Raw genomic sequence first — 60041 nt, 5'->3', positions numbered from 1 at the left:
CATGTCTTTCCACCCAGAAAAATGTCAGTTGTTAAGAGTAACAAAAAAACTAAAACAAATTAATTCCACTTATCTTATTCATGGCAAACCAGTATCACAGACTAAAAACGCAAAATACCTAGGTGTTATAATAAATGAAAAACTATCATGGAATCCACATATTGATGAAACTACAAAAAAATCAAACAAAGCATTAGGATTTATTAAAAGAAATTTCTATAAATCAAATAAGAACATAAAACTAAAATGTTACTTAACCTTGGTTAGGCCAATAATAGAATATGCATCCTCCGTTTGGGACCCCTCAACTCAAGAAAACATTAAGAAACTGGAACAGACACAAAATAGAGCAGTGAGATTCATAACAAACGAATATTCACATTTGACTAGAGTAACACCTTTAGTAAAATCACTAAATTTAGAAAGCCTTCAGGACAGAAGGCTCAAAAGTAAAGTAGCAATCATACATAAAACACTGAACCATAATCTTCAAATACAAAAACAAAATTTAATAAAATACTCTGAAAGACACAAAGATAAAGGCACATTCCTCGTCCCATATGCTAGGACAAATTTGTACAAATACTCCTTCTTCCCTAGTGTTATTAGAGCATGGAATGGGTTGCCTGAGCTAGCCAGGAAAACCAGTGACTTGGCAGAATTTAAGTCATTGGTTAATATGCATGACTAAATGCATGACGCGTAGGACGTAATCATCTTCTTTTTTGAAGTAACGTCTGTATTATATAAGATAAGATAAGATAACAGACGATTTCATTTTCTTTAAAAAATATATTTTTTGTTTCTTATCTTTCCTTGTTAACTCTGGAATAGTTGCATCAATCAATGTAAGGTCATCTACGTTATGTCATCTTTAGTTACACTACAAAGGAATATTTTCTGTTGAAAGTCCGATTGCAATGATGAATGGTATAAAATACTAATACTTTAGTGCATCTTTCGTTGATATAAAAGAAAATAGGAACAAATGGGTGAGTGAATTAATACATGCAATTCTTGTAAAAGAATTAATCTGACATTTCAATAAATATTACTTAATTTTACTGCATCATTATATTTGAAGTAACGTCTGTACATGTTCATATTAACTATTACATTAAAAGCTCAAACTTATTGTTTCATTGATTGTGTTACGGCGATTTTTATTTTTAGGATAGGAATAGATTAGTCAAAATGTTACTATGTTTCTCTATCACGCAACAGTAATACCAACTCGATCTATTAGTATAAATTAATTCTAACTTTGTTGTTGCAACTTAAATACAAATAAATGTATGTATGTTCAAGTTGTCACCACTTCTATAGATTTGATTTATTATTGATTTATTATGCCAAATATTTGTTACATTTCAAATGTGTTGAAAATGTTGAATTAAATTTTGTTGATTCTAATTGAAATCATTTCATCACTGCTATACAACAATGAAGTCGTTAATATTATGTTCAAGATATTTAAGGAAAAAACTCCACTAAGTACTGAAACATCTCATTTTCATGCTATACCATCTCAAACATTTAATTATCGTTATAAAATGTATATATATATATATTGTTATAACTCTGCCATGCTCGCCGCAATCCAGGCTAGTGCAGAATGAAGGTTCGCACTATTAGTGACAAGACTAAGTCGGATGTTGACATGAGAGAGAGAGAACGATTTCCGACCAAGTGAGAGCTGATGTAAGTATGCTGTGCTCAAGACGTGTTGTTCTACATGTATTTGTGATGTCCTGTAAATAAACATCGATGTGTCTCGTTGAGTTGCCTCCCTTCAGTTATTACACTATATATATATAATATCGCATCATATTGGACGGACTTTGAACGCGACATTTACTTTGTATCTATTAATATTATTCAGTTGGTGTTAGGACGTCAAGGTGACAACATCGTATTACAGACAGAGAACTCGACTGTGGCCGTTTTGTTTTAAACAACAGTAAGTATTTAACGGTCTGGACTTAATCCTTCGTCTTGTTATTTGTGTTAGGTTTTGTTCTTTAGTAGTTTTAAACACCTCTAATACGCACGTACAAGAAACTCAAACATCTTCTAATTAATCCGTCGAAGCCAGACATCCATCAAACAACTGCCTGGTCGTGCGGTTTGGGCGATGGACTGTCGTTTAGATTTATCGATGGTCCGGGTTCAAACCCTGCCCGCTCCCATCCCCCGTCGTCCTGCTAGAGGTTTGGACTAGGAAGTAAATTATCTTCAACTCTAAAAGAATATCCGAAACATGTAAAAAACTACAAGACCAAACCTATTTAAATATAAATATATATATTAGGGTTGTACTGGATAGTAGCTCCTGCTCGTCCTATTTTCATATCAACGCAGGATAGTTCGCCGGATTGTGAAAGGTACATGTTATACCGATAAGTATAAAGTGGACCTCATTCCATTAATGTCTAATATAGAATGTATTAGCGTTTATATTTATAACATAATAATTTGTTTAAATTAGGGCCTACATGAATATTCACCAAACATTTTTTATTGCAAAAAACAAGAATTGTTAACTTTACATTATAAATGCACTTTACAAACAGAGCAGCAATGGTTGGCACATTTTATCTCTTTGTCTTGACATTTGAGTGAGTTAGATAACAAGTTAAGATGTTATATTTCTTTACTACGTCACAATCACCAGACGTCTGTCTAGCTGTGCGGGTATATGTCCAGAGGTAGAGATGAACAACTCCCACCCCAATTACTGGGCTAGTATACGAGCCACACCTCTACACAAGTGCCGAGTTTGCTTACTTGGAAATAATTCTCAATTAGGAGGCTGGACTTAGGAACAGACACCTACACGAGTGACTTTTTGCTACACAGAACACAAACCGCGAGATTGTATAGCCCAGTGAGACAGTAAATTAGCGTGTTGTACATAAAAGTGCTAGTCTCAGATTTGTGTACATTACCGTAAATGTCACCAGGGCTATTTTTAAAGGGAGAACTAACCCCCCCCCCCTACTCCTTATTGTATTTGTTTAGTCCTCGACACTGAATTTATTGATCGACATTGACTATTCTAAAGCCAGAATAGATAAACGCAAAATGCTTAGACAGCATACTTACACTGTTAAATAAATATTACGGTTGAATTACTTTTTCTAACGTGTTAACTTGAATATTTCTTCCTCCTTTAGTGTCTTGCTTTGACAACGATATTCTAAATCGTTTGGGAGTGTTAAGTAACTCATCGTTATTACTGGCTTTTTTTTAGTCTAAATAAGTTGTGTGACTATTGTGGACTTGTGTTCTATGAGGTCATATGGAATGAACTCTTTCAATGAAATGCTCTAAGAACTCGGTGCACCAATGTCTAGTCGCCCTTGTCAACTCGCTCGTGTTGAAAAGTGTGACGTAGTGGAAAGTTGTTTTTTTCTTGACGTCATTCTGAATGATTGAAGTTCATGAAATACTATAAAAGACGTAGTGGAAACCTTTTTCCTTTGACGTCATTTTTTAATGATCTTATTAAATGAATGTTGCAAGAACTCGTGCGCCAACGTCGATTAACCCTTCACAACTTTCTCGTATTAAAAAAATTATTTGTTTAGTCTAACAGAGCCGTGTGACGTAGAGAATTTCTTTCCCTAATTGTCGTCATTTGGAATTTGTTTTCTGTATCGTCAGTTTGGGGTCGCCTCTGAGTTTGTGTGAAAACAGAAAATCTTTTTGTAATCTTTTTTTTTTTTCTAATTTTCTGTTTTTGTTTGGTATGTCTGTCATTTTGCTCTTTTCACGTTTAATCGCAAAAACTAAAAAAAAAATAATTTTATTCAATGAACTACTTCTTCTGACTTATATTAAATATTATTAACTATAGTAAATTAATTATTTTGTCAAAAGGTCCATAAGTTTCATTATGTTCGTGTTCTGCTTCTTTTCAAGTCAAAACAACGGCAAATGATTCTTTAAACTCAATTTATTGATTTCTATAAATAGAATTTCTTTTCAAAAGGTCCAGAAGGCTCATTATCGGTAATAGGTAGTTCATCTCAGTTTTCTTTCAAGTGAAAAAAGACAAACAAATTAACACTAAACGATTCATTTGAATCGCTTTTCTGACTTACTTTCATGATAGAAAGTCGACAAGTATAATTATCAATATTTGCTTATAATTGTTAAGAATGCACTTTTTTAGTGGCTCCCGTAAGGGAAAAAGCTGCTACTTGGCTTGTGCAAAATATCCGTCTGCCCGCCTGTCACACTCAAATCTCAAAACTAGAAGAGAAATGAAAAATCTTTTTTTCACCATGCATTGTGGCTTGCAAAGTTGAGGTGCAGAGGCTACTTTTGGTTGACTAAAAGCAAAACGTTTAGTTTATGAGACTAGTTATGCAAGCGATTTTTTCCCCATAAAAATACACCAATTCTTAAACCAAACATAAATGTAAGGGAGATTATGTTGACATTATGTTCACAGAGAAATATAATTTGTTGTGTATTTTTAGTATCACTTAGTCAAATATAGTGATAACATGTACAAGAAATGTTCACAACGAATATAAATAATAGTTCACTGAGTTTTTGTTGGTAAGAAAGAAAACATTTATGTTTGTTTTTTGAAGGCTAAGAATGCACATTGTATGTAAATGTGATGCACATTTTTTTTAAATGGACTTTTTATGCAGCGACTTTTGTGCAGTAGCGTGACGGCCGCGGCAGTACATATATTACTAAACTAGTTCCCTCAAAACGTTTTAAATAATTAGATTTTATTTATTTTTTGTTTACTACCCCCATCAGGATAAAAGCCGCTTACTTTTGTGCGTTTTGTCTGTTGGTCTATCTGTTCGTCACATTTAGATAAAAAAAGGTTACAAAGATAGTTTGTGTGGAAACACAAACTCAAAATCGGCCCCCGAAGTGGTCCACCCAGGCAGGCTTCAATATTTTCAGAAAGAACATCCGAATGAAATTACATCAAAGACCAATGAGAGATAAGAATGGAGAAAGAAGGTTGACAGATCTTGTGTAGTGCCCCAACGGTCCAGCAGATCAAAGGATAGGTGCAAGTGAATGCAAAGTTAGATGTGAACCTGGCCTAACTAGTTCCCCTTTCAGACTTTATGGTCTATAGGGCAGATGATGTAAAGTTCATCTGTTTTTTTGTGGCCTACGGTTAACGAGGGTGTTATGTAGCCAGCACAACGACCAAGCGCCTTTACTTTTCCCTAACTAATGTCAGGTACCCATTAGAGCTGGGTGGACTCAGAGGCTCCCAAAGATTCTGAAGTTGAAAATCCCAGTCTTTACCAGGATTCGAACCCGGTACCCCCGGTTCGGAAGCCAAGCGCTTTACCGCTCAGCTATCGCGCCTCTCATGGCCTTACTGAAGTCTTATAATTGATGTAATTGTACTGAAAAAGCTCAATCTCTTATTCGAATCCTCAAAAAAAAATTAACTTATATTACATTTAATTTTCTTGCTTAAGAAAAAAAAAACAATTCATGATCAATAATAGGCCCTAAGTTGTTGTGGATTATTAAAATAAATAGCATATAAACGCTAAATGAAAATCTATTTACTAACATATATTTCATTACCTATAAGTTGTTTCGGACATTGTGTCATAAGAAATAATTGCATCAAATGATTTTTTAATATCACCGCCTCTGAGTTTGTGTGATCAGAACCTCTCTTTGTAACCTTGTTTTTTCTTTAAGAAAAAGTGTTCTGATTTCTCAATGGTTCATGTTATTAAAAACGTCTGTTATTACTTCGTTCTTATATCACTTTTATCAAATCCAAAAAGGCCATGACTTAATTATTCCTTGTATTCTAGATCTTTAAATACTTAAATCATAAAAGCCGTTTTTTCTTCATTTTTAGTGGCTTTTCCCTTTAATAGGCGATTCAGTATTTATTAGGGGGTTGGGAATGTCGCTATTACTCTGCTTGCCAGATCCAGTAGTTAGTAGGGGGTTGGAAATGTCGCTATTACTCTGCTTTCCAGATCCAGAATCATTTCGTCGCGAAATTATTTTTACGTCTTAAAAATTTCTTCTCCATGGGCGGAATCGTCTGGGGGTCACTTCTGTTTTTGTGTGATAACACAGACTGTTTTTTTTTTATCTTGTTATTTTTGCAATGAAGAGTCGTACATCTTGGTTTGATTTGTACGTCGCGTCTCAATATGAAATTTGTTTTGAAATTCAAAAATGTTTTTAAAAAATAATGTTTTTTAGTGGTCTAGATCAATGTTATGATACCCCGTTTTCATTAGTTCACAAACTCAGCTATTTGTAAACATTTCAACTGTGATAAACATCATGCAGATCTTTGCTACTATTTCAAGTGAACACTACCTAAAAAATGTTAATGTTAATTTCCAGTATAAATACAGTTAAATATCTGTTAAGTTGTCATAATTTAAAATATTCTATTCTATAACTAGTGCTACTAGAGTTCTGGTGCCAAAAGTATGTATGTGTGTAAGGTGGGAAGTTGTGAATCGGGCCATCCCACTTCAACGTGACATGGTCTGCATCACTGTGGGATAAATATTGAAGTTGCCACTGTGTTTGGATAGTCATATGAAACAATATATAGCCTGGAAACTATTACTGTAGCCAGTGGATAATGCCAGTGTTAAATAAAATGATGTGAGACCAATAATTATTATAATTATTTGTAAAAACGAATAGGTTTAACAAATTTCTACATAATGTTAACAACGACTCTTAACAAAGTTCTTCTATCAACAGTTATTAAAACACCAAAATTTAAAACATCCATCAATACAATTCTATATTTACCAAAAACCAGTCAACACTTACCAAATCCTATTACACTTATTATCACTTAAACATATTTAACACTAAGATACCTTAAGCATTCATTGGCATTGATTAGTTTTGCACAAAAACATCCAGAACAATCAATTATAGATACTTAAAACTATAGAGATGTTACGGGAGGAACATTAAAGGGTAAATCAGATTTTTAATAGCTTATAGAGTTTTTTTTATTTAAACGTGACGTACAGACCGACCGACCGACAAAATAAGCCTCTCTTATTCTGATGGGGGCATTAAACAAAAAAAAAATCTGATTATTTTTAAAATTTGAGGGAACTGATAGCACCATGCCTTGCAGATGCTTGTCACGCTACTGCACGAAAGTCGTTGCATAAAAAGTCCATTTTAAAAAATGTGCGTGATATTTACATACAAAATGCATTCTTAGTCTTTATAAACAAATATAAATGTTTTCTTTTAATTTTAGCAGCTAGTTAACTAGAAAAAACACCTTTAACTATTATTTATATTTGTTGTGAACATTTCTAATACATTTTATAAATATATTTGACTTTGTAGCCGTTGCACCTAAACTTTTCAAGCCGAATCGCATGGTGAAATAATATTTTTCATTTCTCTTCTAGTTTTTGAGATCTGATTGTGACAGACGGACATTTTGCACAAACCTATTAGCGGCTTTTCCCTTTACGGCGGCCGCTTAAAATGCAAGAAACTGGAATCGTCATAAACTAACTAGCACAGGCTAAAAAATGTCAGTGTTACGTTTAGGGAACTGAAGGTTTGATACCTACAGTGAGCGTAGAGTAAGAAGGCGTCTAGAGTTCAACAGGGATTTTAAAACTGAAATAACTTTTTTTTAATAATTTTTTTTTGACAAAAAAAAAAGAATCCAGTCCTCTTTGTTAGCATATTCTACTAACAAATACTTAGAAATACTGTTGGTCTCTTAAAATAGAATGGATAAATGCTGAGACCTGAGTGATATCTTTAAGTGAGCTTAAGATATTCTGTCATAAACATTCAAGTAAAATTATCCGAACTCAAAACACATTTAATAAATCATTAAACGATGTAAAAGGCGCACGCTATATTCCATACAATCCATCTTTCATTTATTGTAGTGACGGGAACACTTTTTGCTTAATTTCCTTCTGTTGGAGGTAATCCCTTTCAATAACTTCTTTTGATTTTCTATTTCACTAATGACGTGCTGAACCTTATGATACAAATGGGAATAATTGAAAGTGTTATTGATTTGTTCTTGGTTGATTCGTTCTTGTAGTGTAGTAGCTGTTTCTCGTAACATCTGCAGCTGACATTGTTGATCTTCTATTTTAGCTTTCAGTGTAACTGAATGCAAATCTTGCTCCAATAAATTGACTTCTTCTGATACACTTTTGAAAATAGTTCGTTTCGTTTCATCCTGAATTAATTTGTCTCGAGTTTTTTCAGCGCGTAAAAAATGTTCTTTTGAAAATGTAGAGTCTGCTAATCTTATTTTATCTATATATTGAAAAAGCTGGATTCTTTGTTGAGACATCTTTGTTTCATCGTGTGTCATGTTGTTAAATAATATGATTCTATTTTTACAATCCCTGATGAGGTCACTAAGATTGCTTTGTTCCCTAAGCCACTGTTCAAATGTCTGTTCGTTATACAGAACATCTTGTTCAAAGTAGTCTCCAAAAGTGAAAACTAAAATACCATAGTCTTTCAAAAAATGTTCTCCAAATATCCTTTTAAAATCTTCAATAGCTATGAGATCTTGGGACTCGAACCTGAAGCCATACTGTAGAACTAGCAGTATGGCATGATACCCGTTTTTGTTGCTATTAAATGCATCGCTTAGAGTTTGACACTGTTTTTGAATAGAGAGAGTCTCCGTCACGGAGGGCGTGTCCACAACAGCCAGTACTCTTCCATTAAATGTGCCCTTTTCAACAGCAATCGTTTCTTTCATTTCTTCTTTGTCACAATTGATTTGAAAAGCACATCTACCAAGGATAGAATTTCCAAGAGAACTTTTCCCACAGCCTTTGATTCCGATGATAAGCAAATTAGTGTCTGAGTCTTGAATTGTTGTTGTCATGCTGAAATAAGCAAGAAAACACGTTTCAATAAAGTGAGTCACATTTCACTTGAAATAAGCAAATATTCCATTACATTGACTTTTTAAAATATTTTCTTAGGGATCACTTCTAGTTGAAAATAGTTTACCTTCTGCAATTACTTTCTGTGGATCAGAAGAGAAAACAACAAATCAGGTACAAATATAAATTAAAATAAATACATAAATACACATTTATGCTAAAAGAAGATGCAAGCTCGGAATCTATGAAACTTTCATAACTAGTTATAAAGGATTTAGGTCTATACAAAATAACGTATTACGTAGTAGGGCAATACAAGGTAGCGCGGATTTATTTATGATATATAATAAGTACTTGATTTTAGTAACTGATTGCCTTGGGCAGGAGTTTTTGTTGTGGAGGCGAGTCAAGCTTACTATGAATAGATCAAAACGCATGTTATAGTTGTGAAGAAAGAAATAGAGTCTTTAAACATTGAATCTGATTTTCCTTATTTTCTTATGTTTAATATGAATATTTCTTTAAATTCTTTTTTTTTTAATTATGGAGACTCAATTTCGAAGGTGAGGCCTTAGTCAATCTGGTCATGAAATTCATCACTGCAATGTCTACAAGTAGATCAATCAATTCATCGGAGAACAGAAGTACACTAAGAACAGAAGTGCCCTGAGAACAGACGTACATAGAAGTGCCCTGTTAACAGGTGTACATTGAAAATAGCAGTGCAATTAGAAGTGCACTAAGAACAAGTGTACATTGATAACTGAAGTGCGCAAAGAACAGGTGTACATTTAGAACATAAGAGCAGGAGTACACTGGGAACAGGAATACACTTGGAACATCTGTACACCTGGAACATTTGTACACTTGGAACAGCTGTACACTTGGAACATCTGTACACTTGGAACATCTGTACACTTGGAACAGCTGTACACTTGAAACATCTGTACACTTGGAACATCTGTACACTTGGAACAGCTGTACACTTGGAACATCTGTACACTTGGAACATCTGTACACTTGGAACAGCTGTACACTTGGAACATCTGTACACTTGGAACATCTGTACACTTGGAACATCTGTACACTTGGAACAGGAGTACAGTGAGAACAGGAGTACAGTGAGAATATGATTCTTAGATACAGTGATGGAGAAATACTTCAAACATAAAAGACGTCTTTCAGCTGTGTTATTAATGTATGGATCTGGTGGATTGTTTTTTTACGCGGCAACACTATGAGTCTGTGAAAGTCCTTTTAGTAAATCTAACAAGTATGAAAGTAATATTACATGCCAGAGTGTGTATGTTTTTTAAACTGCATTTTTGGACTAAATTTAAATAAGATATTTATGCAATTCTTTCGTTTCAGCCTTTATTGAATTGTTTTATATAATGTTAGCTTATTTTTATTATACAATATCAAAAGTATTTTCGTAAAATGAATTTAAAATAAAGAAAAAAAATTGATATAACAAATATTAGCGCTATTTAATCATGGGCACATGTTTGTCATAGCTATTTAGTCGGGTCACGTTATATAAATAAATTAATCAAATTTTCTAACAGATGCATTAAAACACTCAATCACTTCTTCTATTCTGACAACTCTTCCGCTTGCAAAGTGTAGACAAGACTCAACTAAACACAAAGTAATATGTTAGTGTACCTCCAGTACTGTTAAAGCTGATAAAGTTGGGTGATGCTAACAGTTTCAGGTAGAGGCGTGCATCTAGAGGGTGACAGTCCCAGCAGTCGGACCCTACAAGAGATTTAATATACTGGCTTTCTTTGATCTGTTGTTTTTTTGGGATAAAACAAAGAAATATGGCGACTTTATTGCAACTTCTACTATTTTAGTGATTTTGAGATTTCCATCTTGGGCTGTTTTGTTTTGTTTCTATAATGTTTCCATCCATCCCCCCCTCTCTTTTACACTTTTGTTTCCTTGCCATCACTCTGAATCTTTACATCATTGTAAGGTTAATCTATAACGATGCGTCTATGATCGACAGATATGCGCTTCGAACTGTCCTTTATGAAGAAACCTACAAAACCAAAATGTAGTTTCCATCCTCATTCACCGAGTCAATAGAAGAATACTCTACAGACAAATACTCTACAGACTCTAACCAGACAAATGTGAGATCCTTTTAAACAAAGGTTATTGCTCTTTCACAGCTTATAGAACGATTATTTGGCTCTTAATAACTCAAACATTTCAGATTTAAAATAAAATGGCAACTTTTGTACTCGCCCCATTCCCCCTCCCCCTCCCAAGAAAAAATCCTGGTTAAGTGATATCTATTCGTACTTAAACTAAGAATGTAACAATTTAATCCATTCATAACTTAAATACATATTGATGTAACCCTATTCCCCCCTGACTAACTATTTATTCGAAGTAGGGTGATTTTGTGTTCATGCTGTCGGGCGTCAATGACCTTGAGCTAGTGTGTAAATGTTCAGAAACTTGAGTTTTGTTTTTGGATTTCTCGACAGAGGATTTAGGTTTGTTTTCTTGAACTTGTTTTCGTCAATCAGGATATGTACATTTCATCTAGAGATTGTGACTTGTTTTCTTTAACTTGTGTTAGTCAATCAGGATATGTACATTTCATCTAGAGATTGTGACTTGTTTTCTTGAACTTGTGTTAGTCAATCAGGATATGTACATTTCATCTAGAGATTGTGACTTGTTTTCTTGAACTTGTGTTCGTCAATCAGGATATGTACATTTCATCTAGAGATTGTGACTTGTTTTCTTGAACTTGTGTTCGTCAATCAGGATATGTACATTTCATCTAGAGATTGTGACTTGTTTTCTTTAACTTGTGTTAGTCAATCAGGATATGTACATTTCATCTAGAGATTGTGACTTGTTTTCTTTAACTTGTGTTCGTCAATCAGGATATGTACATTTCATCTAGAGATTGTGACTTGTTTTCTTGAACTTGTGTTCGTCAATCAGGATATGTACATTTCATCTAGAGATTGTGACTTGTTTTCTTTAACTTGTGTTAGTCAATCAGGATATGTACATTTCATCTAGAGATTGTGACTTGTTTTCTTTAACTTGTGTTAGTCAATCAGGATATGTACATTTCATCTAGAGATTGTGACTTGTTTTCTTTAACTTGTGTTCGTCAATCAGGATATGTACATTTCATCTAGAGATTGTGACTTGTTTTCTTTAACTTGTGTTCGTCAATCAGGATATGTACATTTCATCTAGAGATTGTGACTTGTTTTCTTTAACTTGTGTTAGTCAATCAGGATATGTACATTTCATCTAGAGATTGTGACTTGTTTTCTTGAACTTGTGTTAGTCAATCAGGATATGTACATTTCATCTAGAGATTGTGACTTGTTTTCTTTAACTTGTGTTCGTCAATCAGGATATGTACATTTCATCTAGAGATTGTGACTTGTTTTCTTGAACTTGTGTTCGTCAATCAGGATATGTACATTTCATCTAGAGATTGTGACTTGTTTTCTTTAACTTGTGTTAGTCAATCAGGATATGTACATTTCATCTAGAGATTGTGACTTGTTTTCTTGAACTTGTGTTCGTCAATCAGGATATGTACATTTCATCTAGAGATTGTGACTTGTTTTCTTGAACTTGTGTTCGTCAATCAGGATATGTACATTTCATCTAGAGATTGTGACTTGTTTTCTTTAACTTGTGTTAGTCAATCAGGATATGTACATTTCATCTAGAGATTGTGACTTGTTTTCTTTAACTTGTGTTAGTCAATCAGGATATGTACATTTCATCTAGAGATTGTGACTTGTTTTCTTGAACTTGTGTTAGTCAATCAGGATATGTACATTTCATCTAGAGATTGTGACTTGTTTTCTTTAACTTGTGTTCGTCAATCAGGATATGTACATTTCATCTAGAGATTGTGACTTGTTTTCTTGAACTTGTGTTCGTCAATCAGGATATGTACATTTCATCTAGAGATTGTGACTTGTTTTCTTTAACTTGTGTTAGTCAATCAGGATATGTACATTTCATCTAGAGATTGTGACTTGTTTTCTTGAACTTGTGTTCGTCAATCAGGATATGTACATTTCATCTAGAGATTGTGACTTGTTTTCTTGAACTTGTGTTCGTCAATCAGGATATGTACATTTCATCTAGAGATTGTGACTTGTTTTCTTTAACTTGTGTTCGTCAATCAGGATATGTACATTTCATCTAGAGATTGTGACTTGTTTTCTTTAACTTGTGTTAGTCAATCAGGATATGTACATTTCATCTAGAGATTGTGACTTGTTTTCTTTTTACCAGAGTAATGACGGATTATAGATGGATTGTGCTTTCGCAATTAGAGATATCAGCGACCTAAGAATCGACAAGTTATTTTTTTAGTTCAATCCAACGTCTTAATATTCAAGGTTTTGTAAATTTATGAGTAGACAGATTATTGGGCATAACTTTTTTATTTATGATAATACAAAATGAAAATTTATATCTGTAATTGCCAGTGGGATTAAATTGGATGAACCGAATAGTGTTTTAAAACAGGGGTTAAGATGAAGTTTTGCTTTTTTTAAAATACTAATTAATTAGAAGGCCTACTCCTGAAATATATGTCCAATATTTAACCATGCAAAAAAAGATTACCGGTAATTAGTTTATAGTTTTAATGAAAGGAATCCTACACATTATTTTGTTATTACTAGAGAGAATAGAATCTTTACCTTTTCTTGAAAAGTTTCAACAGAAGCAAGTTGTACGAGCCCTCTTAAAGTACATGCAGCATTGGGACTTATAGCTCTCTTCTCTTCTGTCTGCTCTAAGACTTTCTTCAACCAATCAACAAGAGTATTAACTGTCTCTAGAGAAGAAACAAGAAAGAGCAAGCTAATAAAAAATATCACATAAATATCTAACATATATAGCAGAAAGTAAGGTGTATGTATGTATGTATGTATGTATGTAGGCCTATGTATGTCTCGAATAAAAATCAAAGCCATTTGACAAATCTTGATAAATTGGCATAAATGTTCCTAAGATAATAACATAGACCGTGGTGTATGTTTAATGTTCTTCCCACAACAGGAGGGCCATATAAATAGACAAAAAGAACTTAATCATCTCTATTAAAGCGCGAAACCTTTTTAACAAATCGGGTAAACCCGTTTTCACAGTATTTTATATTTAATAAGAATACGTTGGCTGAACGGGTAAACCCATTTTCACAATCTAATTTTATTTTCGAGGCAAAATATTTTAAAAAATGTGAAGGGAACATTCTATATGTTCGATATAGATTTATATTCAATCCAGTAGATCAGTTATATCCTAACTAAGGCCCGCAGGCCGCGGGGTCATATCCGGCTAATAAATAAATAAAATTGATAAGAATGTGTTTGAAAAGAGAATTCAAAGTAAAAAGTACCTGTGATGTGGGGCAGCAATTCACTTGACTTGTGAAGAAATATCAGAATTAATGTGCTAGGAACTCGGTGCTCCTCGTTCTCACTGGCGACATAAGGTTTTAATATCTGTACAGAAGTGAACACACACACAGATATAATACAATACAAGACAAAGTTTTATTATCTGTACAGAAGTGAACACACACACACAGATATAATACAAGACATAAGGTTTTAATATCTGTACAGAAGTGAACACACACACAGATATAATACAAGACATAAGGTTTTAATATCTGTACAGAAGTGAACACACACACAGATATAATACAATACAAGACAAAGTTTTATTATCTGTACAGAAGTGAACACACACACACACAGATATAATACAAGACATAAGGTTTTAATATCTGTACAGAAGTGAACACACACACAGATATAATACAAGACATAAGGTTTTAATATCTGTACAGAAGTGAACACACACACAGATATAATACAATACAAGACAAAGTTTTATTATCTGTACAGAAGTGAACACACACACACAGATATAATACAATAAATAAGGTTTTAATATCTGTACAGAAGTGAACACACACACAGATATAATACAAGACATACGGTTTTAATATCTTTACAGAAGTAAACACACACACAGATATATTACAAGACAAAAAGTTTTAATATCTGTACAGAAGTGAACACACACAGATATAATACAAGACAAAAAGTTTTAATATCTGTACAGAAGTGAACACACACAGATATTATACAAGACAAAAAATATTATCCAAGAATAACAACTTAATCAAATAAACTGCTCAAATTAAAAGCCTCTAGAAAAATACAAGAAATATTATATTTGTTTTTAGATCTGTCGCCATTTTGTTTCAGTGTTAAATCAGGCAGACCAATCATGCTGTACGGCCAATCCAATCCTTCTACAATTCAAAGCAATATTGTTATAACCCTGCCGTGCGCACCGCCATCCAAGCTAGTGCTGATGGTGCGCACAGTTGTAGATTGGACTGAAAAGGATGTCAACATTAGAAAAGAGAACGACTTCCGCCCTAGTAGAGAGCCAATATGGAGAAACTGTGCCTAAGATTGTAGTTGTTTGTGTACCTGTGATGTCTTGTAAATAAACGTCTATGTCTCGTTGAGTTGCCTCACTTAAGTTATTACAATTGGTGTCAGACGTGGGATTATAGGCAACTCAACGAGAGAAGGTAGGATTCGATCTCTATGGCATCGTTGAAGCTATTACATCAGCTCTTAATTAAAGAGCTAAGACAAGAGCTTCGAAACCGAGGTTTAAAACCTGTCGGTAGCAGAGAAACGCTCACGGCTCGTCTTCGGCAAGCTCTGATTGATGAAGAAGAAGATCCGGAGACCTACACATTTGAAATTGAGCCTGGGATTGTTAATGTCTTTGGCAAGATCCAAGACTGTGGGGATGCATTTAAGGAACAAATGAACACGATAAGGATCATGATGGGGAACATGAGTAGGAACATAATGTTGAACAAGGTAGATGAAAGTGTATCGCAAGTAGAAGGCCAAATAGACCAAAGTGATAAAATTGAGTAGCAAGCAAAAGGATGAATAAACTCGTTAGGGAAGGAGCAGTTGCCTGTTCAGGACTGTGGCTGCACAAACAGTGGTGATGGAGGCGCTGGGGATTGGAGCGCGTCTGTGGCTGTGTTGTGGGCAAGTCTGGCGGGGGTGACTTTCAAGGCAAGAAAATTGACGGCGATTGCTGCGACGATCTCAACGAAACGAAAGAAACAAATGAATAAACTATGGAAGTCTGCTATGTGCCTGAAGATTCTGTTCCTAATGTATCTGAAACAAGTACCTCAATGAACCGAACAGATCAAAACGTTGGGTCTGCGTCCAAGCTTTTTGCTGTGGACCTTAAAGACCTCTGTTTATCTGTCAGTACCTTTGACGGGAACTCGAACCTTGAAAGCCTCAAGACCGTTTCTGATTCCTTGCCTTGGATGTCGTTGAGTGAAATTGCGAATACTGGCCCCAACTATGGCCGAGACAGAAACAACGAATTTGACTTTGGCATAAGAGAGAACTCGATGCTTGGCAACTGCATCCAGGCGATTGACATGAACTGTATATGCGGCGCCCTGCGGGGACAGTGCCCATGCCAAGAAACCCAGCTACAAGATCTGAACTTAACAGAAATTTGTACTTCTGACCACATCAGCGAGAGTGACTTGAACGGTGGTGAATTATTTCCAGCGAAACCTGATGTAGTGGTAGATGAACATTACAAGGATGCTTCATGGGCATACCTTACAGATGAAGCTGAGAAAGACTATGTGCTTGAAACCATGGCTACCAGTAGGCCTACAACTGTGTCACGAGACGTCCATGTAAAAGGTTCGCTGACTCAGCGTCTTGGAACAACAACCCTGGAATCTACAGTATTCGACACAACCTCCATTTGTGTTCAGTGGCTAAGCGACGACCGCGTAAAACTATGCAGATGGCTTTGTGGGCAACAGGCACCCTACCGTCTGTGGTTCCCACTGATCGACCTCTACCTGAACTGTCAAACCTCTACTGCACTGTTTCTTCTCGGGACGAAAAGCTCTAAGAAGGGGGCAATGTAATAACCCTGCCGTGCGCACCGCCATCCAAGCTAGTGCTGATGGTGCGCACAGTTATAGATTGGACTGAAAAGGATGTCAATATTAGAAAAGAGAACGACTTCCGCCCTAGTAGAGAGCAAATATGGAGAAACTGTGCCTAAGATAGTAGTTGTTTGTGTACCTGTGATGTCGTGTAATAAACGTCTATGTCTCGTTGAGTTGCCTCACTTAAGTTATTACAATATAATAAGTAGATAGAATGAATATTAATAACAAACAAGTAAAATATTAAAAAATGTCTCTTTTTAAAAGCTTATATTTAGTGAAATAACACTAATTATTTGGAATCAATCATGCTATTAATTTTAATAGATCTAGACTAATAATAATGAATTAGTGCGATTGGAAAAATTTTGATTAATTGTTGTTTTTTTTTGTTTATCGCAATTTTCATGCTTGTAGCCTACTCGTGATGATTCCTTTTGAGGACCATTTGGGGTAGAGGGTATCTGGGATAAGGTCTCCTTTGATTCTTGAAATGCTTTTTTTTAAAAACTTTCTCAAGTCTGAATTCGAACTGTAGGCCTCGAAACTCCTTGACAGAATACCGACGTTTTACCCACTGAGCTATTCAAGTAGTTCTACAAATATTGGGTTTTAAAGTCTGAAGAAGTCTCTAGTTTAAAATTTTTAGCGAATGACCTAATTCTCACACATGGTCATCTCCCTGGAGCTTAGTAGCGTACAAAGAAAAATTAATACGACTAATTGATAAATCAAATCGTTAATAATATATATATATATATATATATATATATATATATATATATATATATATATATATATATATATATATATATTATATTATATTAGATATAAGAAGTCGTATAAATCAAATGAGCACAACTCGCGATCTTTTGATTTGCGAAGGCTAGATCTAATTTTAAGATCTAATCTTCGCAAAGAAATCAATATACTTCTATACCTTACATGCGCAGTGTGAACACACTATGATTTGACGTTCTCTATTCTATAACGTCATTGAAAACTAATAAGCTTATTGTGCTCTTGAATCAGAAATATTTAGTGAAAGTAAATGTATTTATTTCGGCTTTCGTTGGGTGTAGCCTATATATTGCATATGCTTTATTAGCGGCCCCCGAAAAGGGAATAACCAATATTAGTTTTGTGTGGTCTGTCCATCAGTCCGTCCAGTTTAGATCTCAGAAAGTAGAAAAGAAAATGTTAACCAATGACTTAAATTCTGCCAAGTCACTGGTTTTCCTGGCTGACTCAGGTAACCTATTCCATGCTCTAATAGCACAAAAGAAGAAGGAGCATTTGTACAAATTTGTACTAGCATTTGAGCCCGGAATGTTCAGCTATACACTAGGTCGGTTATTCCAGCTGGAGCTGTGTGGTTAGGCATTTAGCTTCCCAACCGAGGGGTCCCATGTTCGAATCCGGATTAAGAATGGGATTTTGTATGCAGCCACAGCTTTAATGGGTACCTGAAATTAGTTGGGGAAAAGCTTATCCACATGACCCTCTCCCTTACTGTGGGCCAAAGAAACATATGACAATTACATCATCTGCCCTATAAATCACAAGGTTTGAAAATGTACTTTTACCTTAGATATGTCCATGTTGTCAAATATCGCAGCGTTACAGATTTGACAGGCCAATATGTTACTTAAGATATTGAGACATGAAGATTGAATGCCGAACAATTGACTTCTTGAACGTGTTTGTGTCTGTTCACAATAAATTATATTATAATGGACTGTTGTGTATCTCATTTCTTTTACGTTTCAATATAAAAATGGAAAATGAAATAATCAATAAATAAGCCAAAGAATGAGTTTAAAAACACGAACATATTGTGTCTATACTTACTCCTTGACTAGAAGACTGCTGAGGCATACGAGACTTTATAAGGATATGAACCCACGTCGAAAGATGATGTTCACTGCACAAAGTCTACCGAGAACATTTTATTAAAATTAAACATTAATTAAAATTACTATATCTGATTATAATTTTCTGTTGAAAAAAAATCTATGGACATTATCAATTGTTGGAAAATGTTAAAAAAAAATACCTGAGAAAAGAATGTGTTCGTTTCCACCAGTCGAAGTGTTATCTTCAAAGCCAATGCTAAAAGTTGTAGATCTACTTTTTTTGTACAAAAACTTTCTTCCAACTTGCATATTTGCAACAGTAGATCTAAACAAAATTGCATAAATGAAGCACTTTCGCAAAACTTTGCTAAAATTTAGGAAATATAATGTACAAAAACGTGTTAACTTACTGTGCAAATTGCTTGTTTTAAGAAATTCTTCTGTCAATGAACTAAAGTCTAATTCGCTTTTCAGCGTTTCATTAAGAATGTTCAGGCATTTAAATATTTTATCCTTTGGTTGTTGAGTTGTGGTCAAGTGTGACAGATTCTCAATTAGACTTTTCACATTTGTCATGGTGCTATGATTTTCTTGATATGTTGCCTGAAAGATACCGGTAAAGAATAATGCGGCGAGTGTTTGGTGAGGAATAGGATTGTTTTCTGAATTCTATGTAGGTGTCTGATAAGAGCTGAAACAACAAGAAATTCTTTAAATTCATTAACACTTTGAAGATTACCTAGAGTATATTTACATTTTTAGAGCCTGGCTTACACTTAAGTGACATGAACCTTGGCCACATCTAACAAATATTAACCAAGTCTACACTCTATTTCATGTTAACTTAAATGAACTCGTCTTTACCTAGGCCTATTTAACTTGGCTTAAATTTAACTCGAAAAGAGCTAACAAGATAAGAAAAAGATTTGCGAAATAAAGAAATAATTTCTTCATTTTCTTTTACACTCTTAAATTAATTATATAAATAGAAAAAAACGATTACAAAAGGAGTTTTTGTAAAGACACAAACTCAGATATGGTCCTTTAAGTGCCCACCTAGGGTAAGCAATGAAGGTAAAAAGGCAAGTTTGGGTATTCTCAGCTGGAATCTCAGAAGCTATGAAGTACAATCTACAGCTCTACCTCACTCTATACAGAAGTGTTCTTGGCGGATGTGTTGCTAACGTGATTCTATTGTTTGGCCGCCCAACGTTAGCGTCACTATTGTTACATTGTTAATATTTAGAAGCATTCAATGAAGAGAATGTTTTGTTTGACATGTTTTTGGAGCCATGCAGATACGATTCAGAGTGAACTTGCCCTAATAAATTAGATGAAATAATCATCTGATTTATGTTTGACCTACGGACATAAGGTTGGTGAATGGTCAATCTCTTATTCATCTCTGGAAGAAATTCTTTTCTTTGGTCAAGTGTCAAGAAGACTTTTGGGACCTATGCTAATGAGAATTGCTTTGCTGTTGTAGATAAGTGTCTGACAATTATTCAGGAGGTGTTGATGTAGTTATACATGACACTCAAAACTGTTATAAAATCTTGTTTTATAAATGTTTAAATTATATACAAACAAAATGCATTATTTCTTTAAACAAATGTGTCCAAAATGAGTTCAGGTAAATATTTACCTTTCATACTCGATTATTCAACCAAGCGTGGCTTGGTCACCAAGTACTGAATATTTGTTTATGTTACTACTTACTGGTGAATTCCTTGCAACTCCTTGTGGATTGTCACATCTTTTTAGAACGTCAGCTGATTTTTTAAAGAAATAATTTGTGAAACGTTTTCAATATTTCATTTAGATCTAGATATTAACTGTCATTGAACGTACCAAGTAGATGCACCAAGAATATATATCTACTCAGAACAATACAAACTAAAAGGAATACATCAAAGGTAAAGTCAATCCCATTTCTCAGTATATATTAAATATAAATTTGCAATTTTAAATATTGCATGATGCATGGGATAAAAAAGGGAAATTAATGAGTGCTATTACTCTATTTTCATTTGGATTTGAACATCGCCGCGCCTGTGGAGAGTTTAAAGTTATATGCCAGATTTATTTAGCATTAAAACATAATATGTTCAAGACACAAGTCTACTCTTCTATACACATTCCTGGGTGAAAATATGAGCTGCAACTGTGTCAAAATATCACTTTAGTGATTAGTGATATTATTTTTTGAGTGATCAAAATAATGTTTGGCATCACAATTGAAATTAACTCAGTTGCAGCAGCAGTTGCAAGCTTCCTTCACGAAGAAAATGACCGAAAGGTAACAGTGATTTGGAAGTTTCTCTTCAAATGATTGCATAACTAGACTGATGAGCTCTAGCTGGCCAAGGCATAAAGTCTTTGGCGGTATCTTTTAGTTTCGCAAGCAACGAGCTACATTTGGTGAACCGAAAAAAAGAAAACAATTGAGGAGTCTTCTATAAATAAAAGGAGTGTATGCCAACTTTTAGACCAGTCATACAAATTACTGACATTGAACAACACGTACCGTATGTTTGTGGCTCAGTTGGAAGCTTTGTCCACACTTCTGGGTGATATTGTTTTAGTGCTTTAATAAAAATGTCAGAAGAAGTGAGATCACAAGAACTTTGTCGAAGTATGGTATCCAAAAGTTTTCCATTCCTAGCTGACTGACAACTTTTAGCCATAATTTCCTCCTTTTGGTCCATTGTGATGACTTCAGATTGAAAGCAAAAGTCGGCCATTTTTTCTGCATTTAAATTCTCTTTTAAAAGCACGTAGTGTGATTGAATTAGTCTTTTTGAATTGCAAGGACCACTCATTTCACAAGGACATAAATAATTTTGTTTTACAGAGTAAAGTCATTAATATGTTTACCTCTGTAGAATAGAAATACAATGAAATATATTACTTGGTATTGTTTGAGACAGAAAACAATTCACTCTATTTACATAAGGAAGCAAAAAAATCAGTAGTTCTTAGAATTGTGTTTTTAAATAATATAAAAAAAGAGTTTAAATTCACACAAACTTGTAAGCGATCCCACCCGCTCCCTTGGGACCGCTATTTGTTAGAGAATGCAAGTCGAAAGACAGGTTTTAGTTTTATTAGTACGAATAATTGGAGAGTAAATTTGATTACAATAACATCTTTTGTTTCTATGATCTTTGTTTATAGTCATCTCATCTCATACACAAAACATATTGTTAGGTTTCTGTCTGTGTGGATAAAAGTATCAACAACCACAATTCTACTTCTCTTCATATAAATAGTCATTGAAATTAAGCTTCTCTGCGATTCACTACAGCTAATGTACGAGGTCCTGTTTGTATCATGTCTGAATAGGGCCAATTAACATTTTACACTATTCTACAAGCATACCAAGCGATGAAAACATTGATGACAACATCTTAAGCTCATGGTACGCTATGAAAAGGTCCACGAAATAAAATGAATAGACGATAACCCCGTTTCTTACGTGCGTCCCTGCAGTGATGACGGCCTTTTCGTGGTTAGCAGCGGTATTTTTGTAATGAGAATTTTGATTTGCTTTAGAGAAATCTGAATAATTAGGAGTTCAATTAGTACATGAAAGTAACAGAGAGTTCTTCAAATTTGAATCGGGCAGGTCCGAAACAGATGCTGGACCTAAACTAGCCTTTAGAAGAACAAAAAGGAAGGAGAGCTGCCTGATCTGGAAACTACTGCGCAGTATATTTTTTTCAGAAATAATATTAGTTATCTGAGCTCTTCTACTTAATAATGAAATATCAGAAATAAGATTAGTTACCTGCGCTCTTCTACTTGATAATGAGATATCAAAAATAATATTAGTTATCTGAGCTCTTCTACTTAATAATGAAATAGCAGAAATAAGATTAGTTACCTGCGCTCTTCTACTTGATAATGAGATAGCAGAAATAATATTAGTTATCTGAGCTCTTCTACTTAATAATGAAATAGCAGAAATAAGATTAGTTACCTGCGCTCTTCTACTTGATAATGAGATATCAGAAATAAGATTAGTTACCTGCGCTCTTCTACTTGATAATGAGATATCAGAAATAAGATTAGTTACCTGAGCTCTCCTACTTGATAATGAGATATCAGAAATAAGATTAGTTACCTGAGCTCTCCTACTTGATAATGAGATAGCAGAAAGATCCTAGAGTGATCATTTTCATTGATGAAATAGCTTTGGGCGTCTTAAAGGCTAATGATTTCATCGGTTTTTATTTTTCCAACGACCAGTTATGTATTTTCATGAATCATGAGCAAGTCTGCAACATTTTCAAAAACGTCAACCCAATGAAAGCTGGTGGGCCTGATGGAATAATAGGGCGAATCTTAAAAGAATGTGCTTAACAACTAGCTGAACCTTTCCAAGATATTTTTTCCACTTCATTACTAAACCATGAGATACCACCTGTGTGGAAGTCATCTATAATTGTACCTGTGCCAAAGGTTTCCAAACCAAAGGAAATGTATGACTATAGACCTGTTTCACTTACTTCCATTGTGTCTAAATGTTTAGAAAAATTGGTTAAAATGTTTCTTCTGAATGATCTTTGTAGTAAGTTAGACCCTTTACAATTTGCTTACCAAAAGGGTAAAGGTTTAGACGATGCCATCCTAAATATTTTAAATTGTGTCTACAAACATCTGGACTTACCGAACACTTATAAAAGATTGTCCTTTATTGATTTCTCATCAGCTTTTAACACTATACAACTTCATTTACTCATTGAAAAGATGAAAGCGTTGAAGATTAGTCCATACATAATACTATAGGCTAATGAATTTTTGACCCAGAGATCTCAGAGGGTTAGGGTAAACAATGTTATATCAAATGCACGCATAGTTAACACAGGGGCGCCCCAGGGGGCTGTGACATCGTCATTGTGGTTCATTTTGTACACCAATGATTTTCAATCCGATACTCCTTTTTGCTCCTTCACAAAATTCGCTGATGATGCGGCTCTTCTTGCCCTGCTCTCAGAGAGCTCAGACGTAAATGAGTATTTCAGAGAAATAGAACACATTGAAAAATACTGTAAAGATAATTTATTATTATTAAATGTAAAAAAACAACAAAGAAATGATAATCGATTTTCGTAGGGAAAAGAAGGAAAATGATATTGTTTCTGTAGCTGGAGAGACTATTGAAATAGTGCAAACCTTTAAATACCTTGGTACTATCCTAGACAATAAACTAAATTTTACTGCAAATACTGATTATATCAGCAAAAAAAGGGCAGCAAAGATTACGATTACTAAGAAAACTGTCCTCGTTTAATGTTAGCGAAAAGGCCTTGGCTATGTTTTATCACGCTCACATCTGCAATATTTTAAATTTCAATATCACTGCCTGGTATAGCATTCTGAGCATTAAAAATAAAAATAAACTTTATAGAATTTTAAATGCTGCTGGTAAAATCATTGGCAAAGAAACAAACCCCATTTGGGTAGCTGTTTGAGACAAACATCTGTAAAAAAGCTAACAAGATCCTCGATATCAAAATATACATAATGTGTCAGGATTTTGTGATTTTACCATCAGAGAAAAGATACAAGACACAGACACTCTTTTGTTCCCCTGGCAGTCAAATCATTAAATAAGAACAATCTTGTATAAACTTTGTCACATGTAAATTATGAGTGAGTCTGGTGTGAATGTACACTCTGGTTTCTTATAGTTATAATGTTTTTTGTTTGGTGTAATGCACAAATCGTAAGACAAATTTCCATACGGACAATAAAGATTATTATTATTATTATTATTATCCACGGGGAACAGTGGGCCACTTATAATTCTTTGATGCGCCACTGTTGACACAGGCGTCAAGGTTGATCACCCCTGATCTAATTGATGAAGAACAAGGGGGTTTTTGAAAGGCCAATCTTTCATTTCTGATATCTCGTGCATTCATTCATTCACTATTTTTTTTATACATATATTTTGGGGAAGTAACAAAACTATATGCATGCGTATTTTTAAATATACAAAATAATAAACTCCCTTACTTAATATAGCCTCCCTTGTTGTGTTTTTTTAAAATAAATATTATTATGTTATTGTCGGAAGTGGTAACTCCAATACATATAAAATGCTTCCAATGGCTTGCGTCAAACCCCTGGCCTTCACGTTTGTTTCAAATATTGGGTCCGGCGGAACTCGTTACCGACAGAAGAGGCAAAGACAAGCCATTGGGACCTAAACAAGTAAGTAACGAGTTCCGGATATTGTTTTATAAAATATAAATTCCGTCAAATGATTGTTTGAAATCGCATAATTGACTTATATACACTTATATAGTGGACAATAGGTCACTATAGTTTAATTATCGTTATCGAATTGTTCCGTATTTTAATATTAAAACAAATTTATGCCAAATGGCTTTTTAAAAAAAATATCGACAATAGGTTGTTCATGATTTTAAAATAAAGTAATTAACTAGAAACGATTATTGAAAATAATTTTTTAGACTTATTTTACATTTAATTCTCTTGCTCAAACATCACAAAACATCGGTTCTTCTTCTTCTTCTTCTCCTAGTCAGCTTTTTGCTGCTGAACTGTCAGCTCTTTTGCAGACTGTGCCAAGGAAAAATAGTGTGCTGTTTTCTTCAGTTGTTCAGCACTGCAGTACAGGGTGTTGGTTATGTTGGGCTGGAGTGGTAGTAGGGTTTGCCTAAGGTGGATTAGGAAGGGGCATTCAAAAAGGATATGGTTTACGGTTTCCTAAGGCTGGGCGCAGTGTCTACAAAGGGGGAGTTGTTTGGAATTTATTTTATTGAGATGGTAATTTAACAGAGATGTGTGTCCTGCCCTTAGTTGGAAGATTGTAGATTGCTCTTTGCGGGGGAGGAAGTTAATACTGTCCAATTTGTTAGGCATGTTCATTTCTTTGTACATGGCTCTGCCTGTGTTTCCTGTTGTCCATTGGTTGAGCCACTCCTCTTTGTGGTTGTTGATTAACATTGACCTTAGGGTGAGGTAGTTAACAGGTCTATCTGGTTGTTCCATAGATGATCCTGCAATTGAAAGCTTATCTGCCCTTTCATTTTCCATGACGCCAATGTTTAGGGATCCACTGTAATGTGATGTTGATGTTAAATTTTGTCCTCATCTGGTGTATTATCACTATTTTTGAGATGCTGTTGTTAAGGTGCTTGAAGAGTGGATTGGGAGTCTGACAACAATAGCTGAAGGTTGATTCTATCCCTTCATATAATTTGTTTTCCACTGTCTGTAAAGCTATGGTAATTGCCTCAATTTCGGCTTGGAAGTTTGAGCAGTAGTCGCCACAGGTTGCACATATTTCAAAGTGTTTATTTTTGGGGAAGACCAGGAAGGCAACAAGAACAGCATTGATGGTGGCTTTGAAGGCTGATCCGTCGGTGTTTATATGGATGGCTGTTTTTGGATAGCTTTCAATTGTTTCGAGCGTGCCTACTTTGAGCTCTAGTGGATTTGATTCTTTTGTTAGAGTGTTATTTATTAAAATGTTTTAATGGTTTGTTGTTTGTAGTTCAAGTCCAAGAGTTAAGTTTGAGAATCTGGTAATTTTTTTCTCTGTTATTGGGTAGATGGTGTTTTAGGGCTAGTTCGTCAGTAAGTTGCTTTTTTTTGTTTGTTTTTATTTCTCTGCATTAGTAGTTTATTTGGATGGTCATCCTCCAACCTTCTGTATCTCTCAATAGCTTCTAATGCTTAAGAGGTTCAATATTGGAGTCTATTTCGCAGGCTGCTGTTCTCATACCTCCACTAATTAGCCGCAAGGCTTGGTTTTTGGATTGTATCTAATGATGATTGATAGGTTTTGTTGGCGGCTACTTGTATGGAGAGACAGTTATCCATGACAGATCTGACGTATCCAGTGTATAACTGTCTTAAGGTTTTCTTTTCAGCTCCCCAGGATGTTCTTGCTAGATGTTTTATTATGTTTAATCTTTGTGATGCCTTTTCTTTTAAATCTGCCATAAAGTGTTTTAGAGTCAGTCTTTGGTCTAATTTTACACAAAAATATGTTAGATTTTCTTCTTTATTTATTGGCTGTGAGTCTATTTTTAGGATGTAATTTCTCTTTGCTATTTTGTTGCTGTGGCTAAAGATTGAATAAACTGACTTTTCTTTGTTTATTTCCATAATTTTGAATACGTGGAGATAGTTGTGAGGACTCTATTTAGTTTGGATCTAGTCAGCACTGGATATTTCTTTGTAGTCCAAATTAAGAGGTCATCTACGTAAAGTGCCATATTGAACGAAATGAGGTCCGGGAGGTCATTCATGAAGATAAGAAAGAGTGTGCAGCTAAGAGCTGAACCTTATGGTAGGCCTTCTTCCAAACTTTTGTTTACTAGAGATGGCACCTTCGAATCGGGTTTGAATGGTTCTGTTTTTTTAGAAAAGCCCCTAATCCAGCTATACATTCTTCATCGGTAAAAAATGTTCCGGATTTTGTTTTGAAAAATAATTCAACATACATTAATTTAATTTTCTTACAAATCGTTGACAAAATTTAATAGTTTCTATTTTTTAAAATAAAAACTCTACTAAAACCAAAATAACTGCTTGAAATCCCTCTTCTAATAAATAAAACAAATTTTTTTTTGCTAAAACGTCGCAAAAACTCATTAACAAAATTTGGTTGTTCCGGATTTTTTTTTTTTTAAAACATACATTTTATTTCTATTTGTTTAAAAATAACACTTCTATCTTACTTTACATTTAATTTTCTAGCATTACACAATCCAATTATCGTTAATATTAAGTTCCGTATTTTTAAGGAAAATAACTTCATAACACCAAAGTATGGTATGAAAATCTCTCCACAAAGCAATGGTACATTTAATTTTAATAGTATACCATCTGGGATTCTCTCTCTCTCTCTCCATATATATATATATATATATATATATATATATATATATATATATATATATATATATATATATATATATATATATATATATATATATTATTCTTTAACTATAAGAACTCGGTGCATCAACTAATGTCTACGAACCCTCGTCAACTCTATCGTGTCAATAAAGACATTTTTAGTCTAAATAGGCCGTGTGAGGTAATGAAGAAGTTTTCCTTCGAGTTCATATTTAATGAATTATTTAAATAAAACGATATAAGAACTCGATGCATCAATGTTTATTGAACTTCGTCAACTTTCTCGTATTAAATAAAAGACTTTTTTTTTTCGCCCCCGTAAAGGGAAAACCCTCTAATAGTTTTGTGTATTATGTGGGTCAGTCTTTTTCGCACGACAAGGCAGACATTCTACTAGATCTACTAAATAGATTTAAATCTTATCTAGATTTTTTAGACTAGATCTAGATCTATTTTCTAATTAAAGTCGTTGTATATTCTAGATATAGAATTTATAGGTCTAATCTAGAATTTTATAGACTAGATCAAGATCTAGACATGTGTATATTACGATTAATAGATCTAGAGCAGTGGTTCCCAAACTTTTTTGTCTCGTAGACCCCTTGCCATGTTTTCCATTCTTCGGTAGACCCCCTGCATTTTTTGGAAAATTCTTCAACTTCATTTGTGTTTTTCTCACTTATTTCTAAACCATTCATTGATGAAATTCACATTAAAATGAAGCAAAATAAGATTTAATATGCATTATATGAATTGACTAAAAAAAAAGCCTATTGAAGTATTTCCCAAAGTTCGTTTATTATTTTGAACAATTATTCTATTTTTTAAGGGGGTGTGGAGAAAAGGGTACCGGTACTTAGATTTACGAAAATTATTGAAGGGGTACGCATATTTGGTATATGTTGAAAGTTTGGGAAACACTGGCCTAGTGGATAGCAAGTTTGTGTAAACTTTCAACATTAGGGTTCAATTTAGTTAGATTTAATCTATCATAACTTCTCGATTAGATGATGTTGGTTTTAAATTTTAAAATTAGGAAAATTCTTCCCATCTATTGTATGCTACATTACTTAATCCTCACAAAAAACTTTGAGATTATGCCTTCGTTTTGATCAAATTTAGGTAATCACCTTGTAGCGTTACCCTTATTAAATTTATGAAATAAGTCTGTTAAAATTGGATTTTTAGCACCCAAGAACTCAGAAATAAATATTGTCAAACATAAGCCTTTCGACAACTATCATACTTCATTGTGAAGGAGCAATTGATCAAAGTTTCAGGCAATGAGCAGTTCTTTATGGATTTCTTAATTCATAGCAAAAAGAAAACATGATAATAATAACACATTATTATCGGGCAAGGCTAACTAGTCCCTTTTTTTTTTTTAGAAGTATGTATGTCTTTTGCAAGTAGTTACATAAGAACCTTCCAGTGTCCTAACTCCTCTTACCATTACACCTTTGAACTGTATTGTTGCTTAGAGAAATGTTTACTATGATTATCAGATATGTGTGGCTTTTAATAGTGCAGTTTTCTGGAGTTTGATATAGGCCTAAGAAAAAATATTGTAAGACACTCATAAACATCTTTTCTTTTAGGATGTTAAATCAAACATTTAGTTCTACTGTTCTGAACTAAAAGTGTTGGAAAGTATTTCAAATCTCAATCTATTTTATCATGTTGTCATTGTCTCAAATGGTGTTCCAGGTTAGATAGTTTCATTGTAACTAAGCTTAAAAGTTTGTTACAAAAAAAGCACATATGAAATGGCTTGTTCGACGAATACAGACAAATGTCTAGTAACCAACACTGTACTTTCTACAGTTCTTTTTAACTAGGCCATGTACAATGTTACTTTCATGTAAACAAAATTACAATGTTTAAAATAAGATGTTAAAATTAAAAAATATAAAAAAAAAAAATTCATTAGACTAACAGAGTTACAATTGAAAGGATTAACTAAGGTAAAATCATTAATAAGAAATGAAATATAAAGTCTCGACATGCTTAAATGAGATCCACTATCGTAGACCCCCATTTACAGGTCATAGACCCCCAATTTATTTTTTCACTTCCGTAGACCCCTTGGAAGTCTTCGTAGAACCCTGGGGGTCTATATAGACCACTTTGGGAATCACTGATCTAGAGTAACAATAATAAATCTGTGCGATTAGTAATATTTCAACCAATAGTTTTTGTTAAGTTTCGAACCCCTTAATTTAAAACTTTTCTCTCTCCAGAGTATAAAAGGGACTAATTTAAACTTATACCACCACATCTGTCAAGTACAATTTATTTCCCTTGTTCAACATACCACTAAGCTATAGTTAATTAACTAATAGATTTTTAAAATTCATTATTGTTTTGTCATGTAAAAGAAATAATTATGCAAAATTTTAGCTTTATCCGAAATTATGTGTGGGAAAAATAACGTATACAAACTTTTACCAGACAGACAAGAGTTGATAGAAGCTTTGTAAAAACAAGAAGAGAAGAACGATATACTAAAGAAAAGCTTGAAATATTAAAAATAAGAAAATAAATAAATTTATAAGTAATTTTTATGGTTCCCGGTCACTTCATCCCCGGTCACTTCATCCCCGGTCATTTCATCCCCGGTCACTTCATCCCCGGTCACTTCATCCCCGGTCATTTCATCCCCTGGTCATTTCATCCCCTGGTCACTTCATCCCCCGGTCACTTCATCCCCCGGTCATTTCATCCCCAATTAAATATTTTATATATAAATATGATTATGTAGAATGCTTTCTTTTTTACATTTTATGACATATTACTAATGCGTTTATAGTGTTTCCTCTTCCACTTTGTATTCTTAATGAGAAATCTAATATTATATGGTCAATCTGGAGGTGTACTTATCTATAGCGTAATGATTAAAGGCCAAGGTGTAGTGCAAGTAGTGGGAATCTTTTGAAAGATAGAAGTGCGATTAGAATAATTATGACTTTGCAGCTGATAACTTATCATCAAAGGCCAAGGTGTGGTGCAAGTAGTGGAAATCTTTTGAGAGATAGAAGTGCGATTACAATAATTATGACCGTGCCGCTGATAGTTTATCATCAAAGGCCAAGCTGTGGTGAAAGTACGACCATGTTTCACTTTATTTGATTTTTCAATTGCTCTTTCTTGAAAATGGGCGAGTCATTTTTAGCCTTGTAATAAGGTTTTATTTTTTTCTAATAAAGGCGGACTTCCTTATAAACATTAAAGTTACAAATTATGTTATAAGACTTTATTTCTATCGATATTTCATTTCTACACGTATATGTAAGTATGTATTTTGTTTATTGATATTCATTCTACATATTAAAACTGGTGGGGGGGCCTCTAGTGTTGTGAACATACCCGTCATAATGAGGTTCCTATAGCCTTAAAATTAATTGTTTGAGTGCTCATTGGAAATAATCTTGCATGTATATTTAGGGTGTCACTCTCTATCTCTTTCTCTCTCTCTGTCATTTAAATAAAAAAGGAATACATTAAATATTGCTCATTTAATGCTTTTTAAAATTACAATTTGTTAGATAAAATTATCAGGTGATGAAAATATCAGGGGATGAAGTGACCGGGGGATGAAGTGACCAGGGGATGAAATGACCGGGGGATGAAGTGACCGGGGGATGAAGTGACCAGGGGATGAAGTGACCAGGGGATGAAATGACCGGGGATGAAGTGACCGGGGGATGAAGTGACCGGGGATGAAATGACCGGGGATGAAGTGACCGGGGATGAAGTGACCGGGGATGAAGTGACCGGTCACCAATTTTTATACAAATTTTATAATAACACAAAAGTGCGTTCGCTCCTCTATTCCTAAAAGTGTGTCATGCTGGGGTGGGGGGGAGGGGAGGTTGCCCCTTACTTTCCGTTGGTGGGTCAAGATCCACTGTTGTAAAAAAAAAAAAAAACGATGGTATAAAGCCTAGTCTAGGTTTACATAGAGACATGCTGATTTCTTAAACATTCAAATGACATATTAAGTTTTCTGTTTTCTAGTGGAATTGTTAGTCATGATCTTACGTGTGTCTGATAGTCTCCTAGTTAGTGGCAATTGCACAGCGCGTGCGCGCACCCCCCCCCCCCCCCAACATTCTCTCTCTCTAAGCATATATTAAAAATAGCTTGCTGGAAATAAGTTTGATAAAACCAAAAGCACACTTATATTAAGTCAACTGAAATGTTGCTGAAACTCGAGCGTGTCAGCATTGTACGTCTGCTAATGTGCAGTTCAGTTTAGGAAAGCGTTACTTTGGTCACATGATCTCTTAGATTACGGTGCAGTTTTCTTTCCATACTGTCTGACATGTTCTAATGTCTGCGTTTCAAAGATTGCAGATTTTAAAATTGATTATTTCAAAATTCTCTATACTTTAACAAATGAATATTCTTTTTAAGATTATTAAATCTATAATGTTGTAATGTTTTTTTTCTAGATAAACTAGACAGCTTAAATGTATAAGCAGTTTTGAACACTTTAGATCTATAGACTTTGGAATTTTAAACATCTTGAATTTACTTATATACATTTAAGAAAATTTAAAAACAGGATTATAATCCTAGCAATCACAAACATTTTTCTTACTATATCTAGAATTTAGTCCGTTTGCTGTACATGGAAAACCTGGATCTTGTACGCGCCATGTTCGTTTTTGAATTGCCAACCAAGCTTAATGAACACGTTATTCCGGGAAACCCCTTTTAAATAAGCTTTTTAAACTTTTTGGTCAAGAGATTACTGCAAGGTCATAAACTTATATATGATTAAATCTAGCACTAGAAGGACTGAAAGGTTGTTTCAGTTGTGTCGATGATATTATAGCGATAGGGAAAGGAAGAACGAAAGAAGAAGCACTCAGAATACATATTAAACTAAGAGAGCTGATGAAGAGATGTCAAGGAAAGAAGATTAAACTGAACCACGAAAAGTCTGTTTTAGAACAGCTGAAATAAACTTTCTGTGTCATATTTGTTATGATAAGTATATGCTATATCGGTTGTCGTTCTTATGTTTACATGTGCTTGTAACTCGTCTGTAAGAAAGTGTTCACGAAATGTGTGTTGTGTAGTCAGTCAGTGTATTAAGGCCAGACTATACAGACATGGTTTTCGACTCTGTTATCATTATGTTCATAACAAATCTAATACACTGAATCCAAAACTGTGAAGTTGTTAGAATTTCGAAATGGATAGGATATTTCGGCCAGGGAAGTTTGACATCGAGCCCAAAGCACCTCAAGCAGCAGAGCATTGGCAGCACTGGTGTGACGGGCCTCGTATATGACGTGTATGAGTGGCTTGTTAGTTGTCTAGGGGATGATTATTTTTAGAATGCCACACACTGAGCCATTAGAGATATATCGGGAGCAAGCACGCAACGAAACAAACAATGGAGAGAGATACAAATATTGCAAGATTTAAGAATATTTATTTACACAAATGTACAAGCAGAATAAAATAAGGGGGGGGGGATTTGCATCTATCTCTTTAGCTTTATTGTATCATCATACTGAGCACTTAATGTTTGAGTATGTCACTTTTGGCCTCTGCACTTAGCTGGTTGTCCTACTGATGTCGCAGCTGGCTGTGATCCTGGCTGGAAGTCTTGCAGCTTGAGGTGGGCTCTAGCGGGTAGAGGGTCGCCGGTGATTCAGTTCTTGTGGAGTCTCAATCCAAAGTTCTGATATCGGTTGTGGGCACAGTAGGGCGAGTGGCCGGCTACCGTGAGCACAAGTGTGCTGCGGGCAGAGCTGATCTGTCGTGGGCAGCGTCGTTAGCAGGATCAGTCCAGGGCGAAGTTATGACGTCTCGCATAGACACGTGGTCTAAGGGAACGCCGTGCCTAACGGGTTGACAAGTGGACTGTCAAATATGCAGGCAGGTAGAGCCGATTAATAGAGCCAAATAGGCAAGTAGTATCCTGCAGTGCTGAATAGCACCAAACAGGCAGTCAAATAGACAGACACCTGAGGGAGGCACCAGGTATTCCTGTAAGAGTAAGAATAAATGATTAGTCCAGACTCTACTGTCAACGAGAAAGAAAAATGACAGAGTGTGTCTATTCCGACTTAGTCTAGCTTATAAAGGTCTAGAAGAGATGGGCGGAAACAGGAAGGGCGATAGAGTAAAGATGATCTCTCACGTGGGTGAGGCGGAAGTCGCACCTATGAGTGTCAAGAGGCGTGTTGGCACGAATAATCTTCTTGATCAAAGAGAGACGTGGGTGGGGTGGAAGAAAGAATGAATTGTATTCCAGCCCAGGTGGTGTCGACAGTGAACGTCAGACATCCGGCGCGTAAGACCAATGTAAGTGACTGTTTATTTTTACCCCGGTCAAGGGAACATAAGTGAGAAGTTGTAGCCTTGTTGTCGCCAAGGTGGTGGACTCAGTCTAGCGAGAAGAGGAAAAGGTGGGATTTGGTAGTGAAATTGGCCTAAAAGTAGGACATAATTAAATTAAACTAAATAAATAATAATAAATAATTAATGCTGTGATAAAATTGAGCGGCACTGCCAGCAAGCTTTTGACCTGTGAAAACTGGTATGAAACTTTTAAAAACTATGTATCAGTAGTATCTGTAGATAATCTTGATACTAGGAAACTACTGATAAATTATATCTCTCCTGCTGTATACCAAATGATAATTGATAAAGAGACATTCGAGGAAGCAATCCAGACTCTAAACGGCGTCTACATTCAACCAAAGAATACTTGCAAACAAGAGCAAGGTCAAACGATAGACTCCTACATGCAGAAATTAAGAATTTTATCCAAAGATTGCAACTTCAAAGCGGTGACAGCTGAACAACACCCAGAAGAGGCTATTAGAGATTTGTTTATCAATGGACTAGTGTCCAGAATTCAAAAACGTCTACTTGAAAAGACTGTTTTGAGTTTAAAGGACGCCTTCGAGGAGGCTCGCTTACTAGAACATGCTTATCAGCACTCATTACAATATGAATCATCACAGCCGGAAACTAATTGTGCGACAACTACTCTCACCAATTCTTTGGCCACAGCCTCGCCAAATGTTACGATTCCTCAGAGTGCAAGCAATTCACATATACATGAAGTAAATGCATTAGCTAGCAAGTGTTACTTTAGCGGCAGGGTTAAGCATCCCCGCTCTCAATGCCCTGCAAGGGAAGCGACATGTAATCAGTGCTTCAAAAAGGGTCATTTTCAAGTATGCAAATCGAAATCTTCAACAGTTTCGGCTATCGCTACTGTGCAGACTTTGAGTTTAAACAAATCTACGATACCATTTTCATCAACAACGTGCAATTGAAAGCCCTAATAGACACTGGGAGCTGTGAAAGCTATATTTCGATGCACATTGCTAAGAAGCACAAATGGCCGACATGTTTCTCAGTGCACAGAATTTTTATGGCTTCCACCCATCTATCTCGAATCACTCAAGGACATATCTTCGCTAACATACGTCTTAAAAATGAACGATACGAAGGAGTTAAACTATCTCTACTAGACAATTTGTGCTCCGACGTCATTCTTGGACTTAAGTTTCCACCAAAATCTGTTTATTCCTTTCGATGGTCAGAAACCATCGTTGTGCCTGAGTACTCTCCACCCAGCGAGGGTAGAGGCTCCTAGCCTATTTAGTAATCTGTCACCAAACTGTACCCCAGTGGCTACAAGGTCTCGCAGATACTCAGTTCCAGATAGAAAGTTTATAGAGAAGGAAATTTAACAACTAATGAAGGATGAGATTATTAAACTATCTAAGTCTCCCTGGTGAGCATAAGTCCTAGTCACAACAAATGACAGACATAAGAAAAGAATGATTATAGACTACAGTCAAACCATAAACCGGTTCACTCTACTAAAAGCCTACCCCATGTCCAGAATTGACGAACTAGCAGAAAAGATTTCCCAGTACTCTGTATATAGCATTTTAGACCTAAAAGTGCATACCATCAGATTCCCATAAAAAAAGAGGAAAGGCAGTTCACCGCCTTGGAAGCATGTGGGAAACTGTATCAATTCCGTCGGATTCCGTTTGGCGTTACGAATGGAGTCGCCTGTTTTCAGCGTATGATTGACAATATCATCGAAGACGAACGACTCACTGATACTTTTGCTTAATGTGGACAACGTGACCATCTGCGGTATGAACTCTGAATCACACGATCGAAACCTAACCTACAGCGCTTTCTTGACAGTGCTCAAAAGTATGGAACCACTTTTAATGAAACAAAAAGTGAAATTAGCACTACTAAAGTGAAACTGTTAGGATACGAGATTTTCAAAGGACAACTTAAGCCGGATCCTGAGAGATTTCGCGCTCTAAGGGAATTACATGTACCAGTGAACATGCGTGAACAGAAACGAGTAGTGGGTCTTCTGGCTTGCTACTCACAGTGGATACCTAACGTCTCAACAAAAATAAGCCCGCTAACAAGAAATCAACAATTTCTTGTCTCCGAAGAAGTCAAAAGAACATTTAAAAGTTTGAAAAATGAGCTTGAAAAAGCCGCGTATAAACTTAAGATCCAAATCGCCTTTTAACCTTTAGCCATTGCAGCTACTCTCAACCAAGATGGCCGGCCCGTTGCTTTCTTCTCTCGCTCATAAACAAAAAGTGAAAGAAAACATTCTTCAGTTGAGAAAGAAGAATATGCCATTGTTGAGGAAATGGAAACATTTCTTAGTTGGTAAAGCGTTTACACTTGTTACGGATCAGCAATCAGTCTCTTTCATGTATAACAGGGCAAACAAGGGAAAAATTAAAAATGAAGATATCTAAGGTGAAAACTTGAACTCTCGTGTTTCCACTATGACGTCATCTATCGCCCTGGCAAGCAGAACACTGTAGATGGTACATTTATCAGAAACTATCTATCTGCCCTCACTCGCAATGACCTTAAATTGCTGCACACTAGTCTTTGCCATCTAGGCGTTACTCGACTATTGCACTACTTAAGGGCTAAAAAAATCTTCCAATTTCCTATGATGACGTCAGAACAATGTCAAATTTGTGCAGAGCTGAAGCCCCGTTTTGGGGACAGCCGACCGGAGAGCTGATTAAAGCAACTCAAACTTTTGAGAGAATTAATATGGATTTCAAGGGACCTCTCCCTTCAGTTTCAAGAAATAGAAATTTACTTACCATTATAGATGAATTCTCTAGATTCCCATTTGCATTTGCATGACCCAATATGTCTTCCTCTACGGTTGTTAAATGTTTCAATGAACTATTTGCGCTATTTGGATTTCCAGCGTACGTCCACACTGACAGGGGAACTTCGTTTATGTCTACATAGGTGCAGCATTTCCTCCACGAGAGAGGAATTGCCACCAATAGAACGACCCCTTACAGTCCGAGAGGAAACGGACAAATAGAGAGACTAAACGGACTTTATGGAAAGCCATCACTTTGGCTTTACATTCTAAGGAACTAAATGGGAACTAGTATTAAATGATGCTCTGCAATCCATCCGGTCATTACTATGCACCGCAACTAACAGGACACCACATGAACGACTTTCTGGTTCATCCGAAGAAGTGGTTAGGGGCCATCTCTGCCAACATGGTTGACCAGTCCTTGTCCTGTCTAGCTGAAGAAGAATGTTAGATCTTCTAAATATGATCCCATAATTGAACAAGTTGATTTAGTAACATGCAACCCTCAGAACGCTGTTATCTGAACACCATACGGTCGAGAGATTGTTAGCCCCTAGGGAAGAACAAAAAGTTATAGAAAATGAGAATCAGAGTGAAGCAGAGATTGATACTGACTGCCCTGTCCAAAGCTGGCCTCCCAAAAATCAGCCTACTGATTCTACGATGGCTGAAAAAAAACCACCAGCACCACCAAAGACATAGTAAAATCGTCGAAAGCTCAAGCAGATGAAACTGGCAATACAAGATGCAGTGCTGGAGAAAGTCAGAATCGAGACAGAGAAAGATAGAACGATGCAAACACTTATTCAGTATATCATAAATGGATGGCCAGACAAACACAATAGTCTACCTGAACTCAAACAATATTTTTCACCAAGAGGCATGTTAACATACGAAGACGGACTCTTGTTAAAAGGAGAACAAATAATCATAATCACTTCGCAAGAAAATAGAAGAAAAACTCCATGCAGCACATCTAGGAGTAGATTCAATGAAAACAAAAGAAAAAGAAACAGTTTTCTGGCCTGGATTATCAGCTCGAATAAAGGAAATAGCCAACTCATGTTACATTTGTCAGAAAAACAAACCAGCGAATCAGAAAGAAGAATTAATACAGCATGAAATAGGTTCTAATCCGTGGGACAAGATTGGAATTGATTTATTCCAAATGTTTGACCAACAATATCTAGTTATCGTGGACTATTATTCAAATTTCAAAGAGGTAGAAAACCTGCAGTTGACAACAACACACGCAATTATAAAGAAACTGAAAGTTTTATTTGCAAGATATGGGGTGCCCAAATCTGTATATCTGATAGCGGGCCTCAATTTATGTCGGAATATTTTTCCAAATTTATGATGGAATGGGGAGTGACTCATTTGAAATCCTCCCCAGGACACCATCAATCCAATGGAAAGGCTGAGTCAGCAGTTAAAATTTTGAAGAACATAATGAAGAAATCTAGAGAATCAAAGTCAGATGCTTATGAAGCTCTCCTGGAATTTAGAAATACTCCGAGGCAAGACAAAAATCTAAGCCCAGCTCAGATGTTTTTTGGTCGGATGACTCGAACGCTGACACCAAACAAAAGGAGTAACATTAAGATTTCTACATGTCAAGAGAACATTATGAGAAGGAAAGAAAAACGTCAGATGAGTGTAAAAACATCTTATAATAAGAAGTCAAGAAATTTAAGTCAGCTGAGAACTGGACAGATGGTCTATTTCCAATCACCTAATGACCCTACATGGAGACGTGGAAGATCCCAGCCCAAGTCAACCAGAGGGCTTACATTATTTGAGGTGACAATGGTGCTATGTACCAAAGAAACAGAGTGCATATCAACCCGAACAGAGAAACAGAACAATAAGATATAATCCCCAATACTAATGAAAACTTACAGGACAATAGAACTCATGATCAACACATTCGCCACTCATCAACTCATCATTCCCTGCTACCAAGGAATCAGTTGAAGAAACCGACAAGATTCAATGACTATGTGTCTTAATGATCTATTGAATGTTGATTTTTAAATGTAATATGTTTCTTATTCATTGAAGCGTATATATGCATGCTATGTTTTGTTCTTTATGTTGTTGTGGTTTTGTTAAAATTTTTTTTTAAAGAAAAGGGGATGTTGATATGGTGCGCAATGGTGCACGCGTTCAATATAATGAAGTGGGGTTCTCCGCCATGACACTAATTGTGGTTGTTTGTTTATTGTTAACTGTGAACTTAGATCTTAATTAACAGAGATAATGTTTCAAAAATCCTAGATCGAAATAATTATGATTTTAATCATCTTATGTACATTTAAATAGATTGATTACCTAGATCTTTCTAGATTATGTATCTAAAAATTGCAAAATAATAATTATGAGACGAGAGTACTCTTATTTTTGATGTTCAATTACTAGATCTAGATTAAAATATTTTTTTTATATTACATAGGTTAGGGTTGAAAAAAAAACGATTTCTTTTTAACTACTTTACAAAACATTGCATTGTTCCAACTTTCTAAAAAATGTTCACGACATTTTTTGTATTGTTAAAAGATCTCCATGTCCAGTCTAGATATAGTATATCTTCTTATCTTATATAATACAGACGTTACTTCAAAAAAGAAGATGATTACGTCCTACGCGTCATGCATTTAGTCATGCATATTAACCAATGACTTAAATTCTGCCAAGTCACTGGTTTTCCTGGCTAGCTCAGGCAACCCATTCCATGCTCTAATAGCACTAGGGAAGAAGGAGTATTTGTACAAATTTGTCCTAGCATATGGGACGAGGAATGTGCCTTTATCTTTGTGTCTTTCAGAGTATTTTATTAAATTTTGTTTTTGTATTTGAAGATTATGGTTCAGTGTTTTATGTATTATTGCTACTTTACTTTTGAGCCTTCTGTCCTGAAGGCTTTCTAAATTTAGTGATTTTACTAAAGGTGTTACTCTAGTCAAATGTGAATATTCGTTTGTTATGAATCGCACTGCTCTATTTTGTGTCTGTTCTAGTTTCTTAATGTTTTCTTGAGTTGAGGGGTCCCAAACAGAGGATGCATATTCTATTATTGGCCTAACCAAGGTTAGCTTTGTTAGTATATATAAGTCTATGGTTATAAGTAAAGCGAATGCGTGAAGGTAAAAATTGTATGAATGGAGTTATTAAAATAGCTAATCGACCTAAATCTAATTTTTTTAATAAAAGCATTTGCTTGTATATATATTTACATCTAGATCTAGAGTCTAGATACTATTATAATAGAAGTAGATCTACTATTATTAATTTATAATATATATATATACTAGCCTGGCATTACCCGCGGCCTGCGGGTCTAAGTTTGTGTTAACTAATGTTGTGGATTGGATTTAGATATATGTTAAACTTAGCTAATGATCCTTTCACGTTATTTCTCTTTCGCTACGAAAATAAAATTAGTTTTGCGAAAATGGGTTTACCCGAAGTTGATACATTCTTATCTATTAAAAACGAAAAAAGCGATAGCTTTGTTAATTAAATGAATGGGATTATAAAGTGAACAATTAAACGAAATAATTTTTAGTACGCGATTCATGAATGAATATATATTTAGGCCTATCTCAACCCGGCTTCGCAGCTTTCGTAAACGAATGCAGTCTATTAAAAATGCTTTAGAAAACCAAATTTGAATGTTTATTTGATCAAAATATGAAATGAATGGACTATAATTAGTATGTTCATGCGTTAAAGTATAAAACTATCCGTGCGAAGAGAAGTTTTATCATCTTAGAGTTGAATTAGAGTTTTAGATCTAGGGATGGGATTATAAAGTAAACCATTAAACGAATTAATTTTTAGTAAGCGATTCATTACGGTATTGTCTAATGAAAGAATGTTCGTCAGGAAATCTGTAGTCACAGATATAACGAACTAATTAATGCAAAAAATGCTTTTGAAACACAAAATTGAAGGTTAATTTTATTATATAATGAAATCAATGGATCTTCTTTTGTATTTTCATGTGTCAAAGTAAAAAACTATCTGCGCAAAGTGTATTTCTTAAAATTAGATCTAGGTCTAAATCCTTTCTATCTTTTCTAATGTCAACATTGTAGACATGGCCTAGATCCATAAAATACTATAGCTGTAATAGAGTCGGACAACTATATTTTTTTTTAGGGTCTTAAGTTTGTTTTAGGGCTACAATATATACACTACGGTCTAAGTTGGTACCCAAGGAACATTCCTGCCTAGTTTTATCAAGATTGGTCAAGCGGTTTTGATGTCTATAAGTAACATACATCCATACTCCACACATTCTACTTTATAACATACTAGACATATGTGACCCGCGACCCGCGGGTCTTTATTTGCGCATTACTTTCGATATAGTCACTGAGAGTGTTTTGTAAACAATTAAACGAAATAATAATGTAATAAGTAAAGCGAATGTGTCAATGTAAAAATAGCTAATAGGCTTAAATCCATTTTTTTTTTTAAATTAAAACATTTGCTTTTGAATAATCTAGTGGATTGGATTTAGATGTATGTTAAACGTAGCTAATGATCCTTTCACGTTATTTTTCTTTCGCTACGAAAATAAAATTAGTTTTGCGAAAATGGTTTACCCGAAGTCGATACATTCTTATCTATTAAAAACGAAAAGAGCGATAGCTTTGTTAAATAAATGGGATTATAAAGTGAACAATTAAACGAAATAATTTTTAGTACGCTATTCATGAATGAATATAGATCTAGGCCTATCTCAACTCGGCTTCGCAGCTTTCGTAAACGAATGTAGCTTTAGAAAACCAAATTTGAATGTTTATTTGACTAAAATATGAAATGAATGGATTTTAATTAATATGTTTATGTGTTAAAGTATAAAACTATCTGTGCGAAGAGAAGTTTTATCATCTTAGAGTTGAATTAGAGTTTTAGATCTAGGGATGGGATTATAAAGTAAACAATTAAACGAATTAATTTTTAGTACGCGATTCATTATCATGAGCCATGATTTTTTTAGGGGGACAGGGAGTTGGGGGGAATTCCCCACCCCTGTCATATATATATATATATATATATATATATATATCATGGGCGTAGCCAGCATTTTTTTTCGGCGGGGTTTTGGGGGGGAGATACCCCCCGACCCCCCCCCCCCCTCGAAAAAAAATATTTATATGTATGTATGTGTGTGTGTGTGTACATAATCTTTATTACATTCTGACCTTTCATTCTTTCGTTTATTGTGCCCTAGAATAGATTCTTCATGTAGTTAGTGGGAAAATTTTTGACTCTCCGCCATTGCAAGCAAAGGGCCTGGGGGAGCGTTAGGAGCTCCCCCAGCTTGGGGCGAAGCCCCGCCGCCAAACACTATTTCTGGTATTAAAAGCCAACAAAATGCATATTCTGAGATATCTACTGTGCATTTTCCTGCTTTAAGAAAGTTTTATTGCAAAACTTAATGTTCTATTCTTACTGACTTAGACCCTCCCGCGCCGTTTTGCGCATTTGCCGTCAAGCTTTCTCCACAAAAATCTGTCACTGGTAATGTCTGAAGCCTCTTCCCACCTGCTCTTAGGACCTCCATGAATGTGTGGAGCCAAGTTGTACTAGGATGTCATCGCAACTCTTCTTATGCGTAATTCATTTGTCGGAGAACATGTCCCGCAAACCTCATGCGACGCTCTGTCACAATCTTACCAAGGGGTCGACTCCAAGTTCGTCAAAGGATGTCCTTGATTTAGATCCGATCTCTATAACTGACTCCTAAAATCTTTCTTAGCCATCTTTGTTGAGCCACATTTAGTGATTTTCAATTTCGGCAGATTACTATTCACTGCAGTTTATTAAATGAGCCCCGCCACTAGTAGAAATGTCTAACCTCTCTCTCTTGAATACGCTCTTGGAATTGGGTGACTAGTTTGTTTTAGATTTTATATCGAAAAGAGATGTTTTATCGTCAAAATCATCTGTTGGGGGTTTTAAACTAAAAATCTCTGGAGTTATTGTATTTTTTTAAAATTCAAAACCCCATTTAGCTACGGTCATATATTTTGGTAACTGTAGTTTGCTTTAGAATAATATTGAGGATAGAGGTTTTCCACCTCAAAACCTTCTGTAAGGGGATTTTAAACTCAAAACCATCTGGAGGGGTTTTAAACTTAAAAAAAAAGCCATCTATTGGAGAGGGTTTAAACTCAAAACCCCCATTGGCTTGGCTACGCTCAAATAATTTTAGTGTGTAATTTGCTTTTTTTTTATATTGATGTATTTTTTAGCATCAACCCCCACTGAAGGGGGTTTAAACTCAAAACCTCTTTTGGGAAGGCTTATAGCATATTGAGTGCGTAGTTTGCTTTTTTTTTTTAAATGAAAGTGTATTTTTTAGCTTCAAACCCGCTGGCGAGGGTGTAAACTCAAAACCCCTTTGGCTACGCTCATAGATTTTAGAGTGTGTAATTGACTTTTTTTTATATTGAAAATGTATTTTTTAGCTTCAAACTTCGCTGGAGAGGAGTTTAAACTCAAAACCCCTTTGACTACACTCATAAAATTTTGAGTGTATAATTATTTTTTTTTTGTTGTAATATTGAAGAGATATTTTTTACCTTCTAACCCAGCTGAAAGGGGGTTTAGACTCAAAACTGAGTCAAAACCCATTTAGCTACGCTCGTAACATTTTGAGTGAGTAATTTGCCTTTTCTTATCGAAGAGGGGGTTTATCGTAATTTTTGGAGGGGGTTTTAAAATCAAAATCTTCCTTAACTGTGCTCTTGGAATTTGGGAATTGTCGTTTGCATTTTTTGGTCTTGTTTTATAGAAGAGGGGGATTTAACTGCAAAAACCCCTGGTAGGGGGTTTTAAACTCAAGAACCCCTGGTAGGTGGTTTTAAACTCAAAACCCCCTAGACGGGGTTTTAAACTTAAAAACCCCCAGATAAGGGGTTTTAAACTCAAAACCCCCTGGTAGGGGGTTTTAAACTCAGAAACCATTGGCTGTGCTAGGGCAAGTGATGGTTTAGTATTAAAATCTCACCTAAAATAAACAAAATCAAAGGAAAAAAATCAGTCACTTAATTCCGATCCCCCCCCCCCCACCCGAGGGGGGGATTTCATTTCGGTTCAAACCCCCCCCCTCCGGCTACGCCCATGATATATATATATATATATATATATATATATATATATATATATATATATATATGTCTGTGTGTGTGATTGAGTGTGTGTGTGCAAAAAAATTAATTCTTCCGGAAGACATTTATTGTACAGTAGAATAGGTTCTTTCTGGACTCCAAGCCCTTGCCAGCAAGGGGTCTGGGAGAGCGCTGTGAGATCCCCCAGTGAAGTTTGGCGCCAAGTTGTACTAGGATGTTCCTGTTTGCGCTTTCTTCTTAATGGCCCCCAAGACATCGCAACTCTTATGCGTAATTCATTTTGTCGGATAACATGTCCAACAAACCTCATGCGACGCTCTGTCACAGTCTTACTAAGGGGTAGACTCCCAGTTCGGCATAGGAATTCCTTGATTGAGACCCGATCTCTAGAACTAACTCCTAAAATCCGTCTTAGCCATCTTTGTTTAGGGCCATTTAGTCTTTTAAAAAATTTAGGCAGATGAATATTTATTGCACTTTATTAATTGAGCTTAGCCACTGATAGAAATTTGTAACCTTTCTTGGCTACTCTCTTGGAATGGGGTTACTGTAGTTTGCTTTAGATTTTATATCGAAAAGGGAAGTTTTATCGTCAAAAACATCTGATTTGGGGGTTTCAAACTAAAAATATCTCTGGACTTTTTTTTAACAAATTCAAAACCCTCTTAGCTACGCTCAGAGAATTTGGTTACTGTAGTTTGCTTTTTTAATAATATTAAAGAGAGAGGTTTTCAAACTCAAAATTCTCTGTAGGTTTTTTTTTTAACTCAAAGCCATCTGGAGGGTTTTTTTTAATTAAAAAAAAGCCCCCTGGAAGAGGATGGTTTTAACCTCCACCACCCCCCCCTCCTTTTGGCATGGCTACGCTTGTAGAATTTTTAGTGTGTGATTTGCTTTTTTTATATTGAAGAGGTATTTTTTTGGTATCAAACCCCGCTGAAAGGGTTTAAACTCAAACCCCTTCGGCTACGCCCATAGATTTTTGAATGTGCAATTTGCTTTTTTTATATTGAATAGGTGGTTTTTAGCTTCAAACCCCGCTGGAGGGTTATTTAAACACAAGAGGGGTTTTTGTGTTTAAAACCCCTCTTTGCTACGTTTATAGAATCTGGTGACTGATGTATGGATAGTTGGATAGTCATATATTGAAGAGGGGGTTTTATCGTAAATTTCGGAGGGGGGTTAAAAATCAAAATCTTCCTAAGCTATGTTCTTGGAATTTGGGGATGGTCGTTTGTATTATTTTCTTTTCTTTTGTTTTATAGAAGAGGGGTTTTAACTGCAAAACCCTCTGATAGGGGATTTTAAACTCAAAACCCTCTGGTAGGGGGTTTTAAACTCTAAACCCCCTTGGCTGCGATGGGCAAGTGATGGTCTAGTATTAAAATCTCACCTAAAATTAACAAATTCATAGCAAAAAATCAGTCATTAAAGTCAAACCCCATCCCTGGGGGGATTTCATTCGAGGGGGGTTGAACCCTAACTCACCCTGGCTACGCCCATAGTTATTATAAGAAGTAGATGGTTTACCGGAGCAAAAAACGATTTTATATAAATGTTATTGTTAAAAAATTATTTTAATTTTATGCAGATCTAGATCTAGAATATAAGAAATATGACTGCCATAGTAGCCTAGTCACTCAATGACTAAACACTTCGAACTCGTGTTAATGTACATGTGCATCCAACGAAATCCAAAATAAAGATATGTCAAAACAGCGCGTTATAAAAATAGTCATTGAAAAAAAATTACAACTAAATAAAGTTATGACATGATTAAGAATTTGGCGCGAAAAGTTATTTGTTTCATAAAAAAAAGTAAAGTTTTGACTTAGTAACAATGACGCGACAAGTAAAAAGCAAGACTAGGATATGAAATGTAACGAAAGTAAACACAGAATACTCTTGGCAGCTTTAGAGATAGGTCGTCTTTAATTTCTGGAGTAGATATTTAGCTCATCAGCGTTATTCTCTGCATTGTTGTCCCTTGGCATTTGATCTTTGATTTGGTTATTAGAGTGTTACCTCCCTTAGACTTCTCTGTACAAGACACAAGACTTGAAACCATGTTTATTAGACAACCGGGGATCTTGTTCTTACATTTAATAATGATAAAACAAACGTCTGCATACCCAGTTGCATAGATGAGCCAGCAAGTCGATGCGCTGAATCTAGAGTCTCGTCCGTGAAACGATAACGTAATTTAGATTTCGCATGGTTCATCACTGACAAGGTTTGTCCACACAAATCAGTGCTTCTAATTATTATGATCATCAGTTACGATTATTTTCGAAGATTTTGAAAAGTTTCTGCAAGCAACACGGAGTAAAATCAAGTATCTGCGCATCGCTCGAAATTTGTCAAACAGGGATGTCTTGCTTGGAAAGTCAATCAGTTCCAGTTAAAGATTTGTTGGGTCAATTGACTCATCGGCAGCAAAATGAATTTTCAAAAAGGTATATTTCATTCTTTAAAAAATGGAAATCCTTAAATTATTTACTGAAAATATCCTTCAATATCTTCAGAGTTTTTTTTTTGTTTTTTTTAGTTTGAAAAGACATATTTAGCTGCTTATAATTTTGTGGAGCGGTATAGGATGGGAAGTGGCAAGGTGGATCCTTTCAGCCTGCTGAATGGAAGGTTGCAATGTCTATTGACAAGCGCCTTTGTCAGCTTAGACATGCGAACAGAAATCCACTTGTCATTCCGTAGTAGTTTTGTGTTGAGTTCATTATAAAGTAAAGTAATGTCGCATTAAATTGCCAAATCCCTAAACCATAGCCTAGATGGTCGTTGAAACATTTGCTTTGATTGTCTTAATTAGATATTTACATTTCCTGTCTTGAATAAAAAAAAAAAACAAGATTACAAAGAGAGTTTGTGCTGTCACAAACTCAGAGGCGGCCCCCGACGGAGTCGGAACCCTATAGGATCCGCCTATTAGCAAGAAATATTCAGTACGTGATTTTGTTTTGATTGTCAAAAGTAATAATGTTTCAAATATTCATTTGGCGTTGTAAAAAATATTTTTTTTCTGTAAAATGTTTTACATGTTTTAGATGTTCCTTCAAAGTTAAAGATAATTTATTTCCTTATCAAAATCTCCCGCTGGACGACGGGGTATGGCAACGAGCAAGGGTATGAAACCGGAACCGTCGAGATAATCAGCCCAGCGCGCTAACTGCACGACCAGGCATTGCTGTTAACTTAATAACAAACTAATAGCCTATTATAATAAAAAGATATATTACACATTACGGCATTTTGTTCCTGAACTAATGCAATATGGTAAATCGTTTATGTAAATAGTGGACCTAAGACTGTTCCTTGAGGTAGGCCTGAGTTTACTGTTATCGGTGTTGATTTAGAGCCATTTATTATTACAGTTTGTTCTCTCCCTATCAGAAAATCTTTAATCCACTGATGCAATGGACCATCAATGCCAAAATATTTAAAATTGTTTAACAAACTTTGTCAAAAGCTTTTGGAAAAATATAGTAAGATAGCATCTATTTGCTCACTGTTATCTAAACCTTTTCAGACGATTGCATACTGAATCTCTAAAAATGCAATCGGTCGATTTAAAAAGTAAAGCTTTATGATGTAAAAAATTTACTGAGTTGAAAAGCAAGTTGAAAGAGTTGGAATTCCAGAAATATAAGTACGTAACGCAACAAAAATGGAGAGCCTTAAAAGAAATGCCGCGAGTTGATTCGGAGCATGGAAAAATCTTCCAGATTTCTACCGAGATGGAAGAAGTTGGCGTTTAGAGTGCCGAATATCTTTGAATCGACATATTCGTGCGAGAAAGCGTGTGTTTTTTTCATGAATATATTTAAAAGCAAAGTAAGAAGCCAACTAACAATTGAAAACTTAGAGTCGTGTTTGAAACTAAAATCAACAAGTTATGAGCCAAATGTATGCAAACTTTCTAAAACCATGCGAAGTCAACGGTCCCACTAAATTTGTTTGCTCAATTGTTTGTTATTGAAGTTCAAGTTAGTGTTGTAAGCAAATGTTTAACTGCTTTAGTTGTTACCGAAATAAAAAAAATAATTATCTAATAATGATATATTTATATATATATATATATATATATATAAATATATATACATATTAATTAATTTGTTGTGAAAAAACACTGCTTATATATAAATAATAATAATAATAATAATAATTATTATCTTAAATGTTCGTATGGAAATTTGTCTTACAATTTGTGCACTACACCAAACAAAACAAAAATAAATAAATAAATAAAAAGATTCTTTTTTTTTTCATAAAAAAAATGTGCGAGTACTATTTATCGATGCAAGAAAAACTTTGTGGCTCTTAAAAACTTTAAAATTTTGTAAATTGTAATTTTTGGCTCTTTGGACTCAAAAGGTTGCCGACCCCTGAACTAGACTAGACCTCTATATACGAACTACTGTCACTTTAATACTTGTATAATATGAGGTAATATCTATCTACTCAGTCTCAAGAGTCAATCTACGACTAGATCTACAAGAATCTAGATAGACTCTATTGTCACTCTATAGATCTATATAGATCTAACTTCATAAGTCAGTAAGTACTAACTTAACTAAGTCTTAGTCTACTCAGAGTCTACTGTACTACTCAGAACTCTCGACGGTGATCTAGTCAGGTGATTATAATTAATCTAGATATACATGATTATTAACCTAATAGGCTTGCCCCTTTAGGCGCCTTTGACATTAGAACACGCTCTGCTCATTTTCTTCGACGTTATGAGCTTAAAACTAAAACTAAACATTTGAAGCGATGAGATGACAGCCATAAATGGAAACCGTCAACAATAAAGGAAATAGTTTTAGTTTGTTTTTAATTTTCAAAACTGAAGATCATGCGACTTTCCAGAATTTATAAATGCGACAGCACCAGATATACCTGTTTTCAAATTACATGAAATTATTTTCTTTTTCCAGTCTATATATTTATGTCTATGGCATTAGGGTTTATTAAAAGAAATTTCTATAAATCAAATAAGAACATAAAAATAAAATGTTATTTAACCTTGGTTAGGCCAATAATAGAATATGCATCCTCTGTATGGGACCCCTCAAATCAAGAAAACATTAAGAAACTGGAACAGACTCAAAATAGAGTAGTGAGATCATGGGCGTAGCCAGGATTATTTTTCGGGGGGGGGGGTTGGGGTGGATCTTTTTCTCCCCCAACCCCGACACCCCCCATCCCCCGCGGAAATTTTTTAAAATATGTATTTATGTGTGTGTGTGTGTACATAATCTTTATGCATTCTGACCCTTCATTCTTTCGGAAGACGTTTATTGTGCCCTAGAATAGGTTCTTCCATGAGTTAGTGGAAAAATTGTAGATTCCCCGCCAGTACTAGCAAGAAGGTCTGGGGGAGCGCTAGGAGCTCCCCTAGAGCGGGGCGAAACCCCGCCGCCAAGCACTATTTCTGATATTGAAAGCCAACAAAATGAATATTCTGAGGTATCTACAGTGCATTTTCCTGCTATTAAAAAGTTTTATTTCAAAAAACTAATGTGCTATTCTTACTGACTTAGACCCTCCCGCGCCGTTCGGAGCATTTGACGTCAAGCTGTTTCCATAAAAATCTGTCACTGGTAATGTCTGAAGTAATGTCACTTCCCACCTGCCATGAGGACCTCAATGAATGAGTGGCGTCAAGTTGTACTAGGATATCATTGCAACTCTTCTTATGCGTAATTCATTTTGTCGGAGAACATGTCCCGCAAACCTCATGCGTCGCTCTCTCACAATCTTACTAAAGGGTCGACTCCCAGTTCGGCATAGGATTTCCTTGATTTAAACCCGATCTCTATAACTGACTCCTAAAATCTGTCTTAGCCATCTTTGTTGAGTCACATTTAGTGTTTTTCAATTTCGGCAGATGACTATTCACTGCAGTTTATTAAGGGAGCCCTGCCACTGGTAAAAATGTGTAACCTCTCTTGAATACGCTCTTGGAATTAAGTGACTGTAGTTTGCTTTAGATTTTATATCGAAAAGAGAAGTTTTATTGTCAAAATCATCTGTTGGGGGTTTTCCACCTCAAAATGCTCTGTAGGGGGATCTTAAACTCAAAACCATCTGTAGAATTTTAAACTTTAAAAAAACGCCATCTGAAGAAGAGGGGTTTAAACTCAAAACCTTCGATTGGATTGTCTACGCTCAAATAATTTTAGTGTGTAATTTGCTTTTTTTTTTATATTGAAGAGGTATTTTTTAGCATCAAACCCCTCTGAATGGGGGTTTAAACTCAAAACCCATTTTGGCAATGCTAATAGCATTTTGAGTGCGTAATTTGCTTTTTTTTCTTACACTAAAGATGTATTTTTTAGCCTCAAACCCCCCTGGCGGGGGGTTTAAACTCAAAACCCCTTTGGCTACTCTCATAGATTTTAGAGTGAGTAATTTGCTTTTATTTATATTGAAGAGGTACTATTTAGCTTCAAACTCCACTGGAGGGGAGTTTAAACTCAAAACCCCTTTGACTACACTGATAACATTTTGAGTGTATAATTTGCTTTGTTTTTATTATTAAAGAGGTATTTTTTACCTTCAAACCCCGCTGAAGTGGGGTTTAAACTCAAAACTAATTCAAAACCCATTTAGCTACGCTCATAACATTTTGAGTGCGTAATTAGCTTTTTTTTTTATATTGAAGAGGGGGTTTATCGTAAATTTTGGAGGGGGGTTTAAAATCGAAATCTCCCTTAACTGTGCTCTTGGAATTAGAGGATTTTCGTTTCCATTTTTTTTTTGTTTTGTTTTATAGAAGAGGGGGAGTTAACTGCAAAAAACCCAAGTAGGGGGTTTAAAACTCAAAACACCTAGTAGGGGGTTTAAAACTCAAAACCCCTCGTAGGGGTTTTTAAACTCGAACCCTCTGGTAGGGGGTTTTAAACTCTAAACCCCCTGGTAGGGGGTTTTAAACTCAAACCCCATTGGTTGTGCTGGGGCAAGTGATGGTTTAGTATTAAAATCTCACCTAAAATAAACAAAATCAAAGCAAAAAATCATTCACTAAATTGCATTTCGGGGGGGGGGGGGTTTGAACCCCAACCCCCCTCTGGCTACGCCCATGAGTGAGATTCATAACAAACGAATGTTCACGTCTGACTAAAGTAACACCTTTAGTAAAATCACTAAATTTAGAAAGCCTTCAGGAAAGAAGGCTTAAAAGTAAAGTAGCAATTATACATCGAACCCTCTGGTAGGGGGTTTTAAACTCTAAACCCCCTGGTAGGGGGTTTTAAACTCAAAACCCCATTGGTTGTGCTGGGGCAAGTGATGGTTAAGTATTAAAATCTCACCTAAAATAAACAAAATCAAAGCAAAAAATCATTCACTAAATTGCATTTCGGGGGGGGGGGGTTGAACCCCAACCCCCCTCTGGCTACGCCCATGAGTGAGATTCATAACAAACGAATGTTCACATCTGACTAAAGTAACACCTTTAGTAAAATCACTAAATTTAGAAAGCCTTCAGGAAAGAAGACTTAAAAGTAAAGTAGCAATTATACATAAAACACTGAACCATAATGTTCAAATACAAAAACAAAATTTAATTAAATACTCTGAAAGACACAAAGATAAAGGGACATATCTCGTCCCATATGTTAGGACAAATTTGTACAAATGCTCGTTCTTCCCTAGCGCTATTATAGCATGGAATGGGTTGCCTGAGCTAGCCAGGAAAACCAGTGTCTTGGCAGAATTTAAGTCATTCGTTGATATGCGTGACTAAATGCATGACGCGTAGGACGTAATCATCTTCTTTTATGAAGTAACGTCTGCATCGTATAGGATAAGATAAGAGCTATTGGCATTTTCATTTAAATGGAACTAGCATGAGGATGTAGATCTACCTAAATTGAACTTCTGATTTAGCACTCTTAAGATCAATATCTACTAGATCTAGATCTAAAATATGTGTAAAAAAGGCCTAGATAATCTATTAATAGACTGAATGCAATATTAAATTTAAAAATAGTAGATTAGTTTTAGTATTTTATAACATTGCAATATTAATCTAGACATTTATCTAAATCATGGCTGCCTGGTCGTGCGGTTTACGCGCTGGACTGTCGTTTGTATTTATCGATGGTCCCCTAGGATCGAACCCTGCCCGCTCCCATTCCCCTTCAACTCTGAAGGAGCACCCGAAACATGTAAAACAACAAACATTCTAAACTAGACCTAGAAATTCTAGATCTAGAATCTACAATGATTTTAATTAGAATATAAATCTAGTTTAAAAAATCTAGCTCTAGTGTTAAAATACGAGTCAGATTAAGAGTTTTAATAAACATTACTATACCGAGTTGTTTTAGCTATTCATTTGAAGAATTTATTCCATATGACGTTAAAAGGAAAAAAATCCACTACGTCGCACGGCCTAGTTAGACTAAAAAATGTCACCAATACGAGCAGGTTGTCGAGGGTTCTTAGACATTGATGCACCGAATTAGTTCTTTTAGCATTTCATTTAAAGAATTAACTCCATATGAGGCAAAGGAAAAAAATCCACTACGTCACACTGCCTAGTGATACTAAAAATTTCTTTATCATAGACATTGGTGCACCGAATTATTTTAGCATTTAATTTAAAGAATTAACTACATATTACGTCAAAGGAAAATAATCCATTACGTTACAATGGGCTAGTTAGACTTAATATATATGTGTATATATATATAAGGATTAAAGACGCCTTTTTTTGCATTTTGTCTGTCAGTCCGTCATATTAATAGAAAAAAAAGACTAAAAGATATTGAAAATCTGATTAAAATTTAATTTTTTATTCCGAAACATCGCAATAATTTTAAGTTTCAATAATAGATTGTTCCGGATGTTTATATATATATATATATATATATATATATATAGCCACTGGCGGATCCAGGGGGGGCGGTAAGGGCGATCGCCCCCCCCCACTCGGCCGACTACCCCCGAGGGGGGGGGGACGGACGAATTTTAGTATAGAATTCACACAATTTATATACGAATTTATTACTTATGTTGATAATATATACTAATTATTTATATTTCAACCTATTTTTAGATTATTTGGCCCCCCTCCTTCTAGTAATTTGGCCGATTTGGTAGGGTCGGAAGGGGGCGATGGCATCAATCCGCCCCCCCCACCACCATAAAATTTCGAGTGGGGGGGCGGTCCTATTTATTTGCAGCTTGCTAACAGAATCAATTAAATATCTATATGATTAAAACTTGTTATTGGTATTTTAACCGGTCTTTATATTATGTCGTTCCCCTGTTGGCCGATTGGAAGGGGAGGAGCGAATACCTCTACTGCCCTTCTCATCTAAACCCTTTGAGTGGAGGGGGCGGTCCTACTTTTATGGAGAAATCATAGTATGTGAACAAAATTAGTCGAATATCTATATAATGTAAACATGTGGAAGTGCGATATATGCAATCACCATCCCCCCATCGGACAAACCGATACTTTTTCTTTTTGTATTATAGTAAGAAATTACAAATTGAAAAAAATCTGTCACTAATATAATTTATATATGCTATAGATTAAATTCTTATATCGAGTCGCCCAAACCCTATTCTTTAATGCAAAATGCAATCATTAGCAAAAATTATAAAAAGGAGCGAGGATTAATCGTTTTTATTTTAGCGCCCCTCCCCTTTCCTGACAGAGTTTGTGTAATTTCACATAAATTTATCAAAACTATTTTAAGAAAGACTTTGCTTTGGAAAAGTTATAATTCAAACGAAATTTTTCAATATAACAGTCACGGTTGAAATGAGTTCAAAAGCCAGATAATCTTTTCCTAGTCGACTTTTTCCAACCTTTACTCTATCTCATATTTTTCTAGTTAAATAAATTTAGGACTATAACTCACAATTTATGCTTGAATTTTATTGAATACTAGACATATTTTACCCGCGACCCGCGGGTCTTTATTTGCGCATTACTGTCGATATAGTCAATGAGAGTGTTTTGTAAACAATTAAACGAAATAATAATGTAATAAGTAAAGCGAATGTGTCGATGTAAAAATAGTGTGAATGAAGCTATCAAATCAGAATAGCTAATAGGCTTAAATCCATTTTTCCAAATTAAAACATTTGCTTGTAGGCCTACATATATTTGATTAAAAATTGAGATGAATAGACTTAATTTTGTATGTGCATGTGTTAAAGTATAAAGTAGATCTTGAGGTAGACATAGATCTAAATCTACACTAATCTAGAGTTAAACTTTTATAGAGTTCATTCTGTGCTGTGCATGCGTGACCTTTTTTCATGAATGAATATAGGCCTATCTCAACACGGCTACGCAGCTTTATTTAGCGAAAAGCGAACGAATGTATTAAAAATGCTTTAGAAAAACAAATTTGAATGTTAATTTGATTAAAATATGAAATGAGTGGACAATAATTAGTATGTTTATGTGTTAAAGCATAAAACTATCTTTGCGAAAAGAAGTTTTATTATCTTAGAGTTCAATAAGAGTTTTAGACCTAGGCCTAGGAATAGACTCAGTAGAGAGATGTGTTAATCACTGTTAATGTGTAACCATTTGGTAATGTCTAATGAAAGGATGTTCGCCAGACTTTACCCGCGGCCTTCGGGTCTAAGTTTGTGTTTACTAATCTAGTGGATTGGATTTAGATGTTTGTTAAACTTAACTAATGATCCTTTCAAGTTTTTTCTCTTTCGCTACGAAAATAAAATTAGGTTTGCGAAAATGGGATTACCCGAAGCCGATAAATTCATATCTATTACAAACGAAAAGAGCGATAGCTTTGTTAAATGAATGGGATTATAAAGTGAACAATTAAACGAAATTATATTTAGTACGCGATTCATGAATGAATATAGATCTAGGCCTATCACTCAGCTTCGCAGCTTGCGTAGGCGAATGTAGCTTTAGAAAACCAAATTTGAATGTTTATTTGATCAAAATATGAAATGAATGGACTTTAATTAATATGTTTATGTGTTAAAGTATAAAACTATCTGTGCGAAGAGAAGTTTTATCATCTTAGAGTTGAATTAGAGTTTTAGATCTAGGGATGGGATTATAAAGTAAACAATTAAACGAATTAATATTTAGTACGCGATTCATTACGGAATTGTCTAATGAAAGAATGTTCGTCAGGAAATCTGTAATCACAGATATAAGGAACTAATTAATGTAAAAAATGCTTTTGAAACACAAAATTGAAGGTTAATTTTATTATATAATGAAATCAATGGATCTTCTTTTGTCTTTTCATGTGTCAAAGTAAAAAACTATCTGCGCAAAGTGTATTTCTTAAAATTAGATCTAGGTCTAAATCCTTTCTATCTTTTCTCATGTCAACATTGTAGACATGGCCTAGATCCATAAAATACTATAGCTGTAATAGAGTCGGACAACTTTATTTTTTTTGAGGGTCTTACATTTGTTTTAGGGCTACAATACATTCACTAAGGTCTAAGTTGGTACCCAAGGAACATTCCTGCCTAGTTTTATCAAGATTGGTCAAGCGGTTTTGATGTCTATAAGTAACATACATACATACATACCCCTCACATTCTACTTTATAATATAGATTATTAATCGAATTTTTTTTTTCGGCGGCGATCCTCAAAGCCTTAATCTAAATATGTGGGGTATCTTATCTTTTCAAACAACAAATCGGTTTTATTTGCAATGTATTAAGGGACTATAAATTGATATTGGAATATTTTTCTCATTATTCAAAAGGTCCTTTATAATAGAATGAATAATGAGCTGTAGGTCAGGAGAATGCGTTACTGCAGTTAAGAATGTCAGAAAACGCTTTTAGCGTCGAGGCTTCGCCCCGAACCTCACTGATGAATAATAAGCTGTAGATGTCAGGAGAATGCGTTTCTGCAGTGAAGAATGCAAGAAAACGCTTTTGGAGTCGGGGCTTTGCCCCGAACCCCACTAATAAATAATGAGCTTTAGATGTCAGGAGAATGCGTTTCAGCCGTGAAAAATGCAAGAAAACGCTTTTGGCATCGGGGCTTCGCCCCGAACCCCATTGATAAATATTGAGCTGTAGATGTCAGGAGAATGCGTTTCTGCAGCGAAAAATGCAAAAAAACGCTTTTGGGTGTCGGGGCTTAGCCCCGAACCCAACTGAGGAAGCTTACATAGCTCTCCCAGACCCCCAAGCTAGCAAGAAAAAGGCCTCAACATGACTGTTTTTTGTTTTTTTTTCGCCGAAGATTAAGAAACAGTCTTATTTTATTCTCATATATCGAATATATATATATTTATGCATAGGGTTAGGGTTTCCTGGGCGTTAGGGTTAGGGTTTGGAAAAAAATCGCCCCCCCCCCACTCCAAAGTTCTGGATCCGCCAGTGTATATAGCGAGAGAAAATAAGAATTTCAGATAAATCAAATACCGTTAATTACATTTTTGGGATGTACCATAGCCTTGTGGAGAGATTTTCATACCATACTTTGGTGTTAGGAAGTTGTTTTCCTTAAAAATCGAAACATATTAACGATAATTAGATTTTCTAACGTTTTAGCTAGAAAATTAAATGTAGTGTAAGAGAGAAGTGCGATTTTACATAAATAAAAAACAATTTTCATAAAAAATCAGGAACAACCAATTTTCGTAAATGAGAAGAAGATTATCTGTTTTATTTATTAGAAGATGGGGGGAAACACTTATTTGGCTTTAGTAAATTTTTAATATAAAATTCTGAACATTTTTGGCGACGATTTGTAAAAAAAATTAAGCAATGTATTTCGATTTCTTTTTCAAAAAAAAATTCTGAACATTCTTTACCAATATAAAAACTGTTGTTATGTTTCGGCAAGAAAATTAACTGTAAAGTAAGTCTAAAAAGTGATTTTTAATAATCGTTTCTAGTAAATTACTTTCTTATTTTAAAATCCTGAGCAACCTATTGTCGATATTTCGAAAAAATAAAGTCATTTGACATAAATTTGTTTTAAGTTGAAAATACGGAACAATTTGATATCGATAAATAAACTATAGTGACGTATGGCCAAAAAATATAAGTGTAATATTAGTCAATAATGTGATTTCAAACAATCATTTGACCTAATTTATTTTGTATAAAACAATATCCGGAACAACTTCATAGTTAATGAAATATAAGTTAGTATAGAGATTTTGATTTGTTATTTATATGCTATTTACATTAAAAAATCGGAACAACATATTATTGATCATGTGTTTTTGCAACGTTTAAGCATGGAAATTAAACGTATTATAAGTTAGAAGAGCAAACAAAACATTGGTTACCTTTGATTTTTTTTCACAAAAACATTCTAAACAATCTATTATATATACTTGTAACTTTTGAGATGTTTCGGAATGAATTAGATTTTCAATAGCTTTTAGAGTTGTTGTTTTTGTTATCTAAACGTGATAGACAGACCGCCCGGCAAACAATACGCACAACATAATCGTCTTTTATCCTGATGTGGGCACTAAAGAAAAAATAAATAATTTCTGATTATTTAAAAAAATTTGAGGAAACTGATTAGTAACATGTTTTGCCGCTACCTGTTACGCTAATGCACGAAAGTCTATTTTAAAAAATGTGCGTGATATTTAAATACAAAGTGCATTATTAGCCTTTATAAACAAACATAAATGTTTTCTTTTAATTTTAGCAGCTAGTTGACCAGAAAAAAAACACCATTAACGATTATTTATATTTAATGTAAACATTTCTTGTACATTTTATAAATATAGTAGACTTGGTGATACTGAAAATACACACACACAAAATTGTTTTGTTAACATATTGTAACATTACCTTCCTTACATTTATGTAATTGTTTTAGACTTGGTGTATTTTAATGAAAAAAATCGCTTGCATAATTAATGTTATAAATTAAACGGTTTGCTTTTAGAAAACTAAAAGTAGCCGTTGCACCTAAATTTTTCAAGCTGCATCGCACGGTGAAAAAACATTGTTCATATTTCTTCTAGTTTTCGAGATTTGAGTGTGAGAGACGGACAGACGGACATTTCGCACAAACCTAATAGCGGCTATTCCCCCTTACGGGGGCCGCTAAAAATGTAAAAATATATTGAAATGAGAAACATTAAATTGAACATGTTAACTACTAGAGATTATTAAAGATATTCTTACAGAAACAGTTTAACATTATACTAGTTTCCTAAACTGCCTCTGATGAGATCAGATTTTGCGAAACATCATCGAACGAAACCTTGAAACAAAGGCTGATGATCAGTTTTGTGGATTTAAAAAAAAAGCGTTTGATAGTGTCAATCGTGGGTCACTCTGGAAAATAGCAAAAGAATACGGCATCCCACAACAATTTGAGATTCTGAGGCAAATCAAGCTGTTGTATTAGAACACACGATGGCATAACGGAGCTATTCAACATCAAAACGTGTATTAGACATTGATGTATATTATCCCCATTTCTCATTTCTGATAGCCATGGTCGATGTCATAATAAAACAAGATTACAAAGAGAGTTTCTGTTATCACACAAACTCAGAGGCAGTCCCCTTCGGATCCGTCTATTTGCAAGGAATATTCAAGACATGATTTTGTTTTCATTGTCCAAAGTAATACAATTTCAAAGATGCATTTGGCGTCGCTTTTAACTTAATAACAAACTAATTACCTATTATGGATAAAGAGATTATAAGACTTTTTGGCTAGACAACTATCGTAAATGTATAATATGTCAGAGGAGTGATTTTAGATAATTTTTTGGGCTTTGTTTTGTGATTGAAAAACTTTTACATGCATTGAACTCGTACTTTTGCAACTTCAGATCGATGTCAGATGCTTGCCTCATAGTGGCGCCCGGGTGGAAACGGTCGTAAGAGGGAACGACTAGACCAAATCGTAGCGAAACAAGGCTCCCGCGGGAGTGCCTAAGAACGTGCGAATGAATCTCAATTGCACTGTGCGGGGATGTAAAAAAGCTCCAGCAGCGATCTGTCAACGTCCAGGCGCAGCACCTCAAGGGGCATTTACATAAATAGCGTGTCCTGCACGGTTAGCCTGGTATAATATACGAATACGACATGGGTCCCAGTGGTGCGGCCTTCGGCCGCGTGTCTAGTCCGCGAGTCCGGAGTGTCTGGGTCCACTCGAAGTGAACGCAAAACAAACTCTAAGTTTAACCCCGAGCCCCACCCCCTGTCGGACAGAACAGCTGGAAGAAGGAACTCGCTGTCCAATTCAGGCTGGTCAAGGGAACTTTTGTTCGCTTTTGTTGGCCTTAGTGTTCCAAGTGCGAAGCACAACACTGCTAGACAATTTCAGATCAATGTCCTTGCGCAGTTATCAACAGAGGTATTGGCATTTTCATTAGATGGAACTAGAATCTGGATGTAGATTTACCTAAACTAAACTTCTTAATTTCTTAATTAGCACTCTTAATACTTAGATATAAGATCATGAATTGTAATATACATTAGATTTACTTAAAAATAAAGCCTAGATAATCTATCAATAAACTGAAAGCAACATTCAATTTAACAAGGTTACAAAGACAGTTTGTGTGGAAACAAACTCAAAATCGGCCCCGAAGTGGTCCACCCAGGCAGGTAAAAAGGCCTGGTATCAACATTTTCAGAAAGAACATCCGAATTAAATTCTAACAAAGACGAATGACAGAGAAGACTGGAGAAAGAAAATTGATAGATCTTGTGTGGTGCCCCAGCGGTCCAGCAGACCAAAGGATAGGTGAAAGTGAATGTGAAGTTAGATGTGAACCTGGCCTAACTGATGTCTTGTAATGAATATCTAATTGATCTAATTGTTTTGTAAAAAAAATTTCCTTAAGTTAAGTGTCCTTTCGCTATTGTAGAATGCTGTAGTTCACGAGATAATATGAAAAACTACTAATTAATTGTTGTTTTAAATTATGTCCAACTTATATGCATACTAAATAGTTTTTTTTCTTTTAAACAAAAAAGTAAACATTATTTTTGGGTAAACTTAGCAGTTGGTAGGACAGAATTTACTTAACGTAGCAATACAAATGTAA

General features: G+C 35.0%; 2 protein-coding genes across 5 annotated transcripts; one reads left to right on the top strand and one right to left on the bottom strand.

Moving 5' to 3' along the window:
• Nucleotides 1-3940: 3940 nt before the first annotated feature.
• LOC106070007 (uncharacterized) lies at nucleotides 3941-32437 on the bottom strand. 4 transcript variants are annotated; one of them, XM_056013888.1, is made up of 13 exons: nucleotides 32305-32412; nucleotides 22924-23077; nucleotides 21325-21676; nucleotides 20517-20569; nucleotides 19208-19400; nucleotides 18998-19122; nucleotides 18793-18876; nucleotides 18528-18650; nucleotides 14302-14407; nucleotides 13601-13737; nucleotides 10557-10683; nucleotides 9016-9031; nucleotides 3941-8888 (listed from the first exon to the last, which is right to left on the bottom strand). In XM_056013888.1, the coding sequence occupies exons 3-13, from the start codon at nucleotides 21617-21619 to the stop codon at nucleotides 7907-7909; spliced, it is 2241 nt and encodes a 746-aa protein (XP_055869863.1). In that variant the 5' UTR covers nucleotides 21620-21676; nucleotides 22924-23077; nucleotides 32305-32412; the 3' UTR covers nucleotides 3941-7906. The 4 variants fall into 4 exon arrangements, with proteins under 4 accessions (XP_055869863.1, XP_055869864.1, XP_055869862.1 ...); XM_056013889.1 differs by lacking the exon at nucleotides 22924-23077 and adding an exon at nucleotides 23470-23848 and having other exon boundaries at nucleotides 32305-32389; XM_056013887.1 differs by lacking the exon at nucleotides 22924-23077 and having other exon boundaries at nucleotides 32305-32437.
• A 1920-nt stretch (nucleotides 32438-34357) lies between these two features.
• LOC129923445 (uncharacterized) lies at nucleotides 34358-35008 on the top strand. The gene has a single exon (XM_056014354.1). It carries the CDS (start codon nucleotides 34358-34360, stop codon nucleotides 35006-35008), a length of 651 nt encoding a protein of 216 aa, XP_055870329.1.
• Nucleotides 35009-60041: the final 25033 nt, after the last annotated feature.

The sequence above is a fragment of the Biomphalaria glabrata genome, chromosome 16 (genome assembly GCF_947242115.1).
Source record: "Biomphalaria glabrata chromosome 16, xgBioGlab47.1, whole genome shotgun sequence".
Classification (NCBI taxonomy): domain Eukaryota; kingdom Metazoa; phylum Mollusca; class Gastropoda; family Planorbidae; genus Biomphalaria; species Biomphalaria glabrata.
The sequence above is the reverse complement of the archived record's forward strand: the minus strand, read 5'-3'. Positions and strand labels throughout refer to the sequence as shown.

Bases quoted from the DNA above. Each gene is read 5' to 3' on its own strand.
- LOC106070007 (XM_056013887.1), bottom strand. From the start codon at position 21,619: ATGAGTGGTCCTTGCAATTCAAAAAGACTAATTCAATCACACTACGTG. The intron at 20,570-21,324 runs GTACGTGTTGTT...TTAAAAAATCAG, and splicing joins AACTGAGCCACAAACATACG to CTGACGTTCTAAAAAGATGT. The intron at 14,408-18,527 runs GTAAAAGTACAT...ACTTCTGTACAG, and splicing joins ACAACATGGACATATCTAAG to ATATTAAAACCTTATGTCGC.
- LOC129923445 (XM_056014354.1), top strand. From the start codon at position 34,358: ATGATAATTGATAAAGAGACATTCGAGGAAGCAATCCAGACTCTAAAC.